Source organism: Lacerta agilis, chromosome 6 (genome assembly GCF_009819535.1).
Source record: "Lacerta agilis isolate rLacAgi1 chromosome 6, rLacAgi1.pri, whole genome shotgun sequence".
Taxonomy (NCBI): domain Eukaryota; kingdom Metazoa; phylum Chordata; class Lepidosauria; order Squamata; family Lacertidae; genus Lacerta; species Lacerta agilis.
In genome coordinates, this window is record NC_046317.1 from 85,167,109 (window position 1) to 85,220,732 (window position 53,624).

At 45.9% G+C, this 53,624-nt stretch overlaps 1 protein-coding gene across 1 annotated transcript; it reads right to left on the reverse strand.

Annotated features, from left to right (window-relative positions):
* Nucleotides 1-4,698: 4,698 nt before the first annotated feature.
* HRH3 (histamine receptor H3) lies at nt 4,699-27,189 on the reverse strand. The gene is made up of 3 exons (XM_033151034.1): nt 26,646-27,189; nt 15,883-16,049; nt 4,699-5,660 (listed from the first exon to the last, which is right to left on the reverse strand). The coding sequence occupies exons 1-3, from the start codon at nt 26,890-26,892 to the stop codon at nt 4,773-4,775; spliced, it is 1,302 nt and encodes a 433-aa protein (XP_033006925.1). The 5' UTR covers nt 26,893-27,189; the 3' UTR covers nt 4,699-4,772.
* Between the last annotated feature and the right edge of the window lie 26,435 nt (nt 27,190-53,624).

The following is a 53,624-nucleotide window of genomic DNA, read 5'->3' on the forward strand; positions in this document are numbered from 1 at the left end:
GGTGCATCTGCAGCAGCACAACCGGATGCCTTCCTCTGCCCCAGCTGCAACAAAACATGTCTCTCCTGCATCAGTCTCTGCAGCCACAGCAGGTGCTGCAGCCTTCCAACAGCTTGACCTCACCCCGAAAGGCGCACTCCTCCATTGTCTCCCGAGACAGACGGATGCCAATCGGGTGGTTGCAAACGCCCACATTCAAGGGGGAAATTGGGCTATCTGAATTGATGCAAATAGTATTAGATCATTTCCTCACAGTATCAGCCGGCCTGGTCTGAGCAACAGACCTTGACTGGCGTGCTGTGGGATGGTGGGAGAAGTGACTCAGTATATTGCATTGCCAGTGATGTTTTTGCTTCAGCTCAGCCCCATGGATAAGCTCACCCTTGAGCTGCTGCAGATCAATTCAACCCCAGGAAGCAGAGCTGGGATCCTATTTGTCAGGCAACCCTCATTCCACTGCAACCACCTCCTCCTAGTCTTTGCTATCAGATGAGTCTGGGTCCCCATCTGGACTATACATTTAAAGCAGTGCTGTACCATTTCAAACAGCCGTGGCTTCTTCCAAAGATTCCCGGGGACTGTCTCTTGCTAAGGGTGCTGAGAGTTGTTAGGAGACCCCCCCCCCAACCTCCTCAGGGAGCTACCATTCCCAGAGTTTCTTGCTTGTTAAACCAGCCTTGGAATGGTAGCTCTGCCACTGTGAGGGGAATGGGGATCTCCTAGATACTCTCAGCACCCTTGGCAAACAACATTTCCCAGGATTCTTTGGGGGAAGCCAGAGGCGGAGGAAGAGGAGTGCGGGGGGAGTGCACCGCCCCCAGTAGTGCAATCCCGGTGGGGTGCCATCAAGACTGCCCTGCCCGCACTGGGCACCACGTCCCCAGGATGCCCACCACGCCCCTGCAGGTGGCGTGCCATGCTCCAGGATGCCCGCTACGCCCCTGTGGGCATCGTGCCACGCCCCCTGCGTGCGCCCCAGCCCCGCCCCCGCCTGCTTTCTGCCCCCCCAGTGTCGGAGCATGAAGCTCTGCCACTGGGGGAAGCCATGGACTTTAAAATGGCACGATACAGTGTTAAATGTACAGCGCAGATTGGGCCTGGGTTATGCCAGTTTCCACTGCTCTGATGAGTGAGAAAGGCACATAGGGTGTCGAAGGAGGACAGGGACTCTTACTTTCTCCTCTTCCACCCCTTCTTTGCCACAATATTCTGCAAGGGCCTCTGGACGATGCTGTTGCAAGGCCACATAGCTAAGTGGTAGAGCAGGCATAGGCAAACTCCGGCCCTCCAGATGTTTGGGACTACAATTCCCATCATCCCTGGCCACTGGTCCTGTTAGCTAGGGATGATGGGAATTGTAGTCCCAGACATCTGGAGGGCCAGAATTTGCCTATACCTGTGGCATTTCATAGGCAAACTCCTTCTATACAGCAGGAACCAAATCCACTCTCTGGTGTTTCCACTGTAGGTCTGGGAATCTCCCCTGCCTGAAACCCTGCAGAGTCACTAGATGGGCCAGTGGTCCAACCTGAAATCAAGCAGTTTCCTATCCTCCTTTCTCTGTCCCTGCTCCTCCTTTGTGAAAAACGTCTGCTTTGAAATGTAACCATTACGGAAACAAGCTCACAGTTGCCGCTGATCAAAGCAGACTTGCCAGAGTGAAAATGCACCCGGAGATTGGGAAAACGCTTATTAATGTTGACAAATGAGAACTGTCATTTCCCCCACCCCAGACGGTAAGTATCATGAATCTGTAATTGGTGCTCTTTCGTTCGTGCTCCTTTCCCATTCATGTGTAAGAAGCAGGCCATGCAACAAAATTCTTAGGCTGGCATACAGAAGGAAAAACACCTCTCTTTTATCCTTCAGTATTGATGTGCTTAGCAAAGAACGTTGCTTTCAGAACCGGCCCAGTTTGAAAACTTGCACACAGTGTTAACAGGATGACTAAGGGCTGGAGTTGTGAACTTTCAACTTCAGTCCACATCGTCCCATGTGCAAAAATGGGGGCTTTGCCACCTGCAGGGATAATAAAACTTGCCTATCTTCCAGTGTGCATGCACACGAAAGCTCATACCAAGAACAAACTCAGTTGGTCTCTAAGGTGCTACTGGAAGGATTTTTTTATTTTTTTTATTTTGTTTTGACTATCTTCCAGGGTTGTTGTAATGATGCCTGAACTAATGTCTGTGAAATGCTTTTAACACTAATATGAAAACACATGCTAAGTGTTATTATCTTTATTGAAGACTCATATTAGCCCCTTATTAAAAGAAAATTCATACAGATTTTCTTTTTTTCCTATGTATCTTGAACTTTCAGGACAGTTTAGAAGGCCAAAATGTGGGCGCTTCTTTGGAAATCTTTAACATGGCGGTTACGCAATATTTCACATTTTAAATAACCATTTGGTAGTGGGGTTTTTTGTTTTTAAAGGCTTCTCAAAAGATTGAGTCAGTCTTCTGAGTGAACCTTTAGTGTGGTGAACTCCCTGTGGAAATCTCCCCTGGTTTAATCATAAAGGCCTTTGAAACACAAATTTCCTTTTCCCAACCAATTTTCATTGATATTTTTATGGACGTTATTGTGATTTTGCATGCTGCATGCTGCCGTGTTTTTTTTAAAATGAAAACGTGGCCTATACTTTTTCTTTAGATTTTATGTATGTGCAAATTCCCCCCCCCCTTTTTTGCAATGCAAAACAAACAAAAATAAGGCAAGCAAGCCCCTTATTTCCTGTGGCTCCTTTTTCAAACATGGGTCTGGAACCCTAAAGAGGGCGGATGGAGAAGCAATTGGGAGAAAGTAATCAGCAGCAAGAGGGCTAAACCATCACTGCCTTGGAGTTTTGTTTATGGGGGTGGAGAAGCATTCAAACATGATTTTCCCCTGTGTTGTCTGAAGCGGTGTGGTCCAGCAAGTACTGCACCACACATGATAGGTCTGCTTCTTGTCTGGTTCATGCTGCAGTGGCAAAATGCTCCTGAAGGTAGGGCCAGCCTAAGAGATTCAGCTCGGCTCCTAGGTGTTGGCTCCTAGGGCTACAGAAATCTGCCTGTGGTCCGGCTACTGTATGTTTAGCTTATCTTGGGTTGTTTGCTGTTTGCGCGATGTCCCTGTATTAGGAATATGACACGGCTGATTTAAACGGTTTCAAATCATGTTTCGCTTGTCGCCTTTCATAAGCCTTTTTGCAATGAAGCCTCTGCCTGGAGAATGGTGCTGTGGGTTAAACCACAGAGCCTAGGGGTTGCTGATCAGAAGGTTGGTGGTTCAAATCCCTGCAACGGGGTGAGTTCCCGTTGCTTGGTCCCAGCTCCTGCCAACCTAGCAGTTCGAAAGCACGTCAAAGTGCAAGTAGATAAATAGGTACCACTCCAGTGGGAAGGTAAACGGTGTTTCCGTGCGCTGCTCTGGTTCGCTAGAAGCGGCTTGTCATGCTGGCCACATGACCCGGAAGCTGTACGCCAGCTCCCTCGGCCAGTAAAGTGAGATGAGCGCCGCAACCCCAGAGTCGTCTGCAACTGGACCTAATGGTCAGGGGTCCCTTTACCATATACATGGTTTAGTGGACGAGGCTGCCCCTCATCTGTGCTGGAGTTAGACTCAACTTCCTGGGCACATACAAAAGACAAGGCTAGTGCCAGTCAGGTTGGGCAAAGCTAAGATTCAAATACTTGATTAGCCAGAAAGGGGAGGAGAACAGCTCAGTGGCATCTTCCATGCTTTACAGGCACAGGATCCCAAGTTCAACCCCCAGGTATAGCAGGGAGACAGTGCTACCAGAAGCTCAGGAGTGCAGTAGATACGGAGCTATTTGCACCAATATTTTGACTTTGTGTAAGGCAGGGGTGGCCAACTCCCAAGACACTGAGATCTACTCACAGAGTTAAAAACTGCCAGTGATCTACCCCCCTTTTGGGGGGTTCAGGTTGTTCAGCTTTTTTTAGGGAGGAGGAAGGCCCATTTTTAAGGGGTTCAGGTCTAAGTAGTTGAGCTTTTTGGGGTGCAGGGCAAAAATGTTGATCACGATCTACCTGTTGGACGTGCCTGGTGTAAGGCAACTTCCTATGTTCCTATGCGCTGTAATCCAACAACATCTGGAGTGCCACTAGGATGAATGGACCTGTCCGTTTCAGTTCCCTCAATTTCTCCTTCGGGTAGTGAAAAGCGGGATATCAAATCCAAACTCTTCTTCTTCTTCTCATTCCCCCAACCTTAAATTCAGTTTTCCACAATTTTGCAGCAACCTGTGAATTGTTTCTTTAAAAAAAAAAATCTTAATGAAAAGTTATCAGCATTTTAGCATGAATTTCTTCTACTCAATGTATCTTTGTATGAATTTTTGCCCAATAGACATATTTTTGCAAATCAGTTTCCCTTAATATAATGCATGTTTCTATGCTATTTTCACTCGTGCATTTCACCACATTTTCACCACATTTTCCCCTTGTATATGCAGGGTCCCCCCCACACACATGTGACTTGACCAGAAAACTGTAATTTGCAGAACTGATTTTCAAATGATGGCTGTGTTTCAGTTCTCCTATTGCTTTGGAAAGTGTGAATTAGGTTTGCCTTTAAATGTAACCGGAATAAAATTTCCTCCCCGTCCTTAGGTGCCGCAGGTTACCCACCTCTGTCCTACAGGGTTCCTAGCCCCGGACAGCAGCTCAACACCTCTCAAAAGCAACACCTCTCAAAAGAAGCAAACTCCTGCAGAGCAATATGGCAGAAAGTATCCTTTCTAGCCTACAATGGATTGAAACTGGTTACTTCCAGCATTTCTGGAGGGAACTGTGAGGCTGGATCTTGAGTTTCTTGGGGCACAAGAGTTTAACAAAAGCTCTCCGGAAGCTGTGGTGGCAGAGGGGGTAAAGGACAGGGTTGATGGCAGAATTGACCCACAGAAGCCAGAAGGAGGTCTCATACCAGTACTCGGGGACACAGTGACCGTGACACGCAGCTCGGATAATCATGAGAAGAGTGTACGGTGCCCAGCAGAGTCCAAAAATCCCCACTATAACGGCCAGAGACTTGGCTACTTTCTTGTCTCTGGTGAGCCTAAAACGCTGGCTCATGTTCTGGGAAGCCACCTTCATCCGTTTCTCTAGAGAAAGAGTAGATGCTGAGTGTTTGTAGTTCTTTTTGATGAAAAGCTTTGCTTTGCTGCCGGTAAACCCAGAGCTCTCTATGCTCGAATTCTTGACATTCGTACTCTCTTTGCTGCTTTCTTCTTGGGCGTCCCATTTTGGGACACCCAGAGTTTCCGCCAGGTCTCTCTGCTCCCACTTGCAGCATTTCATGGAGAGCTTGGCTTCAGGGCTCATTTCGATCTCCTCCACAAAGTTCTGGTTCTGAGCCTCATGCACCACATCCAAGCGGGCTTTGGTGCGCCTCTGGATGTTCAGGTAAATGCTCAAGTTGAAAAAGGCGACACTGATGAATGGGGTGAAAAACTCGATCGTGGAGGCCGTGATGAGGAAATACCAGTTGTAGAAAAACTCAGCATAGCATTCCCCGTCGGGTATGATGCTTCGGCCGGATATGTACTCCCAGCTAATAATTGCAGGTCCATAGAGCAGGAAGGCTAAGACCCACACCATCGCCATCTTGAACACGGCTTGCTTGGTGTCCCCTTGCTGAGCTCTGTAGGACACCTGTAAAGGGAGAACATGGAGTTGTTTTTTCTTTAGATTACCAACCTTTTTAGGCCCATGGGCGCACTTGGATATTTGAGCAAGTGCTGTGGGTACCACTTCTCGCCCGTCTCTCCTGGACCAGCCCCACCCAAGGCACAGCAAGAGGAAGCAAGCAGGCACACACTTCACTTTCCCAAGTGATCTGTATAAAAGTCAGAACCAGTAGAAGGAGTCCGAACCTTGAAAAGCGCATAGAGCCAAAAGAGGAAGTGGGACAGAGTGTCTCTCTTCCAACTTCCTCCTTCAGCAATATGTACTTCTCAAGGGAGAAAAGGGTAACTTTTTCATCTCATGGTTAATGGGGCAGTGAGTCGGGTGGCTGACAGGCTTTTGGGGGCAACAACAGAAGAGCTCAAGGGTATCATTGCACCCCACAGGCATTGTATTGGGAGGGGCTTCGACAATATCAGAAAACTTTTCTGAGAAATTTCAGGTCAGCCGTTTAAAATTCTGAAAGAAGGAGAAGTAAATGAAGGACATGAAGAACGGTGTCATATGATGATTGCAGGGTCCAGGTTGGTTCATATGGTCTTTGAGTTATTGCAGTCCTGTGCTGTTTAAGGCTTTATAGTTCAAAACCAGCACTTTGAATTGGGCCCGTAATCTAATTGGCAGCCAGTGCATTTGGGCCAGGATCAGTGTAATCTGCTCAAATCATCTTGCCCTGGTGAGCAAGCTGGCTGCTGAATTCTGCACCAGCTGAAGTTTCTGAACTGTATTCACAGGCAGCCCCACATTTATTGTGGTGCAGTAATCTAAGTAATCTAATGGGACGTGGGTGGCACTGTGGGTTAAACCACAGAGCCTAGGGCTTGCTGATCAGAAAGTCGGCAGTTCGAATCCCCACGACGGGGTGAGCTCCCGTTGCTCGGTTTCTGCTCCTGCCCACCTAGCAGTTTGAAAGCACGTCAAAGTGCAAGTAGATAAATAGGTATCGTTCTGGCGGGAAGGTAAACGGCGTTTCTGTGCACTGCTCTGGTTCGCCAGAAGCGGCTTAGTCATGCTGGCCACATGACCCGGAAGTTGTATGCCTGCTCCCTCAGCCAATAAAGTGAGATGAGCACCGCAACCCCAGAGTCATCCGCAACTGGACCTAATGGTCAGGGGTCACTTTACCTTTACCTAATCTAAGCTAGAGGTTACCAGAGCATAGATGACAGAAATTAGGCTATCCCTGCCCAGATGGGGGGTGCAGCTGGGCCAGCAGCTGTAGGTGATTGAAGGCACTCTGCCCTACTGAGGCTACCTGAACCGCAACCGACAGCAAAGGATCCAGAGGTTCCCTCCAAGCTACATACCCACTCCTTCAGAGGGAGTGTAAACCCATAAAGAGCAGTTGGGGCGTATTAGCACTGGAGGTTTGCATAGTTAAAGCTATGGTTTTCCCAGTAGTAATGTACGGAAGTGAGAGCTGGACCATCAAGAAGGCTGATCGCCGAAGAATTGATGCTTTTGAATTATGGTGCTGGAGGAGACTCTTGAGAGTCCCATGGACTGCAAGAAGATCAAACCTATCCATTCTCAAGGAAATCGGCCCTGAGTGCTCACTAGAAGGACAGATCCTGAAGTTGAGGCTCCAGTACTTTGGCCACCTCATGAGAAGAGAAGACTCCCTGGAAAAGACCCTGATGTTGGGAAAGATGGAGGGCAGAAGGAGAAGGGGACGACAGAGGATGAGATGGTTGGACAGTGTTCTCGAAGCTACTAACATGAGTTTGGCCAAACTACGGGAGGCAGTGAAGGATAGGCATGCCTGGCGTGCTCTGGTCCATGGGGTCATGAAGAGTCGGACACGACTGAACGACTGAACAACAAAACTGGACAGAACAAATGGCTTAAAAGAAGAGCTGTTTTAGTCTGCTATGCAGTAATCTCAGAATTTCTGGAGCATGTTCTGTACTTAAAAAAAGAAAAAGAAATGATCAATGCATTTGCATAAAAGCAATGCTAGTTATATCATTAGTGTGAAAAGCATAAAGAGGCTTTTAGTCTCTCAACCTGCTACATATCATTTATTAATATTTGAAGGTGGGGTGTTGTTCTTCTTTTGACGCTCCATCAATTTGTTCATTAACTCATGTGCTGAAATGCATCGTGCTAAATGAAATTAATATCAGTGCAGCCATTTGAGTTTATCCTGGGGCATGATGATCCATCACAGGTCCCCAAAGAGATTGTGCAGGTAAAAATAAGGAAATGCTTGGTTTTGCTGCCCTGTCTTGCCACCGGATTGCCCCCGAAACACCCCTTTTGGGGGGGACTTACAAGGGTGTGAATTCCATTGGCTTAAATTCTAGCAGCACAGCCCTGGTTGAGCCAGGATGAGGGAGTTATGTTGGCATAAAGGTAAAGGGACCCTTGACCATCAGGTCCAGTCGTGTCCGACTCTGGGGTTGTGGCGCTCATCTCGCTCTATAGGCCGAGGGAGCTGGCGTTTGTCTGCAGACAGCTTCCAGGTCATGTGGCCAGCATAACAAAGCCGCTTCTGGCGAACCAGAGCAGCACATGGAAACGCCGTTTACCTTCCCGCTGGAGCGGTCCCTATTTATCTACTTGCACTTTGATGTGCTTTCAAACTGCTAGGTGGGCAGGAGCTGGGACCGAGCAACGGGAGCTCACCCCGTCATGGGGATTCGAACCGCCGACCTTCTGATCAGCAAGCCCTAGGCTCTGTGGTTTAACCCACAGTGCCACCTGGGTCCCTGTTTATGTTGGCATAAACACCCATAATTAAAAATGTACACTAAAACAACCCTATGAAAATAGCACAGCAATTAAAACAGAGGAGTCAGGTGTATAGATCAAGGGAACGCCTGTGTAAACAGGTGTGTTTTCAAAAGCCCACAGAATGCCAGTACAGATGGCGGTCTCTTGCATTTCAGCAGGGAGTGCATTCCACATATATATCTGCAGCTCAGGATAACACATCATGCATCTGATTAAGAGAACTGAAATCCACAAAAGCTTTCAACATAATACATAATGTTTGTTTTTAAGGTTCCATAGGACTCTCTGGGTGGTATTTACCTAGTGAACTCCATTGGCGAAAGCCCTCTCTCACTTCCTCCCCATGCCCCCTGAAATTGGCTCTCTGTGTGTGTTGGGAGAACCCCCGGAACACCAGGTGGGACAAGGGACGGAAGGCGAGGAGGGACCCTTCCAGCTGGCACAATGTTGAATTCCACCCACCATAATTCTTTTTGCTGCATAACACTAACACACAATTTTCACTTGTGTTATGTGACCTAAGGCAAACAAAAGAAACAGACGTTTCTTTTAAGTGCATCTGCTGATGTTTCCCACTGAACTTTCCTCTTAAAAGCGTGACTGCTACGTGCAGATTATCTACTTATGTTAATGGCCAGCTTTATCTATCTGCTTTCCCCCAGACTTACTGCTGTGAGCAGCAATGAAAGGGGATGAGAGAAAGGTAGGGGGGGACTTGGGGTAATGGAAGTGATTTCTTTGGCCTTAGACAACCAGGCACTAATGGATTAAGATGGGCATTTAAAAAGCGAATGCTTCCTTCCACTAGGCTAGCAACTTAAAAATGGCATCTATTTTGGCTGATAGAACCTGGGCAGGAGAAGAATAGAGTGGATTTTTGTGTGAAGGGAGGCGCTGTAGCCTCGTTTTCATCACCCCAAAATTGGGGTGCCAAGAGGGGCGCGGCTTCCGGTATAGTGCTCCGGCAGTCATCAGCAGGATCGCACCATGGCCCTAATGTCTCAGCACTCTGACCTGACCCTGATGACTTGCGCCAGAGTGAGCATCTTTTGTTTCAGTGCTCTGGACACGTGCCAGAGCACCGGGCCCCCAAAATGTGACCTTCCGGGATCCAAAGAGGCTTCTGTGATTCAGCATGTCTCACTTAAAACAGTTACAGGTAGGTAGCCATGTTGGTGTGCCATAGTCAAAACATAATAAAAAATTAAACAAATTCCTTCCAATAGCACCTTAGAGACCAACTAAGTTTGTTCTTGGTATGAGTTTTCGTGGACACACACACACACACACACACACACACACACACACACACGAAAGCTCATACCAAGAACAAACTTAGTTGTCTCTAAGGTGCTACTGGAAGGATTATTTTTTATTCTGTTTTCACTTAAAACAGGACACTTTGGGGGTATGTGATAGAGCACCTGTCTTGCATGCAGAGGGCCCCAGATTCTACCCTCCACATCTCCAGATAGAATCATTGAATTTTATAGTTGTAAGGGGCCATGGAACAACTGAGTGGTTCAAAATTGGGGAAGGAGTACGACAAGGCTGTATATTGTCTCCCTGCTTATTTAACTTATATGCAGAATTCATCATGCGAAAGGCTGGGCTGGATGAATCCCAAACCGGAATTAAGATTGCCGGAAAAATATCAACAACCTCAGATATGCTGATGATACTACCTTGATGGCAGAAAGTGAGGAGGAATTAAAGAACCTTTTAATGAGGGTGAAAAATATGGTCTGAAGCTCAACATCAAAAAAACTAAGATCATGGCCACTGGTCCCATCACCTCCTGGCAAATAGAAGGGGAAGAAATGGAGGCAGTGAGAGATTTCACTTTCTTGGGATCCATGATCACTGCGGATGGTGACAGCAGTCACGAAATTAGAAGACGCCTGCTTCTTGGGAGAAAAGCAATGACAAACCTAGACAGCATCTTAAAAAGCAAAGACATCACCTTGCCGACAAAGGTCCGTATAGTTACAGCTATGGTTTTCCCAGTAGTAATGTACGGAAGTGAGAGCTGGACCATAAAGAAGGCTGATCGCCGAAGAATTGATGCTTTTGAATTATGGTGCTGGAGGAGACTCTTGAGAGTCCCATGGACTGCAAGAAGATCAAAATTATCCATTCTCAAAGAAATCAGCCCTGAGTGTTCACTAGAAGGACAGATCCTGAAGTTGAGGCTCCAGTACTTTGGCCACCTCATGAGAAGAGAAGACTCCCTAGAAAAGACCCTGATGTTGCGAAAGATGGAGGGCACAAGGAGAAGGGGACGACAGAGGATGAGATGGTTGGACAGTGTTCTCGAAGCTGCTAACATGAGTTTGGCCAAACTGCGGGAGGCAGTGGAGGATAGGCGTGCCTGGCGTGCTCTGGTCCATGGGGTCACGAAGAGTCGGACACGAGGATCATCTAGCCCAACCCCCTGCAATGCAGGAATCTTCACCCAATGAGGCGCTTGAACCCGCGGCCCTGGGATTAAGAGTCTCGTGTTCTACTGACTGAGCTCTCTAAGGGAATGTCCCTTGCCAGAAACCCTGGAGAGTTTCTCCCAGTCAGTGCCAACAATATTAAACTGGATGGGCCAATGGTTTAACTCACTACAAGGCAACTCCCCAAGTTCCTGAGTGTGCAGGAAAATGAGGATGGGCTCTGTCCTGACTTGGCACCGGTGCAGGGATTTATTCTCAGTGCAAATGCTAGCGTGGCATGAATGTTTTTGTCTAGAACCATAAGATGGTTAAATTTCTCCTCTGTGCTCGCTGCAGCCCTGATACTGATCACCTTCCTAATCCCTGGATGAAGCAATTTGCATGTTTAATAAGCCTGCATTCTAGATGCAAAGCTAATTAAAGTCAGGAGTAGTTTTCCCTAATACAAATACATGTCTGTAAACATGTCATATATAAGTATGCCCTGATTGACTGGACCTGTTAGGCAACACTTGAAGGTTTGCCTCAGCATAATACAGTACCTGAACTGGCATTTAGGGGAAGAAGGGTGATAGCTCTGTGGAAGAGCAATTGCTTCACAAGCAGAAGGTCCCAGGTTCAATCCCCGATGTCTCCAGGTACGACTGGGAAGGATTCCCTGCTTGAAAGCCTGGAGAGCTGCTGAAGGTTAGTGTAGGGACAATAGATAGACCAATGGTCTGATTTGCCAATGGGGTGCAGTGATTGAAATGCCAGCCTTGGATGGAGGAAACCCAAATCTGAACCGCACACATTTTCGTTCATGGGCTAAAGCACACTTTCTCAGCCTAACCAACTGCCTAGAATTTCTAATTAGCCCAGAGAAGCATATCATAACATGGAATGATGATATGAGTTTGGGGTGTTAAACTGTATGCCAGATCCCTCTAATCCCTGGATCCAGCAAGACTTCTAATTCCCAGAATAGCCAAGACAGCTCCTGGTGAGGTGATGGGGGATTTAGGGGTTCTGTGTGAGACGGCAAATGGATGGGGACGCCCCTCCCTCCACAGTCAGGGCAGACAATTGCAGTGATGTGAGCTACATAGAGGCAAAGCAGAAAACTAGAGAGAGATGGAGTAATGTATGATTTCTGTTTGTATCCAAGGCTGCAGCTATGGGAGAAACAAAGTGCTCCTGGGGTGTTGACGCTGTGAACCCCTCCATCGTAGGCTCAGGTTGAATGTATATGTGTGTAAATAAACCACATATCCTAAAAAGACCACAGTCTCCATTGTCCCTCATTCCAAGGAAACCAAAACCTGGGAAAGCGCCTGGAAACCCCTGGGATCTCACGCTGCTCGGAGATTGGGATGGCATGCAACCATAACAATAACAACCAGTGAAAGGCAGGCAGATGATCACATATTTCACGGCTGCGTAGCCAGGGGCTGAGGAAGGGGGGCGCGATGGAGGCAATCTGCCCTGTGTGTCACCACTGGGGGGGGTGTGACAAAATGCCAGGCGGCACTCACCGCAGGGCCTGCAGCATGCCACGCGTCTCTTCTGTCTCAAATAGTCTGCCCACCGCTTCCCCCAGCTGAGTGGGAGGAGGCAGGCCCCGCAGAGCACCCTGCCCCGGCTGGCCTTGCCACATGGGCGGCTGGCCCTGCCCCTGGGCGCAGAGCGGCTGACCGGCTTGCTCTGCCGCTGTGCGTAGCTCCTAGTTTTATATGTTGTTTATCTCTGCTTGTCACCTGGTGGGAAAACTGAGTTGGCAACATGGACACAGCAATCCTTCGCAAATGCCATTTTTAGTATTTTAAATCTTCCATCGTCTTTTGCTCCACCGTAGCTCTGATAACCTATTACAAAGAAATGTTTCAGCTACACCTTTCTCCTCTTTTCCTTCTTCTTCTTTTTAGTTTTATTTTGACATGCTACCTACCCACTTAGCTATCATTGCCATTGGAAGGTTTTTCTGCAGCAAAAGGATTGAATCTGGGTTCTTGCGCAAAATCCGGTTCTCTTCCTCTGGTAATACTGCTAGTGCTAGCTTTTGGGAGTTTTAAGAGTAACTTTCTAGTCCTCATGACTGTGCTGAAAATTTTGAAAACAGGAAGATAGCATGTAGAGAGTGTAAGAATGGCTATCAAACTAAAGGCAGCCGTGATGGAGGATTTATGATCAGAGGGTAGGACTTTCTCTATGGTTCTATTTATACAAAGTCCAATTTCATTATTTGTCACTCTCATATGTGCTCCTTTCTCCCCCTCTACCACCCAACTATCTGCATTTTTGTGTGTGTAAATACATGTACCAATAAAAGTGGTGGTGGTGGTGGGGAATACGAACATTTACAATCAGTCACAAAACCTTGCATATTAACTACAGAGCTGCATTTCTTTTAATTATTATTTATTGCATTTCCAGAAGGGTAGCTATGCTACTCTGTTGTAATAAGATAGCAGAAAGTCTTGCGGCGCAAGTTTATGGCATTACATTTCCATGGACTACAGTCCATTTCATCATATCCATGGTGTATTGTCCTGAGTTGTAGGTATATTTAAACATGGGGTTGGGAAGCAGGAATGGTAAGCAGTGAGGTCGGGAGGAAATGAGATGCAGAAAAGTGTAGACAGTGATAATTATGCATCATTACCATTGACCAGTCACTTGTTTTGCTGCTGCTAGCTTTAATCAAATGTCGGGTAGCAAGAATTCAGAATTCTGTGCACACAAGTGGGCAGACTACATCAAGCAAATATTTCTGAAAGTGATCCTTCCTACAGTCTCACCCACACCACATATTTAAAGTGCATTTATAGTATCTGAATAGCTATAGCCTCCCCCAAAGAATCTTGGTGACTGTAATTTAGTCTTCGCAGAGCTACGGTTCCCAGCACACTTAACAAACTGCAATTCCCAGTTTGCTTGAAATGTATGGTGTGGGTATTCTGCTTGGAACAGGGAAGACAGTTACAAGCATTGGTGAGCAGGACACTTTCTGCTCTGTTGCAACAATTGTCCTTTAAACAGATGTCCTCTGACTGCAAGGGGGGGGGAATAGGTATAAATACAAAGGAAAATTTCTGGATGCCAAGATCCAAGTTTGGGCCACATTCTCTTTGGTGAGAGAACTCCAGCAGAGATTTAAAATCACAAAATATACAGCAAAGCAAAGCAAAGCATGGAAATATAGGCTGTTAGAACCTTCAAATGTGCCCTTGTCAGTTCCAAAACTTTCCTCGTCTCCCAGAATGGGGAAAAGACCACACGTTTGGTAAGATAAAAATGGTTTACTTACAAATGCTTCAAAGGTCAGTTTCATGTGCTTTTCCACACACCGGTCAGAAAAGTTGCATAAGCAGTAAAACTTGACTTTATTACAAAGTGGTGGAAATCCCTAATGATTGCTATAGGAACTCAAGAGTGGCTTGTGAGAGCCATGCGGTCTGAGCTTGGAACAACCAGTTCCGACATCCTCACACATTGAGCTTCTCTGGTAGTCTGAGGGGAACGAAGACTTGATTATCTAGTCCCTCTTAAGATGAGCTAAGCCTGGCACGACAGCTTACTCTATAGTTTTAACCCCTTTGTGCATTAATTACTGTAAGCTTAAGCATGTTGGTTATATGGAGCTGGCTATCCTACAGTCAGAAGGGGCTAGAATCACAAGGTCCTTTTAAAGGAGTTGTAGATGCCTCCAAAAGGCACCAGCTGCTCCTGATATTGGCCCCTACACTCCCTAGCAGTTTCCACCTTCTTTAGCGGTGCCAGTTTCAGACCCTGGCTTGGAATGGCTTCTGCCTTCCTAAATATCTGTCCCTGTGCTCCACCCTGCTCTGCTGCCTCAACTTCCTTTGTGCTGAGCTGCCTCTGGTCAGTGGCCAGCCCCGCCTGTGAGTTTGGTTCTAGCATGACACAGCAATGGGAAGGGCCATAGCTCAGTGGCAGAGCATCTGCTTTGCTCTCCGAAGGTCCCAGGTTCAATCACTGGCATCTCCAGGTAACTCTGGGAGAGACCCCTGCCTGAAACTCTGGAGAGCCACTGACTGTCAGTGTAGACAGTAATAACCTAGATGGACCATTGGCCTGATAGCTCAGGTGGTTAGAGCGTGGTGCTGATAACGCCTAGTGTCAGGAGAGCCCCCTCCCTTCCACTGCGACCGGGATCGCAGGAGTTTTTAGAGTACAGAGACCCACATCCGCTGTTTACGAGCTACTCCTCCTCCTCCCCCAGTGGGAGCTCGCATACCACACATTCCTCAGGAGGGGAAGGAGAGGGGGAGACAGAAAGGCAATGCAAAGGCTTAGAAGGGGTCGGAGAGCCGGAACAGCACCGGGAAAGCAGAGATAGAGGTCAGGTTCTCACGCTATGTGGTGGGTCAAAGAGGGGGAGAAGGAGGGGCTTCAGGTTTTCGAAGCTGCTCTGTTGGAAGGGAAACCGAAAGAGTTCATTCCTGGACTCTGATTAGTAGAGAAAGGACGTTTGAGACTTTGCTTTGCTCTATATAGCTTGCACAATAAAGAACTTAGTTTTTAGAAGTTCTTTGCCTTGGACTGTTACTCATGAGCAACCACTAAGCGTCCTTACACCTAGGTTGCAAGTTCGATGCTGCATATTCTTGCATTGCAGAGGGTCAGACTAGATCAGACTAGACTCAGCCCTCCATATGTTTTGGGACTACAACTTCCATCATCCCTGACCACTGGTCCTGTTAGCTAGGAATGATGGGAGTTGTAGTCCCAAAATGTATGGAGGCTCGAGTTCGCCTATGGCTGGACTAGATGATCCACAAAGCCCATTGGAACTCTACAATTCTATGATTCAGTATAAGTCAGCTTCCTAGGTTCCTATGCTGTGAAATATAAATCTTCATAGTCTTGCATTTTCTTTTCTTTTACACAGGATTTCAGAGAAGCAGGTGATAAGGCTAGAGGATCAGGGGCAAAATTTAAGAGGGGAATAGGCAAACAAACAGCAGCAATCCATCAGAGACAATCAACTCTTTTGCACAGTCACTACTCACCGCTCTTGTTACCGAGAGGAATCTGTCATAGCTAATCAGCACAATGTTGAAGACCGACGTGGTGCACAGCAGATAATCAACCACCAGCCAGAGCTTGCAAAAGCTTCTTCCGAAAGTCCACCTGCCAGTTAGCACGTAGGGCACGTAAAGTGGAATGCAAAAGGCACCTGAAATGAGAGAGTTCATTTTATGTTTCCTTTGAATCACATCAGCAAGGCCAAGAAGGGAGTTGTGTCACCTGGGCAGCCCAGGACCTCCATACATACACACTGCCTGGGCTTGTGCCCCGAGGAGGTCACTTCAGTGCTGCTGTTGCACCAGTTTCACTTCAGCCCCAGAGGTTCACTCCATTGTCTCTCGGACACCAACAACAACTTTGCATTTCCTCTGCTGCATTCTGGCCTCACGAACAGGGCGCTGACTGTGTACAGCTCAAAGTGTATGTATTGTACAACACCAACTTCCACTGTCTGCTGCTTGCCTCACCAATCATAATCTTAACCGTTCCATGAGTTGCTGTGATATTACAAATGTTGATTGGGATGGATCAGTCACGAAACATTGACCGTCTCTGAAACTGCTGTTAGGAAAGTAGACGCTCATTTGCAGCAGAAGGGAAAATGCACAGATTGTTTAGAGAAAGAAGTGCAGTCGTACTATTTGTGGGCAGGAGTTGATGGTTAAGGAAGAAAAATAGTAGCAGCAGCAGCAACTACTACTACTACTACTACTACTACTACTACTACTGATTACAGTAGTAGTTTCCTGTTTCACAGAATACCGATACATAAAACCATTGAGCTGGAAGGGGTGAAAGGCGAACGTCCTGCTAAATCTCATTCTAATTATTTCCACACAGACTGAACCACAGAAAGCAAACAGCAGCATGCAGGCACCCATTATTTTGCCTGGCTCACTTGTGGGCAGAACTAATGAACAATTAGCAAACTGAACGCAGGAGGAAGCTACCTTTTACCAAACCAGACCGTTGGTTTATCTAGCTTACTAATGCCTAACTCTGACCAGGCAGCTACTTTGCAGGGTTTCAGGCAGCGGTCTTCACCAGATGCTGCGGATTGAATTTGTGACCATCTGAATGCAAAGCATGTGCTACACTACTGTGCGGTAATCTCCGCTGAAATGTGCCAGTGCAGCGAGAACGAGAAACGAAGGTGAGTGGGGGCACAGCTAAAAATACATTTGGAGTCTTCGCTTTGGGGAATAAGCCCAAGATTTTGTAGATTGGCAATAAAAACTGTGTATAGCATTTGCTGGGCTATTCTGTGCATTCTTTGCAAAGTGTGGTGTAGTGGTTAAGAGTGGTAGACTGGTAATCTGGTGAACCAGGTTCGCTTCTCCGCTCTTCCACATGCAGGTGCTGGGTGACCTTGGGCTAGTCACACTTCTTTGAAGTCTCTCAGCCCCACTCACCTCACAGAAACTCTTCTTCTTCTTCTTCTTCTTCTTCTTCTTCTTCTTCTTCTTCTTCTTCTTCTTCTTCTTCTTCTTCTTCTTCTTCTTCCCCGCCCCTGCCCACTGCCTTTCTGCCCGTTAATAGCCCTGTGCTATGGGACAGGGATGGGACTGGAACAGACTCAGGCTCTGCGAAGCTGGTTATAAACCCAGGCATAGCTGTCAACCCTCCCTGCTGTTTCCCAAAGCTATAATAAGGGAATTTCCCACAAAAAAGGGAAAGGCTGACAGCTATGAACCCAGGCCAGGTGGGAAGTGTAGAGTCATTTCACTAATTTTGCCAAAGGGTCCCTCTTTGCCTCTACCAGGGAGACTTGCAGTAGGCACCCCCAAAATTATAAACCCATGCCAATTGGCCCACCTACCCTCCACTCACAGGAGTCAACTCCCAGGGGCTGGGCTTCCCCAAAGTGGGTGCACATTGTATTCAAATTGTGTGCATGTGCCGTGTCATGTGATCTATGATGAGGGGCTGGGCTTATCTGCCCCCCGACAATATTTTAGTCAAGTTGGCACTCCTGCCCCCACCCCTGTTCTGGCATGATCAGGTTGACTGCTTTTCTTCACAGCACAGTGAACAGAGCCATTCTGCAATGGGAAGACAGTGATTTCCTATTGTTCATCACTTTCGTTAAGGGCACCTCCAGATTGCAGCTGTATTCTGCAACATGTTCTGGACACAATAACAGTGCATTACTAGTGGGTTTGTTCTGTTTCAGTTTGTTCTGCGATGCTTCCCCAATATTTCCACATTATCGCTGTTTGGAAGAAAAGTTTGGCTTTGATATCCCGCTTTATCACTACCTGAAGAGTCCCAAAGCGGCTCACATTCTCCTTTCCCTTCCTCCCCCACAACAAACACTCTGTGAGGTGAGTGGGGCTGAGAGACTTCAGAGAAGTGTGACTAGCACAAGGTCACCCAGCAGCTGCATGTGGAGGAGCGGAGACACGAACCCGGTTCCCCAGATTACGAGTCTGTCGCTCTTAACCACTACACCACACTGGCTCTCGAAGAAGAGCTATAGAGCTATAGGAAGAGCTATAGAGCAATGAAAGTGGAACAAAAACGAACCAGAACATTTGTGATATACCATATTTTTCCATGTATAAGACTAGGTTTTCCCCTAAAAAAATAATGTCCAAAATGTGGGGGCATCTTATACACGGATAGATCTCTCCCCATTTTCTTAAACCGGAGTCCCCCAAAACAGGGGACATCTTATACATGGGGGCATCTTATAGGCAGAAAAATAAATTAAAAATGTTGCAGGAACTCAGCAGGAAGTTACGGGATAGGCACTGATTGGAAATGAAGCAATGTGACCACTCCAAAACTTTTGCAGGTGATAGCATCAGGAGCATCGTTTCATGACATGCCTCGAGGCGCCATTACTTTCCCAACCTTGGTACAAAGTGGTTTGGGGAATAGGCCTCATCCCAAAAAGCCCACCTAGACTTTTAAAAAGGGTCAACAAGACAAACAATATGTACTGTGCCAATCTCACAGTTTATAGTATAAATAATTTGAAAAGCCACAAGACACACTCATTCCAATGCAACGTTTATAATACATAAATAACGAGAGCAATTAATCGGTAGTTATGTACGGTCAGAAGCCCAATTATAACTGAATCAATTAATAAGGCAATCATGTTGCGATCCTAACAACAAAGCAAAAGCCAAACCGCTTTGCCAGGAAAATTGTATCAATTCCCCGTGTTTGTTCCAGTTTTTAATGTTAATTATGTAACTGATATTTTGGAATGTTATTAATTTCATCTCTCCAAGAGAAATTATTACACTCTTGCTACATGCTGATAAGATTCTATGTATCCTGTTGAGTCCAAAAGTTATTATTGTCCAACATGGGCAAATACTGCAGTAAGGAGTACTTCAGATTATGGGCTGCAATCCAGATATACCTGAAGGAACGTCTCCACCTCCATCATTCCACCCAAACACTGAGGTCCAGCTCCGAGGGCCTTCTGGTGGCTCCCTCCCTGCGAGAAGTGAGGTTACAGGGAACCAGGCAGAGGGCCTTCCCGGTAGTGGCGCCCACCCTGTGGAACGCCCTCCCATCAGAGGTCAAGGAAATAAACAACTGTCTGACTTTTAGAAGACATCTGAAGGCAGCCCATTAATTTAGGGAAGTTTTTAATGTTTGATGTTTTATTGTGCTTTTAATTCTGATGGGAGCCACCCAGAGTGGCTGGGGAAACCCAGCCAGATGGGCATGTTATAAGGAAGAAGAAGAACCAGTCATTCTTCACATCATGCAATTTGTTGTGCTGATCTATTAACCAATACACTGAGCAGAGTATAGGGATAGGTACACGTTCCCCCTAATGAAAGATCTGCTCCCATCAAGGAGGACAGGCTGCAACAGCCACTGTCTTCTGCTCACTGTCCATTGACTCAACATCGAATGGCACTGTGGATAATAATCCACATACTAATCTGGGTGTTCCCAAAATGATGAGAGTTAGAAGAAGGAGAAGGAGAAGGAGAAGGAGGAGGAGGAGGAGGAGGAGGAGGAGGAGGAGGAGGAGGAGGAGGAGGAGAAGAAGAAGAAGAAGAAGAAGAAGAAGAAGAAGAAGAAGAAGAAGAAGAAGAAGAAGAAGAAGAAGAAGAAGAAGTTGTTAACCATAACTGGGTGAGGTCCCATTGTTTTCACAAGGATTTACATTGTTCAGTGGGGCTTCTTCCCAGTACATATTGAGAGCATACCCTCAAGTGTACAAATTCAGTAGGGCACTGTCAGTTATGCCTAACTTTGGCTGGATTGGAGCCATGCCAATGATACAGATGAACAGAAGCCAGAAGGAAAACTAATAAGACAAGTTCCTAGCTTTTCTTGGGAGCCACTGTTTTAAGATTAGTAAATAGTGTGTGCAGATCATTCATCTTGCTGACAAAGCGGTGGCGGCGGCGGCAGCAGCAGCAGCAGCAGCAGCAGCAAGAATAAGACAAGTTTTCAGCTTTTCTTAGGAGCTACCATTATAAAAGGAGAAGGGGACGACAGAGGATGAGATGGTTGGACAGTGTTCTCGAAGCTACTAACATGAGTTTGGCCAAACTGCGAGAGGCAGTGAAGGATAGGCGTGCCTGGCGTGCTCTGGTCCATGGGGTCACGAAGAGTCGGACACGACTGAACGACTGAACAACAACAACAACCATTATAAATGGTGTGTGCTGATCATTCATATTGCTGATAAGATTAAAGAAGCAGCAGCAGCAGCAGCAATAATAATTAGTGCATTCACCAATCAATAGGGGGTCAAATTAGTGTCTCCAACCATTACAGAGGCACAGGCATGGAGCTTAGAAGTAAAAGGAACTTATGGTTGAGGCTGACCAAAAAAAAAAATCCTTTTTAAAAAGCTGTTACCTTTGGAGATCTAGTGAGAATAGAAGCTGTGCTTTGTTCCTAAGAAGAAGTACAATGGGGTGTGGGGTGGGGGAATGGAGCATATATGCAAATGCTTGACAACCTTGGTTTTATGCAAGAAACATTGCTTTATTAAAGATTTGTAGTGTGTAAGGTTTTAGTTCATTGTTAAAGCGAATCTCTCTCTCTCTCTCTCTCTCTCTCTCTCTCTCTCTCTCTCTCTTTCTCTCTCACTTTGGAGAGCCCTCCTGCATGGGACCCAGAGGCCGTCTAAAACAATATTCTGTTTCCAAAGCCAGCCAGATGCTTCTACAAAGCCCCACTAGCAGGGATGAAAAACATATCATATCTAATCACTTGATTCAGCAATACATTTGAGATAGAATTCACAGAAATATATTGCCTTGATATTACCTTTAAAGGGCTTCTGGTGTATCCTGTACTCTGGGAACTTCAAGCCGAGTAAGGACTGCAAAGGATATAGCAGTTCTCCCTCCACCCCTCTCTTTCTCCCTTTCTCTCTCTCTCTCTCTCTCTCTCTCTCTCTCTCTCTCTCTCACACACACACACACACACACACAATGTTGCGCCCTCCAAATGATTTGGACAACAACTTCTATCATCCTTGACCGCGTCAGCCATGTTGGCCTGGGCCTGATGGAAGTTGTGTTCCAAAACAGCCATTGATATGAGTGAAAGTATCCCTTAGTAATTAGCTGTGACTAAGCTATTTAGCAATTATTTTAATTAACAACCAATACTTCGGATTGAGGCTGAAGCCTAATTCACAGCCAGTGCAGTCATCAAAGAACTGACTGAATCTGCCTGTGTTTTTATACCCTGATGGAAGATGAGTTACTGCCAACTTCATTTTCTTATCCATCTTCAAAGAGAGCCCCACACAGAGTATACTGTACTGTCTTGAAGTATGCCCAGATTATACACTGAAGTTACATAGACGACTCCTGCTAAATCCCCTTCCATCATCATAAATTAATTCTCATTGCTGCTGCTCTTGCCTCTTATCCCTTCCACTGTTTTACAGGTGTGGGGATCATCAGGCCAGGAGAGCAAATGTGGCCCTCTGCCTAGCCCTTGTCATCCCAGCCGAACAAGCCTCTGAAGGAAGAGGGACACGAAGCAAGGCCTCCATGATAGAAGTAGTGGGTGTGCAGGCTGATAAGGGCATACACAGTCCTTCAGAGAGCCTGGCCCCACCTGGTACAGCCATACCTTGGAAGCCAAACACCTTGACACTCGAATGTTTTGGCTTCCGAATCCTGCAAACCCGGAAGTGAGTGTTCCAGTTTGCGAATGTTCTTTTGGAACCTGAATGTCCGGCATGGCTTCCGATTGGCTTCAGGAGCTTCCTGCAGCCAATCGGAAGCTGTGCCTTGGTTTCTGAACATTTTGGAAGTTGAACGGACTTCCGGAATGGATTCCGTTTGGCTTCCAAGGTACAATTGTCTATTGAATTGTGCCTGGAAAAGCACTGGAGGTCAATACAAATTGCATTAAATCAAAGCAGTGTGTTCTGCAAAGGCTAACCCAAGTAACACTCTGCATTTTGCACCAGCTGAAATTTGTCTACACTCTCACGGGCAGCCCCATATAGAATGTATTACATTAATTTAATCTAGACATGTCCAAGCAGGCCTGTGTCACTGTGACCAGGTCTGCCTTCTTCAGGAAAGAGCACAGCTGGTGAAACTGTGCAAAGACACTGCTTGCCACAGCGGTTACTGGTACCTGAATATCCTGGAAATATACCAGATAACTGAGCACCTTCAAGCTATGAACCTCAAGTCCTTTCAACACCCCCTTTTCTCTTAGTAAAATAAAAAGCATGATCCTCTTTTGGCCCCTGGGCAATTCAGCTCCAGGGACCACCATTCGCTCCATAAGACGCACAGATATTTCCCCTTACTTTTTAGGAGGAAAAAAGTGCGTCTTATGGAGCAAAAAATACGGTACTCTTCAAGGAGAAATGATAACAATATTTTTATTAATAATCCCCTGTGCTCCTAAATCACCTGGGTATGTCAGGACATTTTGCCAGGCAGGCACTTCTGGTCAGTCTCAGGAGCAACAAATGCTCGGGTAGCACCGGATTTGGAGAGAAAGAGCAGTGCTATTGGACACAAGCTTTTCTTATCTAAAACGAAGTGGAGAAAAAATTAGTGCCCTGTCAAAGATGTGGTAATGGATGAAGTTCTGCTACAATCAGGTCTGCCAGTAAACACAAAGCTGGCTTGATATTTTCAAAGGAAGGTGTACACATAAATTGATCTTTTAAAAACAAACAAAACAGGTAAAAGCAGGAGCATATAGGAAACTATATGCAGTTAAATGGGGCTGTCTTTGTATTAGGTAGACATGCCAATGGTAGGGAGCGGGGGACACTTTTGCTTAAAAAGGGGGAATGCATGTTGATAACACCACTATAATAGGTGAAATCCATGCTCCAGAAATGCCCTCATTTGACTACTGCAGTGCATTGTTCATTGAGTTGCTCTTGGAGACAAGTCCAAAACTTCAGTTGGTTTATAACAGGGGTCAGCAAACTTTTTCAGCAGGGGGCCGGTCCACTGTCCCACAGAACCTGTGGGGGGCTGGACACACACACACACACACACACACACACACACACACACTCTCTCTCTCTCTCTCTCTCTCTCTCTCTCTCTCTCTCTCTCTCTATATATATATATATATATAATTCCTATGCACCACAAATAACCCAGAGATGCATTTTAAATAAAAGCACACATTCTACTCATGTAAAAACACGCTGATTCCTGGACCATCTGCGTGCCGGATTTAGAAGACGATTGGGCCGGCCCCGGCCCCCAGGCCTTAGTTTGCCTTCCCATGGCTTATAACATGAGAGTTAGATGGAAGGCTGCTCAAAACATTTCTCTCTAGTATTTAAGGGGGGGAAACACCCTTCATTCACTTCCATTCTGTAGCATCAAATATAACCTAAGACACATTTCTCATGGGATTAATACATCTAAAGGATCACCCGCTCTGGTTTGAATCTGCCCATTAATTTAGACCCACATCAAAGGCTCTTAATTTACCCCTGCCTTTGAAAGAAAGGTGAGTTTTGGCCAGGGGTAGGGCCATTTCAACAGTGCCACCCAAAGTTGTAGAATAATCTCTCAAGAACAGGCACTTGGCAGCTGCAATGTTGGCTTTCTGTTCCCATCATCCTTTTAGTAGATGACGGCTTTAATTTCTGTCTTGATGTTGTATTCCTGCATTTTTAAAGATACTCTTGTTATTTGCTATTCTTTGCTGTTAGTTGCCTGAAAGGTTTTCCTGAAAAAGGAGATAAAAATATGAAAGTAAATATAGTTATTTTGGTTGTTGTTTTAACACACACATTCTTAAAATAATCTCTCTCTCTCTCTCTCTCTCTCTCTCTCTCTCTCTCTCTCTCTCTCTCTGTGTGTGTGTGTGTGTGTGTTTGAATCTTGCTGACTCTCTCTGTCCACTCTGCAGCATGCAACTGAACTTTGAAATGGCCCCTTGATTCCTATTTTCCCTCAAGGGGATTTGTGAAGCCGAGTTTGCACAGGGTTGTGGCCAAAACCAATTATTTACTTTGCCGTCTAACTCCAACAGCTGTTTTCGCACATTACATACTTGCATGTGCACAGCAGTCACACAGCAAAATGTTTTGTGTGGTTTAGGAATAGACATGTGTGGATGGAAAATTCCGACAAATTCTTGAAGCTGTCCTGACATTCCATGAAGTAAAAATAATGTTCCTGCTATGTGGAAACATAATTCTGTTTTTGTATCTGCCCTATGTTAACATTATACTCCGCAATGCAAAAAGAAAAAAAAGAAAAAAAGAGGAGGTTAGGTTTATTGTTCTGGAGGGATAATCTCAGAGTTTATTTCTGCTTGCAAATCATTTGGCAAGGGACTAGTCCACCCTTTTGGGAAGCATATAATCCATTTGGGCGCATCACCTACCTAGTCTGGCATCAGTAAGAAATCTACACTGACATCCACTTTGCTTAATCCACCTTGCCCCCAGGCTGCCTGGCACATCCATCAATTTGCATTTCAGAGGTTTTGCATCTAGAGAATGATCACAGCCATATGGAACTGTGCCTCATGGCACAGAAAGATTCCCCTTTGCTCTTAGCCACTGTAAGGTGAAAACCAGGATTTGACCAAAAAAGGGGGGGGATGAGTGCTGTTGGAGGACAGATACTGTATTACACTTTGTTGGCAAAAGTGGGGAGTGGTACATGCTCAACCAACATCTGGAAATACTGGAAGTCACCCCAGGAATGAGTCACAATATTGGGTTGACTGTCGGGGATATCTGCATAATTTCATCAGCCATCTGTAGAATTATATATTCAGTCTACCGGTATCTTCATTCTCTGTAAGATGACCATGCCTGCCCCCATTCCCTGAAAAAATGAGCCCACAAAAGTTAACATCTCTGCTCCTCCAGAAACAGTAGTCCCCGCTGAGATTTTGTTCTGAGCAGTATGATAGATACATAGATAGAGGTCTGAGTAAGGGAAGCCATGGTAACAGGTAGTCAACAGCATCCACCAAGTAAACCACTATACGAGAAAGCAGCTATCTCTCTAAAGCTGGATGCTGCCCATGTGTGCCTGTCCTTGGGAACCTATGTTTTAAGGGTAGAGAATGGGGAAACCTTTGCACTTAGAGAAAAACAGGAGTAGCCCAGAGTGATTTGCGCTTTATCCTCACAAAAACTGGCAGGGCCCAGGAGCTGTGTGTGCACAGAAAACAGGTACAAGCCTCCAGTCATCCATGGCTGGAAGTCTGATGTTCTGAATGAAAGCAAGTAGTTTATGGCATGCTTCTCTACAGCACAGAGGGACATAATAATGCAGCTTATACTGGGTCAGACCAATGGTCCATCTAGCTCAGTATTGTCTACACTGGCCGGCAGTGGCTCTCCAGGGTTTCAGGCAAGAGTCTTTTGCAGCAGCACCTGGTGATGCTGGGGATTCAACCTGGGACCTTCTGCTATACCCTTCCTGGAGCATAAGGGGGGAGGGAATTGGGAAGTTACATGGTCTGTGGTGCATATCCTCTGAGCCCTAGTTCCCCTCCATGCCCCCTCTGAATCCAATCCACACCTTAGGACCCCTTCTATGGCAGTGGCTTACCCATCCCAATGTATTCATGGTGATTCATTTTCAACGTAAATTTAATATGTTCTTGGGCATACATACAGGTACATTTGATATTCTTGGAAGTGTGATCTGCAACACTGAATCCAAAGTTTTTGGACCTAAGCAGATACCCCTTACTTGGAAATGAGTCCCCTTGATCTCAGATAAAGCTAACTTTATGTCATTTCATGGGATTTTGTATCAAAAACAATGCTGCAATTGTCTTAGTTCCAAGCAACAGGGCAGACATCAGTTATGAAAGGGAGAAAAAGTGTCATTTTTCTACGCAGTGGTTCCACAGTGGAAAGAAAACATTAGTTATATAAAACTGGCTTGATAACCAGAGTAGTTCTTAATCCTGCCCACCTTTTGTTGTTACATATAGTTGCATTTGACTCTCTGCTGTTTGAAATGCTTTAGCTCGGGGAAATTACTTCCTAGCTCTAAAAGGCATAAGCAGACGAGTTAATCTTTCTAAGAACAATCTTTAACAACTTGAAATTGTGCCCCAATGGGAGTGGGGCAGGCGAAAGTCTCCCTTAGGTCCCCATTCCCCACTAATTCCTCCTGAGAAGCGATCTGGCAGAATAAAACTAAACGTCTTCTCAACGGCATCCTGCCAAGACCTTCACCGCGCGCTATCCCTTTTCCTAACGGGGTTAGACCAGCGCACAAAAGTATGAGCCACGGAGGAAGAGAGGTGAAGCCGAGGTGTGGTACTTTACCTACTAGGAAATCGGAGATGGCCAGGTTCAGAAGGAAGTAATTGTTTTGCGTCCTCAGACTGGAGTCCACCACAAAAGCCAGCATCACCAAGGCATTGCCAACGACCGTAGCCACGATCAACAAAGCCATGAGGACGGCCAGGACGATGGTCCACATGGTGGAGAAGCGCCCGGAGAGCTGGTCCCCAGCGGCCTTCTCCTGGCTCCCGGAGCCATTCAGGGGCAAAGCCACCGAGGAGCTGTCCATTTCAGCACCACGCGGCTCAGCGGCTCAGGCTGCAGGTGGGAACTGTCCGAGCCACCTCCAGCAGGGAGCGGGACGGCACACCTGCTGCCGGAGCTTGGCTCCTGCCGGGCAGACTCAACGACAACTGCCCCTGCATTGTAGACCCACACCCAGCACCCCACAAGTCTCAGCAGCACCCCGAAAGACGACTCGACCCTATCCCACCAGCAGTTCGTTTCCTAAATAGCTCTCGTGGAGATGATAAAACACAGAGATTCTGTTTCTTCGGTCTTTTGGTCTCCAGTTCTTTCCCCCGGTGGGGAGCTGGGTCCTTTCTCTTTTCCTCTCTGCCTCAGCTTTCTTCTTGCTGCGCTTTTATTTCCATGAGAGGCAGAACCACGAAGGGAGAGTAAGTGAGAAGAACTCTGCTTTGGGGATGCAGGTTTTCGCTCAGCGTGCGAAGGGTCTGGCTAGCCTCTGGGCGAAAGCGGAGGTTCGCCTCCGAAAGGTGGAGCCAAGCATCTAACCCTGGAGCTGGATGAGAGTCCGAGCAGCACCAGCTCCTCTGTGGACAGCTCCATGCTGAACAGCCATTGGCTAGCAGCCTCAAAAAACCTGCAGCCGCTCGTCTCACTCGCCGCCCGCTTTCTTGTTTCTGCCTTTAAGACGCCGCTTTGTAAAATCCACACACGGGTCGAAATACAATTAGCCCAGCCAACGAGGCAGCACTGTTTACTTTGGGACAATTAGCGAAGACTGCATGAATAATCAATAGGTCTACGTTTGCAAGATTTCCTAGGGAAATCTCTCTCTCTCTCTCTCTCTCTCTCTCTCTCTCACACACACACACTGTGTGTGTGGTAGAGAGAGAAATTTCTGTCGAAGTAAAGTAAAATAACGAGTGCTACAGGTATGCGTTACGATCGCCAGCTAGTTTTTTATTTATTTATATGGCATGTAATCTGCCAAATTCATTACAAACGTCATTGCATGCGGCTTTACAGCATCTTTGTCAGGTGTTTGTTGGTTTGTTCCCATTTTACAGGTGGAGGACTGAGAATGAGAATAAACGCCTTGCCTCTAATCCGAAAACGCACAGCAGATCTGGGATCTGAACCGCTGTCTTTCAGACTTAAGTCTGATTCATCGGAGCACACTTGCCATCAAGATACATGGAGATTCCTACTTCAGAGAAATGGTATCCAAAGTAGCCCAAGTGACGTTTTATTGGTGCAACTGTGTGTGGATCAGAGAGCACACTTCCGAGCCACGCAGGTCTCTGGTGCAGGAAGGGAAGTACGGTTGGTTCCGTTTGTTCATGGTGCTATTGTTAACTATGTTTGGCACGAAAGTACAGGTTACCAAGACCAAGACAGGCTGACACTGATTTCAGAGCAACAGGTGAGAATCATCACAAAGGTACCTGAGAACTAAAGCAACAAAAGGTGTTCACAGGAAAAGTGCAGTTTATGGTTTCAATGGCTCAGATAATTTCCTCCCGCTTTTGCAATAGCTGAGAGCCAAGGCAATAAACCACAGTGAGTCATTAGTCCAGGTCAGATGCCAAGAGGCACAGCAACAGAATGAGTGAACCAACAACACCTGATACCAACTGATGCAATCTTGTGAGCTCCAGTGGCCCTTTAAAGTTTAAACTTTAAGGAATGAAGCCCAAGCACAGCCCTTTTGGGATTCAATCGGGGCTCTTTTGTGCTAAGTGACTCATGGGCATGGCTTGCCTTGCCCTGTGTACCCGAGATCCTGCTTCTGGGTCCTATAACCATAGCTGTCAACTTTTCTTGCGAGGAATCCTATTCGGAATAAGAGAATTTCCCTTAAAAAAATGAAAAAGTTGACAGCTATGCCTATAACCCCATCTTAGACTCTCTCCAACTCCATAGCTCAGTGGGTAGAGCATGAGACTGTTAATCTCAGGGTTCGATCCCCACACTGGGCAAAAGATTCCTGCATTGCAAGGGGTTGGACTAGATGACCCTTGCGGCCCTTTCCAACTCTAAAATTCTATTATTTCCTCCACAACAATAATTTTTTAGCTTTAGCTTTTCCTCCATCATTTGGAGGGAAACCTTCATTTACTTTGCTCAGGGCACTTGAAAGGCATACACCAGTGATGCTGGGCACATGACTTGCCCCCACCCCAAAACCTCAGGTACATATAAATGGTACATAGAATTCACTATTCCAAAATTTCAGATCCTCCAACTATAGTTAAGGAGTGACAGTCATGGGTTTTCAGATTGGTTTCCTCTCCCCCCCTCCCAAAAAAGTTAATAGTGGTGACAGTGATGGATCGTCCAGCTTTGTTGAATTTCTCACCCCCAAAAAACATTACTTGAAGTGACAAGAGACGGATTCCTTGTTTCTCTGCCCTCTCCCCCACTTCAAAAGCTGAACATTCTTTTTCTCAACAGGGAATGTCTGGGAACACATAGGAACATGGAAAGCTGTATTCTACTGGGTTGTAGATTAACAGAGTCATAGAACTGTAGATAGCTGGAAGGGACCACAAGGGTCATCTAGTCCAACCCCCTGCAATGCAGGAAACGTTTGCCCAGTGTGGGACTCAAACCCATGACTCTGAGATTTAGAGTCTCGTGCTGTACTGACGGAGACTCAGCTTTGCAGCTGCAGATAAAATGTTTTAAGTGTGTTGCAAAGTGCAATATACAAATTTGACACTAGATGGCGATGGTAAGCTATGGCAAATTAAATATATTTTTCAAAACGTTTTTTTTTTTAAAAAAAAGCATTTTTGCAGGTTTCTTTTATATGTGTTTTGACTCCACCTGAGCTATAGCAATGGATCAGGCCATCAATCTGTCTAGCTCAGTGTTGTCTACACAGACTGTCAGTGGCTCTGTGTGGTTTCAGACAGAGTTATTCCCAGCACGTGCCTGAACTCCTTGTATAAGTTAAGAGTCGCTCACCTTCTTGCGCAGTTCACGAGAGCAGTTGCCGCTCAGCAGCTGAGTGCATGCTGTACATACAAAAGGTTAACTCCCTGGCATCACCTTTGAAGAGAATCTCAGGGAGCAGGTGATGGCAAAGACCCCTGCCTGAGACCCCTGCCTTCGACTGCTGAGACCAGCACTGGGTTAGTTGACACAATGGCTTGATTCAACTTTGCATATCGCAGGCAGACTATAATATGCTCTATGTGGGGCTGCCTTTCTGCCCTGATCTGGAAGCTCTAGCTAGTGCAGAATTCAGTAGCTAGACTGCTGATGGGGGCAGACAGCTGACAGCTCTGCTATAACTAATGCTCCGGTTGCCCATATGCTTAGAGCCCAGGTTAAAAGTTCTTGAATTAATACAGAAACTTCGGTCCAGGATACCTTAAGGGCTGCATGAACCCCAGCACTTGCGATTCCCAGAAACTGAAATTCAGAGGCACTTCACCTCAGACAGTGGAAACAGAACATAATCTTTGGGGCTAGCAGTCACATTTTAATAATAATAATAATAATAATAATAATAATAATAATAATAATAATAATAATAATTTATTTGTACCCCGCCCATCTGGGGTACTCTGGGCAGCTTCCACCAAACATTAAAATACATTTAAAATATCACAGTTTAAAAACTTCCCTAAACAGGGCTGCCTTCAGGTATTTTCTGAATGTCAGGTAGTTGTTTATTCCCTTGACTTCTGATGGGAGGGCATTCCACAGGGCGGGCGGCACTACCAAGAAGGCCCTCTGCCTGGTTCCCTGTAGTTTTGCTTCTCGCGGTGAGGGAACCGACAGAAGGCCCTCGGCGCTGGATCTCAGTGTACGGGCTGAATGATGGGGGTGGAGACGCTCCTTCAGGTATACAGGACCGAGGCCATTTAGGGCTTTAAAGGTCAGCACCAACACTTTGAATTGTGCTCGGAAACGTACTGGGAGCCAATGTAGATCTCTCAGGACCGGTGTTATGTGGTCCCGGTGGCCACTCCCAGTCACCAGTCTAGCTGCCGCATTCTGGATTAATTGCAGTTTCCAGGTCACCTTCAAAGGTAGCCCCATGTAGAGTGCATTGCAGTAGTCCAAGCGGGAGATAACCAGAGCATGCACCACTCTGGCGAGACAGTCTGCGGGCAGGTAGGGTCTCAGCCTGCGTACCAGATGGAGCTGGTAGACAGCCGCCCTGGACACAGAATTAACCTGTGCCTCCATGGACAGCTGTGAGTCCAAAATGACTCCCAGGCTGCGCACCTGGTCCTTCAGGGGCACAGTTACCCCATTCAGGACCAGGGAGTCCCCCACACCCACTCGCCCCCTATCCCCCAGAAACAGTACTTCTGTCTTGTCAGGATTCAACCTCAATCCGTTAACCGCCATCCATCCTCCAACCGCCTCCAGGCAAATTCTTTAATATGATTTTTATTAAATTTTCTGTTTTACCATTTCAGATAAACATTTTACATACTTAAGATATCAATGACTTCCCTTCTTCTCTTTCCATGGTTTATTTTACATAGCTTATATCCCTGCATATTTTACAAAAACTATACCAGTCGGTTTTCCATTATTACACCCATCAAAACTTATTCACACTGTTGAATTTATCTTTATGCTGCATTTTCAGCCGTACACAATTATTTTCCATATATTCAATAAACGTTTTCCAATCTTCTTTAAACGTATGTTCTTCTTGTTCTCGTATTCTATATGTTAAGTCTGAAAGTTGTAGGAGCCACATTCTAATTACTGTGTTGTTTTACTTAATATTTTAATTATGAATATTCGTATTTTATCATTTTGTTGCGTAGTTTAATTGTGTATGTTAATTATGTTTCTTTTTTTAATGCTTGTGTAATTGACTCTTATACTTGTAGACCACTTACCTGAAGCCTATTTTGGCATTAAGCGGTAGATAAATTAATAACTAGTAATAATTCTATTCTATGTGTAAAACTATCAATTTTAAGTTATTTAGCTTCTGTACCCCCATGTTAAAGCTATGGTTTTCCCAGTAGTGATGTACAGAAGTGAGAGCTGGACCCTGAAGCAGGCTGATCACTGAAGAATTGATGCTTTTGAATTATGGTGCTGGAGGAGACTCTTGAGAGTCCCATGAACTGCAAGAAGATCAAACCTATCCATTCTTAAAGAAATCAGCCCTGAGTGCTCACTAGAAGATCCTGAAGTTGAGGCTCCAGTACTTTGGCCACCTCATGAGAAGAGAAGACTCCCTAGAAAAGACCCTGATGTTGGGAAAGATGGAGGGCACAAGGAGAAGGGGACGACAGAGGATGAGATGGTTGGACAGTGTTCTCGAAGCTACTAACATGAGTTTGGCCAAACTGCGAGAGGCAGTGGAGGATAGGCGTGCCTGGCGTGCTCTGGTCCATGGGGTCACGAAGAGTCGGATACGACTGAATGATTGAACAACAACAACAACAACCCCCATGTTCCTCAGTTCCTTTCAAGTTGATTTTTAATGAATATTCTTATTCTTAAATAGTGTGGAACTGTGATATTTGAAAAAGGTGAATAAAGCTCTGAAACCTGCTCTGAGCCCATAGCAGGAGGCAGCCCATCAGCTCAAATAAATATCTGATTGAAGCAGTAACTCAAATCTGCACCAGCTCAAAAAGCTCAAAAAATCTGCAGTCATGTTACTGTTTGAACAGTGGGTGTCACTGTCTCCTTTCCACTATAGCAGTTCAGGGACATAAGGCATTTAAAATGCCTGGGGATGATCAGATTTATGTAAATGTGCAGGAGACAACAAACCTTCTAAGAAGTCCATTGCTGCTGGTGAATTAAGTGGAATGTTTATAAATCAAAGGTTCCCACAAGTGATGAAAAACTAGGAAAGGAATTTTATTTAATTATGCTTTGGATTTAAGAATCATTTCCCACACAGCTGTGAATCTGTTTAGTAGCTGCACTTCCAGTTCTAAAATCTATGTGCCACTGGTCAAGTGTGGTGATGCATGGGTGTAGAATTAGGCATATATTGGTTTAAGGAGACATTTGTCGAGTTGAATGCTAGTCTGGCCTTCCTGGAGGGAGGATGTGAAACAAAATTAAGCACAGCAGATTTCTAGGTTGCAGAGATGTATTTAAACATGCAAACAGTTTCTTGTAATCCTAGGGAGAAGTTAGCGGCACGACACACGGCTGGCTACCTGTCCCTCCACACAAGCTCTCTGCTCATAATCGCCCATCCTCTTCTGCATCCCTGCTGTGGGAAAACTACTAGCTTTCTCTCACTTCTGCACTTCTTAGTGCCACTATATCACTCCTTGTCAATTCTTCAGCAACAGAAAACACTGGGTTCAGCAAACTGAGCAAATGTGCTGTTTCCCCCTCTCTGCTTCTCCAAGTAATGGGAAATCAGCTTTTCAGGGTCAGTTTCCCATCACTCGGAGAGCTGTCTTCAAGGGCCTTTCATAATGCACATTTTATTTACAATTCAGAAGTTTTGCAGGTTGTGCAGCCGGAAAGTAAGCACACTTAAACGGGCAGCGATGTGAGTCCAGTAGGCACTGCCCACACTTAAACTCGTCCACTTCCCTCCATAAAATTCAATACAGTGCTACCTTGGTTCTCAAATGCCTTGGTTCCCAAACACCGAAAACCCAGAAGTAAGTGTTCCAGTTTTCAAACATTTTTCGGAAGCCAAACGCCCAATGTGGTTGTCAGCTATTGTTTCCAGGGCACCTGCACCAATCAGAAGAAGAAGAAGAAGAAGACGAAGAAGAAGAAGAGTTTGGATTTGATATCCCGCTTTTCACTACCCAAAGGAGTCTCAAAGTGGCTCACATTCTCCTTTCCCTTCCTCCCCCACAACAAACACTCTGTGAGGTGAGTGGGGCTGAGAGACTTCAGAGAAGTGTGACTAGCCCAAGGTCACCCAGCAGCTGCATGTGGAGGAGCGGAGACGCGAACCCGGTTCCCCAGATAACGAGTCTACCACTCTTAACCACTACACCACACTGGCTCTCAGAAGCTGTGCCTTGGTTTTCGAACATTTTGACAGTAAAACAGACTTCCAGTATGGATTAAATTTGTCACTTTTGTTTTTGCTATTTATTTTGCGTTTTTGTTTTTGAGGCTTTTTCAGTTAAATTTTTTTTGTGGCTGTGTGGAACCCAGTTCAGCTACTGATTGATTGACTGATTGATTGATTGTGTGACTACGGAAATGGATAAAAGCCCCCCATCCAAACAATGACTATCATCAGTGCAGGTAAGAAAAAAATAATAATTTTAATTTTAATCATCTACAATACTGTCTTATTTATTTTATAGTACAGTGCATTGATTATTGCTTTCATTTTATGGATCAATGGTCTCATTAGACAGTAAAATTCATGTTAAATTTCTGTTTTGGGGTTGTTTTTAAAAGTGGAACAGATAAATCCGTTTTGCGTTACTTTCTATGGGAAAGTGTGCCTTGGTTTTGGAACGCTTTGGTTTTGGAACGGACTTGCGGAACTGATTCAGTTTGAGAACCAAGGTACCACTGTACCATACAACGTTAAATTTCACATGAACAATGGCTGAATTACAGGTAATGTGTTAAGAAGAAGAAGAAGAAGAAGAAGAAGAAGAAGAAGAAGAAGAAGAAGAAGAAGAAGAAGAAGAGTTTGGATTTGATATCCCGCTTTATCACTACGCGAAGGAGTCTCAAAGCGGCTAACATTCTCCTTTCGCTTTCTTCCCCACAACAAACACTCTGTGAGGTGAGTGGAGCTGAGAGACTTCAAAGAAGTATGACTAGCCCAAGGTCACCCAGCAGCTGCATGTGGAGGAGTGGAGACGCGAACCCGGTTCACCAGATTATGAGTCCACCGCTCTTAACCACTGCACCACACTGGCTCTCTTTACCACTTTAAAGGCCACATTTCTTTCTACCGAGATGGTGCACCTTACACCACCACCCTGTGCCGTTTTGATGTTGAATGTAAATAAATTTGCAAGAAATTTCCATCTCTTAAAGGAGAATAGGGTCATGCTTAAGGTACAGCATTGAAAGGAAGAGTGGGTCTATTTCCTAAAAGCCCTTCAGGTGCCCTACATGCTTGGCTTGGCTGCACTGCTAAAGCTTGAGGACAAGGACTTACAGACTAGATAACTACTGGGAGAAGCTGTTGGGCAGCTGAGGAACCTGGAGGAGCTGGAATCAGGCAGTGGACACTGCAGGATTTCAAAAGTGGCTTTGTTGGGCTTGAGATCTGAGCAAAGCCAGAAGCTAATATCCCTGGCCAGAGCTGAGAAAGGCTTGGTAGGTAACTTTGTGTTGCTGCTTCACACCTCAATGTTTCCTGTTAAAAGACGCTAATAACCTGGAACAGATCTCTGTCTCAGATTCTAGAGAGCTACTGCTAGCCTGACTCACTTTAAGAAAATATTCATCAGTATCACACTGTCTTCAGTTTTGTTTCCCCCCACTCATCTATTTCTCCTTCCCTCCCATATTTGGTGCAAGCAACCATGCGCTTCTGCAAATGCAAGTGAAAGCCTTCAAGCCCACATCAAGCATTCGCCCACACTTCTGCTTGGCCCACCACGTTCCCCTGGGGAAACCTACTTGTTTATTGCCAAATCGGAACAAACATCAGTCAGCTTTTCTGTGGATTGATGTGTGTTCTGATTCAGGGGAAAGCTGCAGTTTTTCCTGGGGAAAGTGGAAGGACAAATGAAAAACTGCTCAGATCTGTGCCTAGAAATAATAATAATAATAATAATAATAATAATTTTATTATTTATACCCCACCCAAGTGGAAAGTCTCTTGGATCTGTGCTTTTAAGGCAGAGGAGAAGCACAGCGATGAGTCCTATGTTACACAGATCACTTTAGTGAGTCTTCTCCATCCTTGAGAACTCCAAAAAATGTTTAGACTACAATTCCCATCAGCCATGCTGGCTGGGGCTGATAGAAATTGCAGTCTAAAATGGCTGGAGGGCACTAGGTTGCGGGATGACTATTTTTTCACCTGATAAGGTCCTGAGTTCCCACTGCTCTCCTTCCAGTTCCTCTTCCCCACGGGGGTTTCATTTGTACGGATAATCCCCTTCTAAGTATGACTTGATTTAGTGGTCCCTCCTGTGACTCACACACAGATTTATTTGTTCCTTCCTGCAAGCTCAGAGATGAGCCTTACAGCTTAATATGATTTCTGCTCGCTGAACAAAGTTTGGCCGAAGGCTTATATTTCTCCCCTTCAGGCTAACCCCTGGGCCAGACAGGTGTAGCTCATCATTCCTTCCATAAAATATCCTCTCCTTTTCTGGTTTAGAAGAACTGAAATGCAAAGGGGGGGGGATCTATTTTAGCTCAGAGAGTTGTGCAGAAAAGGAATTTTACTAGGTAAATGTGATTGCACACAGGGCTAAGAAAAACTGCCCTTTGCTCCCTCCTACTTATCTGATCAGAACATATTTATACCGGGCTGGTATAAATATGAGAGTGTTGGGCTTAGGACCTGGGAGGCCAGGGTTCAAATCCCTGCTCAGCTGTGCAACTCACTGGGTGACCTTAAGCCAGTCTCAGCACCTCAGCCCAACCTACTTCGCAGGGTTGTTGTGATGATAAAATGGGAAGGAAGAGAACCATATATCCCACCTTGAGCTCACTGAAGGAAAGCTAGGATATAAATAACAAACAAACAAAGGAGTGTCCCTCAGGCTAAAAAAGTAGAGTAGATCTCACGAGGTTCCTCCAACTGATTTACAATCCCTATTCTTTCCAGTAGCACCTTAGAGACCAACTGAGTTTGTTCTTGGTATGAGCTTTCGTGTATCTGAAGAAGTATCTGAAGTATCTGAAGTATTTGAAGAAGTATCTGAAGAAGTGTGCATGCACACGAAAGCTCATACCAAGAACAAACTCAGTTGGTCTCTAAGGTGCTACTGGAAAGAATTTTCTATTTTGTTTCGACTATGGCAGACCAACACGGCTACCCACCTGTAACTGAATCCCTATTCTGATTGTATGGCTTACCTCCTTTTCTACCTCCTCTAGAAACATATAATAGATGGATGGGTAGATGGACAGACAGACAGAATTTCTTCTTATGACAAGTATGACTCTCAAGTCAGAAAGGGATGAGAAAAACATGCTCCCCCGTGTATTTCAAGATCCCTGATTGCTGTTACCCCCTTACCACTCCACCCCCAAGTGCTTCTCCCCACGATTCCTTCCCGGCCAATAATTTGACCTGGCTTAGATGGAAGTTGTTTGGAGCACAGACTTTTCCAGGCCAAGCAACATGCCCGTGGATGTTTGGCTCATCATTTCGGAGGCAGCCTTGAAGAAATCTGCTCAGGGCAAGCAGATGAGTGCGGAAATGAAAAGCGTGAGCAGAATGTGTTCCGCCGCTTTCCAAACACACATGCAAAACCTCAAAGAAGGTTAATGCCAGTTCTTGACTCTTGTGGTTATTACTGCTTTGGGAAAAGTGGGCTTGTGCTTCGAGGGATAACTAGCGAGATACCCAACAAATGGAACAGCAGGGCTGAGCCAAATATTCAATAATAAAATATTATACAGTTTGGTGGTGCTCTTTGGTGTGTGTGTGTGTGTGTGTGTGTGTGTGTGTGTACCCCCTATACAAACTCCCATTTGTGATCCTAGTGCAGTGATGACAACTGCAATGATTCATTGCTCAATGAAGCTAAACCCAAGTTGGGGCAATACTCCCTAACACCCTATATCTTTTTAAATGTGTTTTTGGGAAGGGAAGTTGTGGGGAGCGAGGGCTATTCATCATCATCATCATCATCATCATCATCCTCATCAAACCTTTTATTGGCATCAACCTTTTATTGACATCCATAACAAATCAATACAGAGTTACCATCTCCCCAGTGTCACAAGTCTGGGAGTGTCATCTCCCCAGTGTCACAAAAGACAAGGGCAGAGCAGTTTATTGTCATGTCTCTGAGTCTCCAGGGGGAACAGACGTCTGCAGTGTATTTCGACGACAGAAAACTAGATAAAGATATTTAGCCACTAACTTGGTGAGCTCCTGATCATTCCCCAATAATAGAAAACGTATGGCCTCCAACTCTGGTTTCCATTTGGGAATGCAGAGTTGATCAATGAATTGCTGGCGGAGATCTACATATAGTTTGCATTTAAGAACCATATGTGTGAGAGTTTCCACCTGGTGGTCTTCACGTGGGCAGATTCTTCCTTCTTCCACCATGCCCAAGAACCTTCCCCAAGGAGGTTTGATGGATTTGAGTTAAACCTGGCCAGCGAAAATGCCCTTCAAGATAATTGTGATTAATTTCATGTGCCCAAGAGAGTTGAAAGTAAGAAGGGAACATGTTTCTCTGCTGCTAGTTGGTAGGGACATCGAACGCAAAGGTTCCATTGACAGCCCAAATTGCTGTAACTTTATGTTAAAATGTTGTAGCCCTGGGGAGAGAAAGGAGTCTTAACAAAACTTCGCTGAGGAGAGGATCTTTATCTGCTGTGAGGCGAGGGTTATTGTTTTGTTTTTCTTATGTTTTTTGTGTTTTTATCTTGTATTTTCATGCTGTGAACTTCCCTGAAAGGCGGTATACAAATTTAATAAATAAATAAGTAATACTCCACGCCCTCCCTTTGCACTGGCTTGGTGAAATCATTGTGAAGCCGTCAGAGTGAAGGCAATGCTTCTAACCCATCCTGGCTTTGGTGGAGGGGGTGGGGGTGGGAATGGTGCCAAGAAGGAGTAGGCAGTGCAGTCATCACAGCTGGTACGCTGGACAAGCGCTTTTTTGGCTTTGGTCCACAGGGACCCCGGAAGAATTGCCCAAAGGGAAGAGCACACAAACAAGGCAGTGGAAGTGCATTTTGACTGAGTCACTCTTCGTTCATACAAAGAGATTCTGAAGTGCTGTCAGGCTGTCAGCTTTCTATGAAAGTGGTGTGGGTTGCTCTTAAGCACCGGTGAGGGAATGTGGAGGATTTTAGTATGGGAGCTCTGCACCAGATTGGCCTGAGGAGATGAGTAGTGTTATTCATTTTTGAAGAGAGACATGGTGAAAGAAAAAGGAAATGTTGACTTAGATTGTTCTGTGGCTTACACTGGCCATAACGGCAAGTACTGTTAGAGGAATTGCAGAAAGGAAGGAAAGGGGAGGGAGAGAATGCTTCCCAGAGAGCAGTCCAAGTCGGAATCTGAAGCTGCATGGATACCAACTAAGGAGCTGGAGCAGCTGCAGGCCTTTCAGAAATCAGAAGACCACTGAACTCGACACTGGCAGGCAAGAATTCACAGAACAATCTCCCACAGAACCACGGCCTGTGAAGCCAGAGCCAGGAGCCTGATGGATGACTTCCTCTGAGCTGGAGGAAGCCAAGACCTCCTGCAACACCTCACTGATCCTGCAACACCTCACTGATCCAGCAGCAGAGGGAGCAAGCCAGACACGAGGCCATGGGATGTCAGAGAAGTGCCCATCTCCAGGTCAGAAGGTTTGCTCTTTAATGATCAAAGTTCTCCATGTGGGGGCAGAGCCTGAGAGAGGTGCTCTGGGGGCAGAGGCTTCAAGAGGTTCAGTTTGCTTGGAGCTATCTGTGGTCCTGAAACCCCTGACCTACCTTGCCCCATGGGACCTGGCATAAAACAGGACACGGCACGCAGCCTTGCTGGAATTCTAGGCTTTGGTCCAAATATCTGTGTCCTTTTAATTCCTGCAGAAAGGACTGGAGCACATGCTTGGGATGAGCAAGGAATCAAGAGCCAGGAATTGCACACCAGGAAATCAGAGCCAGAAGTCACAGCACAACCCAAAGGCAAGACCAAGAACAACCAAGGACACAGCGGTGTGCTAGAACCCAGGACAACATTGCTGTTCAACTGGAACAGGAAGCTCTCTTTATACTCCTTCCTGCCCTTCCCAAGAAAGTTCAAATTGCCAATCTGAGTGGGTAAGTGAGCCTAGGCTTGAGGGTACTTTGCTGAATGCTGCAACCTACATAAGGATCATAAAATTGTAGAATTGGAAGGCACCCTGAAGACCATCCAGCACAACTCCCTGCAATGCAGGACTATGCAGCTGTCCACACGGGGATCGAACCAGCAACCATGGTGTTATCAGCACCACACTTTAACCAACTAAGCTATTCTGACCTGTCTGATCAATGCCTGTATTGCCTTTCTTGTGTCATGGGGAGCTTCTATATGGCAAGGCAGAACCCTGACATCAGTCTGAGATGAGCCATGAGACAAGTCAGTGATCAGCACTAATAAGCAGGTCAGAAGGATGAAACAGGACAAGAATGCAGGAACACTAAGGCTTAGCTGAAACGGAGAGCCCTTTATACACCTTTCTGCCAGAAAAATCCTGGAGTCAATCAAGAGGGTTCTTCACTGAGAAGTCTGCTACCTGCAGTTCAGTGGTTCAACACATGTGGCAGCCACACACAGGCCCTACTAAGTTCCTGACATTATTGGGGGGGGGGTTGGAATCTGATATCCCTTGCCGAGTGGCACTGGATAGCTCCAGCTGATTCCCCTTCAAGCCCTGCAGAACTCTCTCCAAGGCTGTAAAAGACAGCCGCAAGCTTGCTAGGGGCAGCTGGCTGGCATTTGTTGGAAATGGGAGTATTAGACTCAATGGATCCTTCTTGATCTTACCCAGCTGAACAGCTCTTATCTTCTGGAACAGCATGCTACTTGTAAAGTTGCCACGAACTGGTTTGACTGGTATCACTGGGGTGGGAAGCCAGCTCTAATTTGTCCCTATGATTTACTGAACTGTGCACCTGCTCTTAAAAAAAAACCCACATGGCAATAACATAAAACAAATCTTAGTGGCATTATTTAAACCCTTTGATTTGAAATTCAAACTCTAGTGTTCCAGTAAAAAGGACTCAAGTGGCTTGTAATTTGTCAGGCTCAAGAGCAGATGAAATTATCCTAGGAGCCTGGTTCGGCATCCACCGAGTACATAGGACAGGCAATATTGCTTCCACATTACAGGTCCGTCTATATTCAAACATGGGTTTGACTGGCAAGAACACACAATATATTGGTGTCATTTCAGATGTGCGCCACCCTCCGTGGGATGGTACAGGGCTGGGGCACATCCATATTCATATGGATGAAATATGGTATGAAAGGGAAAGTACTTCCATAGACTAGAACATATGATTGCAACAACCACCCGCAATTATTCCACAGTCATGGAATTGCTGCATCATATGCAACAGTGAACGTGGTCCACTTGCAGATTGTTGCTATTTTGCATGTGGGAATTCAATAACCGGCACAATTAAAGTGGAAGTGGTCCTCTTGGGCTATATCCAACATTTTCTGTTGCTACTGAAAGGACACTAGCGGATGGGAGAGTTTTAATTTTGTGCAACAGAGAAATCCAATGCAACGACTGCATTAGCAGAAACTTATTATGCGGCTGAGTTCACAATCTATTGTGCAACAATGTTGCCCACAAACTGTTCATGCACTCTCTTGTGCAATAGCATTCTGCTTGTGCACAGATTTCACCAGCATAATAAGTATACGGCGAAGTGACTTTAACTTAGCACTACATTGAATACAGGCCCTTGTCTTCTGCTCAACAAGACTACTTCCAAGAAGAGAGAGGATTTTTGTGGTAAGGAGAGTGACGGGGAAAATGCACAGAATGGGTCAATTTCAACCGCTTGATGCTATGTTGTATTACCTCCATGAAGCCAAATCACCCTGAATGCTCAGTGCACAAAAAACATCCTGTTACCTCCCAACTTTGTGTAAGCAAATCCAGATGAATGCTCAATAAACAGGTCACCTGGAAGAGCTCGGGGATATTCCTAGTTTACCTAGTTGTTGTTTAGTCATTTAGTCATGTCCCAACTCTTTGTGACCCCATGGAGCAGAGCACTCCAGGCACTCCTGTCTTCCACTGCCTCCCACAGTTTGGTCAAACTCATGTTAGTAGCTTCGAGAACACTGTCCAACCATCACGTCCTCTGTCGTCCCCTTCTCCTTGTGCCCTCAATCTTTCCCAGCCTCAGGGCCTTTTCCAGGGAGTCTTCTCTTCTCATGAGGTGTCCAAAGTATTGGAGACTCAGCTTCAGGCTCCTTTCCTTACAGTGAGCACTCAGGGCTGATTTCCTTAAGAATGGATAGGTTTGATCTTCTTGCAGTCCATGGGACTCTCAAGAGTCTCCTCCAGCACCATAATTCAAAAGCATCATTCTTCGGCGATCAGCCTTCTTGATGGTCCAGCCCTTTATGTCCATACATCACTACTGGGAAAACCATAGCTTTAACTACACTGACCTTTGTCAGCAAGATGATGTCTCTGCTTTTTACCTAGTACTTTCCCCCAAATGATCATGGGTATGTTTGAGTCTCACATTATTGCAAGGAGGAAAAACACACATCTGAACAGGCCCTTTTAGAACATGGTAAGTCTTCCTTAGCAAGAATGGCACTTATGTCTTCAGAGTTATCCAAACCTTGGAGCAACTTGTAAAACTAGAACTCTGAGAGTTGAAACTTCACCAATTTTATCTACTCGGTAGCTGATAATGAGAGGAAAGAACATATAGGAAACACAATGTAAAGGTCAGTTAACCTTCTCCTGGGATCCATTACCCTAGGAATCCCAGGCAACTTGAACCTAATCAGTGTCTTTATAAAATATTTAAGAGACTTCCTGAACCAATTAAGCAAATGATTTTCTATAGTATCTCATTCTCCCTTCCGTGTATCAAAATTTAATTGTGAGTATTTCCTGCCTCCACTCAAACCGTGGGCCAAATCCTCAGAGCTGTTACTCTTGCCATACAGCCTTGAAGAAATTTAATTTGATGTCTATCGGAGGAGGGGTTTATTTTTGCCAGAGTAAATGAGAAAATACCTAATTTGAGGATTAATACTTTGCCCTTGTGTAAATTGGAGTGAATATAATTAAGGATCTAATTCTATACTTGGACCTGCTGGCTGAGGGATTTAAGGTGGAAACCTCATGATGCCAGCAAACCCTGTGCCACTGGCCTGAAAGACATGCCAGCAGAACACCTCCGATGTGGGTTACACTGACAAGAGAGCTGCTCAGCTGGAAAGATGCCCCAGGACAGGTCAGCCTGGATAGCTCAGTTGGTTAGAATATGGTGCTGATAATGCCAAGGTTGCAGGTTCGATCCCCTTATGGGACAACGGCATATTCCTGCATTGCAGCGATTGGACTAGATTATCCAATCAGGGTCACTTCCAACTATGATTCTATATTAAAGGACAATGGGCCGGATGCAGGTGGGTGTTATGGCAGAGCTTTGTGATACTGGCTGCTTGACAGCTCATAATGAAAAATTGGCAGGTGGCTGGCTGCTTAACCCTGTCTCACTGATATCATCTGGAATTATGGCAAGTAACAATTGATGAAAAATTGACACTCAAGATCTGCTCAGTAAAGGGAGTAGTAGCACCAGCTAATATAGATGTCTGTGCTGTAGGGCCTGACTTCATAACCTACACAAATGAAAAGTAACACAATCAATGTCTTTCTAAACCCTTTCCTTCGACTGTGGAAGAAAGACTAAATTTGGGATTGTGCTGGTCATCAGTCTTGAAGATTAACCACCAATCTGCGGCACTGTAGACATGCTGTACAGAGGTGATGCTGTACAGAGATGAGGGCCAGGGCAACCTCTGGATGGGAAAGGAAAATAAATACCATCATGAAATTTAAAATTATTACCTTGCAAGCCTCAGGAGCAAGGGCTTGCAGCTCCTCTTGTGCTTGCTGATCGAGTCTGTGCAATGGGGTGTCACATTGCTCTGTCCCAGCTCTGCCAACCTAGCAGTTCAAAAGAATTACAGCCACAGTAGATAAATAGGTAAGGGACATGGGTGGCGCTGTGGGTTAAATCACAGAGCCTAGAGCTTGCTGATCAGAAGGTCGGCGGTTTCAAATCCCTGCGATGGGGTGAGCTCCCATTGCTCGGTGTCCCAGCTCCTGCCCACCTGGCAGTTAGAAAGCACGTCAAAGTGCAAGTAGATAATAGGTACCGCTCCGGCGTGAAGGTAAATGGTGTTTCCATGCGCTGCTCTGGTTCACCAGAAGCGGCTTAGTCATGCTGGCCACATGACCCAGAAGCTGTACGCCAGCTCCATCGGCCAGTAACGCAAGATGAGCAGCACAACCCCAGAGTCGGACACAACTGGACCTAATGGTCAGGGTTGCTTTACCTTTACCTAAATAGGTACCCGCTGCTGCGGGAAGGTAAACCGCCCTGAGACCTCCAGGTGTAGGGCGGTATATAAATTCAATATAATAATAATAATAATAATAATATAATAATAATAATAATGTAAACAGTGTTTCTGTGTGCTCCGGTACTCGTCACAGTGTCCCATTGCACCAGAAGCGATTTAGTCATGCTAGCCACAATGACCCAGAAGGCTGTCTGCAAACAATCAACAGCTCTTTCGGCCTGAAGCAGATGGATTGTAACTGGCTGACCGACCGAACCCAAAGGGTGCTCATCAATGGCTCCTCTTCATCCTGTGAGAGAAGTGACTATGGGGTGCCACAGGGTTCTGTCCTTGGGCCAGTCCTTATTCAACATCTTCATCAATGGACTTGGATGATGGGCTTGAGGGCATCCTGATCAAGTTTGCAGAGGACACCAAATGGGAGGGGTGGCTAATACCCCAGAGGACATGATCACACTTCAAAATGACCTTAACAGATTAGACAACTGGGCCAAAGCAAACAAGATGATTTTAACAAGGAGAAATGTAAAGTACTACACTTGGGCAAAAAAAATGAAAGGCACAAATACAGGATGGGTGACACCTGGCTTGAGAGCAGTACATGTGAAAAGGATCTAGGAGTCTTGGTAGACCACAAACTTGACATGAGTCAACAGTGTGTGCAGCAGCTAAAAAAGCCAATGCAATTCTGGCTGCATCAATAGGAGTATAGCGTCTAGATTAAGGGAGGTAATAGTACCACTATATTCTGCTCTGGTCAAAACCTCACCTGGAATACTGTGTCCAGTTCTGGGCACCACAGTTCAAGAAGGATACTGATAAGCTGGAACGTGTCCAGAAGAGGGCACCAAAATGGTCAAAGGCCTGGAAACAATGCCTTATGAGGAACGGCTTAGGGAGCTGGGTATGTTTAGCCTGGAGAAGAGAAGGTTAAGGGGTGATATGATAGCCATGTTCAATATATAAAAGGATGTCATATGGAGGAGGGTGAAAGGTTGTTTTCTGCTGCTCCAGAGAAGCAGACACGGGCAATGGATTCAAACTACAAGAAAGAAGATTCCACCTAAACATTAGGAAGAACTTCCTGACAGTGAGAGCTGTTCAGCAGTGGAATTTGCTGCCAAGGAGTGTGGTGGAGTCTCCTTCTTTGGAGGTCTTTAAGCGGAGGCTTGACAGCCATCTGTCAGGAATGCTTTGATGGTGTTTCCTGCTTGGCAGGGGGTTGGACTGGATGGCCCTTGTGGTCTCGTCCAACTCTATGATTCTATGATTCTATGAGCGCTGCACCCCATAGTCGCCTTTGACTGGACTTAATCATCCATGGGTCCTTTACCTTTACCTTATCTTTAGTATGCATGTTGGATATGGCAACATCTCTCTGGCCTTTTCTTGTCTACACTGAGATCCAGTCCCTACATTTAAAGCACATTCAAGGCATACAGTATATACAGCACATGGCTTCCCCAAGAATCATGGGAATGGTAGTTTTGTCAAGGAATTGTAGCTCTGTGGGAAGGAAACTACAGTTTTCCAGGATTCTTTGGTGGAGAGAATGCTTTAAATGTGCATTGAATTTTCTTTAAATGTTTGGTATAGATCTCCCTAAACGTCACAAGGAGAAACTTTGGTGATGGGAAACAAGAAGATTTATCTTGAGCGGCAGAATTTAATGCCCCTCTCCTCTCCTCTCTCTGCACCCCCCCCCAAACTGTTCCAGGGCTCTCACCACTATTATTTCTACATCTCTCAACATATTGCATGAAGGTTGATGCTCAGCTTGCAAACCCAGCCAGCCAGACTGCACCCAGGCTGTGTTTTGCAGTGCTGAGGCATTGTTATCAGTTTGTCTCAGATGCAAACTCTGTCCTTACAAAAAACGGAGACAGGAAACCTGAGAGCTGCAGAAGGATGAAATACAAGCTGTTAGTGTTAAATCACTTGAGAGTCTGGTTTAGAGTCCATCTTCTCCTTTCAACTCTCTGGGACTGCAGGCCTTTGATATGTCATTAGAGAAGATCTTACAAAGGGTCACCACTCCCGGGGTTAGTGGCTAAACTTAGTTTGCTGGCTAAATTTAGAAAGGACATTGTGGACAGAGATACAGCAGACTGTAGGGTTGGTGACCAGGTTATCCAACCTGCAGAATAATTATAACTATAAATGTATCAAGGCTGTGGGAGATGGAGTGGAGGAGGCAAAGGAGGCTGTTTTTACAGGAAAGCTGCAGGTATCTTTATGCTGACCAGGTGTTTGGCATAAAGCAATAAACTACTTTGTGGTGCGCTTTTATTGACATTATTTGTGGCTGAATTGTTGCTGTTTCGACTTTGTACTTTAGGCGATGCTTTATTTTGTATCATTGTTTAATTGTTGCCCTGAGCTCCAGATCGGAGGAAAGCTGATATAAGAATCTTAAAAATAAATATGAGCATCATTAACTCATCCATGCTTAGTACCATCAGTGCAGACAATGCAAAGTACAAGGAACAGGTCCCTGCCCCAAGAGGCTTACATTTTTTTTCTTTCCCCTCCTTTCCCACCTCTCTTTTGTTTTTAGGCCTAATCTGCCATTCTGTAACATAATGTACATCTTTATATGCATGGATATGCAAACTAAGGCCCAGGGGCCAGATCCGGCCCAATTGCCTTCTAAATCCGGCCCGCAGACAGTTGGGTATCAGTGTGTTTTTACATGAGTAGAATGTGTCCTTTTATTTAAAATGCATCTCTGGGTTATTTGTGTTCGTTCACCCCCCCCAATATAGTCCAGCCCCCACAAGGTCTGAGGGACAGCGTACCGGCCCCCTGCTGAAAATGTTTGCTGACCACTGTTTATATGGTTTGCACTATACTGTGAAGGCTTATTCAGCTTACAATAAACTTGCAACAGACTGATATGACATCTGTTTGTAAAGAGTCTCATTCTGTGCCTTCATCTCAGTCTGTGCTGCAACAGAGGTTGGATAAGAGGAAATGCATCTCAGAAAGCCCGGCCTTCTTGAGATATGTGTGCATGTGAGGTGGTGCTCTGTCGGTGCAGAATCAGCCATGCTGTTTGTGCATCTGTATCTCTTTAACTCGGGGGATTTTCTTGTTCATCAGCTGTTTTAATGAAGTCCCTTTCAAAGCCACTTCGCCCCCGGCTAATGGCAGCATGGAGCTCAGCTTTAGATCTGTCTATCTAATAAATTGAGGGGTGTGTGTGGAATGGATAATTATATTGCATCGAGCCTCTATGTCCCCCCCCCCTCCTCTTTGCTAATGCAAGTTTTTTGTTTTTGTTTCCCCTATTACCTATTGCTTTGGGTTGGGATATTTGATTCCTCATCCATTTAGATTCCCCCTTTGATGTTTTGTCTGGGGTCTGCTGGGCTGAGACTGAGAGTAAAGGAGAGTAATGCACATCCTGGAAGCAGAAGGAAAGAATTGAGGGGAATGAAAGGGAAGCAGACGCAGGGCATAAGCGGGCACTTTGCAAAGGGAAGAGAACTTCAAGCAGAAATCAGAGCAGATTTATTCAGTAGTGAGCTGTCAACCTTCCCTTTTTTTTGCAGGGGAAACGGCGCTGGAATAAGGGAATTTCCTGCAAAAAAGGGAAAGTTGACAGCTATGGAGCTGACCATTCTTTCCCATTTTGACAAATGCCTACAAGCAAGCAAGCAAGCGAGAAAACAAACAAACAAACAAACAAACAAACAGCAATGTAATGGTTCTCAGCCCTTCCCCAACCAATTCCCTTTTCTTTTTTGAGCTTTTATTTCTCTGCCTGTCAGTAGGGGTGCTCTTGTAACGAGCAATTTTGTTGGCATCCACTTATCTCATGAGACAATGGAGTCAGTAGCATAGCTAGGGGGCAGGGGGTGGGGCGACTTGGGCGGCACTTACCTTGGGGGTGGCGCGCCAGGAGCTCAAGGTGACGCACAACTCCAGCACCCCAGAGCCGGCATGTCACTCCCCAAAGCAGCACAGCCCGGGCTGGGCTCGCAGCACTGAGGTGCTGCATCCCCCCCAGCCAACATCACAGAAGGTCGCGACTGGCACATTGGCCCCGCGAGCCTCCGAGCCGCAAGCACCTGAGCCACAGCACCTGCCCTGCACTGGCTGCAAAAGCAGTGCTGGGCTGGCATCTGCCAGCTGTCTCCCCCTCAGCCACCCTCCAGGTGGAGGGCATTAAGAGAGGCACAGTTCCAGCAGTGCACCCTGCTCCAGCTCATCCTGCTTGCATGGGCAACTCGTCCGGGTGCCCCAGCGGTTTGCTACACCACTGAATGGAGTGCTCCTCCAGGGTTGAAATAAACCACTGCATTAGCAGTGATCCCCCCCAGGGCACACACCTGGGAAGTGTGTACAGAGGTCCTGGGCTGCCCAGTGCTGGGACGTAGGAAGGGGTGGGCTGCCCCGGGTGCCACTCTCCTGTGACACTTATGGGTTTGCATGTGATTTGGTGTTGTGCAGCTGTTTCCCACACCTGATCTAGTGGAGTAAAAAAAGGTAAAGGGACCCTGACCATTAGGTCCAGTCGGATGACTCTGGGGTTGCAGCGCTCATCTGCTTTACTGGCCGAGGGAGCTGGCATACAGCTTCCGGGTCATGTGGCCAGCATGACTAAGCCTCTTCTGGCGAACAGAGCAGCGCACGGAAACGCCATTTACCTTCCGCCGGAGCAGTGCCTATTTATCTACTTGCACTTTGACGTGCTTTCGGACTGCTAGGTTGGCAGGAGCTGGGACCGAGCAACAGGAGCTCACCCCGTCGCGGGGATTCGAACCGCCGACCTTCCCATTGGCAAGCCCTAGGCTCTATGGTTTAGACCACAGCGCCACTAGTGGAGTATTCTCTACTAATCAGATGGTATGGGACTCTTTAGACCTCAGGCAGACGTATTTCCTATCACCAGCTGCCTGCGGATCTTACAGCTGGGGCTGTTGGGGATTGACTGGGACCGCTGATGCCATGGCTCCTTCCTGCAGGAACATGCAGTTGCAAGTGCTTCCACCAGCAGCACAGCACAATAACAAATTTCTTTGAATTAGTCTACATGAAAAGAATACGTTTGTGATTATTACCTGTTCCAATCCCAGGCAACAGGGAAGTGCAACCACTTAGCTACAGACACAACCAGCAATAACCTCCGACCAGGACCTCCAAAAACAAGCCACACTTATTTTGTCATTTCCTTTATGTCTCACTTCAATCAGTGCTGCAGAACATTGCCTATTAGGCGGGAGTAGCACTGGCGGATATAATTTCAACCCTCCTTGTCTCTTTCGTTCTCCTTTCCTTTCTCGCACAGGACACACGAGACGGGGCATGCTTGGAATTAATATCCGAAGGACAACGTCAGCTCAAGTGTACAATGCACAAGGGCAGCGCTAGGCAAGTGAAAAATACCTCGGTTTGATGGGCTGTTGGAAGAAATGGAGCAAAATGATTCATAGCTACTGAAACAATAAGGGAACTGAATCACAGCCGTCCTTCGAAATTCACAGTTCTCAGAATCCTTCAGTGAATATACCAGAGAAAATAGCATGTAATGATCTGGCACTGTAAGACTTGGGATTACTATCAGCTAGCAATTGAATCAACAACAACAGCAGCAACAACATATATGTATTAGTTTGGCGAAACTGCATACAAAAATGTATATATTCGGAGAAATTTGCATTAAATCCTGATGGATTTTCATGAGGACTTTAAGAATATTAAATGTGCAAACTGATGTTGAAATATGAAGAACTGGCCTGAAGATTGGAAAAAATGAGAAATTGAAAGAAGCTGAAATTGACCAATTTGACCACCCCTACTTGGGACTAGGACTGGAAAGCAAGTTTCTTGACCCCATTTTCACCTCTTTGCCTAATTTTAAATGGGTGAACATATTCCCATGGTGAACATCAACATCTGCTTGGGCAATGAAGTTTCTGTTGTTACTGTAGAATCTTGGAGGGGGGGAGGATTTCTCTTCTCCCACCCCTGAGTTTTCCTTATGCTACCTGTGGTGAAACAAGGTGAACAGGGATTATTAGGTTGTGTGTGTGTGTGTGTGTGTGTGTGTATCTGCACACACACACACACACACACACACACTTGAAGGTTCAAGGGAATTCCCTCTCATAACACTTGAACTCAGAGCCGTTGATGAAGCTGGACATTGGAAGATCCAGGACAGAAAAAAGGAGGCCCTTCTTCACACAGTACAACGATGATTTGATCCCACAAGTCTTATGACAGCCACCCACTTGGTGGTTTTGAGGGGGGTTTAAACAAATCAATGGAGGGGAAAGCTATCAGTGGCTACCGACTGTGTTCAATCTCTACTGTTGGAGGCAGCATGCCTTAGAACAGGCATAGGCAAACTCAGCCCTCCAGATGTTTTGAGACTACAGTTCCCATCATCCCTGACCACTTCCTGTTAGCTAGGGATGATGGGAGTTGTAGTCCAAAACATCTGGAGGGCCAAGTTTGCCTATGCCTGCCTTAGAATACCCATTGCTCGGAATCGCAAGTAGGGAAGCACTGCCATGGCCATTTCCTGCTTGCGGACTTCCCATTGGAGCATCTGTGAAAACAGGATGCTGAATAGATGAGCCTTTGGGCTGATGGCTCTTCGTATGATCTTATGAAGGAAAATTCTCAATGACTGGCAGCAAGCAAGTAAAATGAGGGATAGTCCTTTCACTCCCACCAGGGAGAGAAGGAGCAGAAATGGAATGATGCCCAAATGGTGGTGACTGATGGCTCTGAGAGAAACCCTGAGACAAAGATCCATCTTCTAGAGAAGATGGAACTGTTGTTGTGTGTTTGTTCAGGCTTGTCAACAACTACCTGTTTGTTGGCTGCTGAATAAGGATTACCTCTAAGAGGCAGATTTAGGGGAGTGTCACAGGGGAGTAGTAATGTACGGAAGTGAGAGCTGGACCATAAAGAAGGCGGATCGCTGAAGAATTGATGCTTTTGAATTATGGTGCTGGAGAGAGTCTTGAGAGTCCCATGGACTGCAAGGAGATCAAACCTATCCTTCTTAAAGAAATCAGCCCTGAGTGCTCACTAGAAGGACAGACCGTGAAGTTGAGGCTCCAGTACTTTGGCCACCTCATGAGAAGAGAAGACTCCCAGAAAAGACCCTGATGTTGGGAAAGATGGAGGGCAAGGAGAAGGGGACGACAGAGGACGAGATGGTTGGAGTGTTCTCGAAGCAACTACTTGAGTTTGGCCAAACTGCGAGAGGCAGTGAAGGATAGGTGTCTGGCGTGCTCTGGTCCATGGGGTCACGAAGAGTCGGACACGACTGAACGACTGAACAACAACAAAAACACAGGGGAGCTGCAACTATGATGTAGAATGGAAGATGAGAGGTGGGGCACTGAATTTTGGTGTCACCAAAATTTGATGTCACCTCTTTTTCTAGAAACATAGCACTGGGCGTTACTCAGGGCTCCGCTGAAACTTGAGACTCCAAGCTCCACCACTGTCTGAGAGACCATCCAGGGAATGTGCAAAGTGGAAAAGTACTGGTTATTAAAGAGCAATAAAGGAGATTCATTTTATGGCTCAGACTAAAGCAGGCTTGAAGTGGGGAGGAGTCCTTCATGAAATTCACAAGCTCCTAGTTTTAACCAAATTATGCCCCCATAGTTTTAAGAAAATAGTAACTAAGGAGGTTGTAACAAAAGGTATGGAGGCTGAGTCCCCTTTGCCCCCCACAACTCCTCGTAATACAAACACTTGACCAAAAATGGCAACCAGAAATCCCCAGCAAGTTCATGAGGAGGAATGGCAAAGAGCTTTTCTTTGTTGTTTCTGCCCCTGTGTTAAATAACACAGAGTCCAGAGAGAAAATAAACTAATAATACTTTACTGCGGCGGGACACTGAATAGAAACAGCACATCATATGAGGAAAAATAATACAGAGGGGTTTTGTCTCATTTACAGGCCTCATAACTCCTGATGTAGCCACTCGAGTTATCTCAGCTCGAGTTATCTCAGCAAGGATCATGCCATGCTGCCTGGTTGCTAGGCAACACCTCCTCCTCCACCACCACCATCCCTTGGATGGCTAGTTACAAACAGAATTAACCCTGGGGTTCCTAGGCGAATGATCCCTGCTTTTGTACTTCCAACCCTCCTGGTCGTGAAGGTTGAGTTTGGGGCTGTTTTCAATTTCTGCTCACAGTGTTTTATTCTTTGCAGCAGTGGTTTTCAACCAGTGTACCCTGGGGTGCCTTGAATGATGGTCAGGGTGCTGCAGGCAACGCTGGCCTCTGTCCCTTTTTCCTTCCCTCCCTCCTCTCGCGTCTCTGCCTCCCAAAGGCTTGCACAGTTGTTTGTTGCAACAGCCCTGGCTACAAGCTCCGCAGGCCAATGGTACCTCTGGGGCTAGCCAGGTTTTTTTTTTTCCCAGGTGGGGCAGTGGGAGGAGGCAACTCTCTTTGGGGCTTTTGGGGGCAGCTCAGAGTCCTGCAGCTGCCCAGAGGACTCCCAAGGAGGGGAGAAGAGAGGAGGCTGAGGGAACAGCCAGGCAGACAAAGGTTGACACAACTGGGCTTCTGGGCCCCCCCAGGGTGCCGCAGAAAGAATGTAGTTGGTCAAGGGAGCAGTGGACCCAAAAAGGCTGAAAACTTCTGCTTTACACCCGTTTGCTAATTGAGTAACATCAACATGCATGGGCAGGAGAGATGATTAATGTTTTAGCAACTTGCATGGCAGATTCATTTGCCAGGCTGCTGTTATTATTTCTTTTGCCAAAGGGTGGAAGTTTGCAACAGCCTTTGTGTCTGCAGGTGCTCCTTCACCTGCCATTATTAAACTGCTTCTCTCCTTATCCTGCACTTCAACTTTTATCTCAAGGTAGGGTGATCTGATAATAAAACTTTATAGCTGGGATCTAGAGAAGCTTCTGTTGACATTGAGGATTAGCGTGTGTGTTGATTTTCCTTCCCGCACTAACCCTTTTACCCAAAATGGGGGCTGCTCCAAAGAATTACAACCCTCCAAGTGTCCCTATTTTCCAGGGACAGTACCGGATTTACAGAAGCTGTCCTGGTTTCTGATTTGCTCCCGGAATGTCCCACTTTCCCTTAGTATAATTGAGGGTATTAAGGTCATAAACCTCCTTTTTTTGAGATTTGGCGGAAAAAAACCTCAGCAACTTTGGACAAAACTAAATGTTGGAGGGTATGGAGTTATCTGACCCCCCCAAGCCATCTGAAGACAACCCTGCATACAGATTTTTTAAAAATGTTTCTTGTGTTTTTATATGTGTTGGAAGCCACCCAGAACGGCTGGGGCAACCCAGTCAAATGAGCAGGGTAATAATAATAATATAATAATAATAATAATAATAATAATAATATAATGGAATAGGACACCCCTGTTTTCATCAGAGAAATGCTGGAGGGTATGTATTATAATGAAAATGGCCACAACAGTGCTCCCACAGCTATGAGATACTGCCCACCATTCTAACCACTACTCCATGCTGCCTTATGGAATAGGGACTGTCTAGCTGCACCCTTGAACTCCCCTGAGTTTGGTGTAGAATATTCATTTTCTGCATGTGTCTGTGAGACAG

What these genes read in the sequence shown, in the direction of transcription:
- HRH3 (XM_033151034.1), bottom strand. Translation starts at nt 26,892, where the DNA reads ATGGACAGCTCCTCGGTGGCTTTGCCCCTGAATGGCTCCGGGAGCCAG. An exon ending in CATCTCCGATTTCCTAGTAG is followed by an intron (nt 16,050 to 26,645) that starts GTAAAGTACCAC and finishes CTCTCATTTCAG; the next exon opens with GTGCCTTTTGCATTCCACTT. An exon ending in TCCTCTCGGTAACAAGAGCG is followed by an intron (nt 5,661 to 15,882) that starts GTGAGTAGTGAC and finishes CTCCCTTTACAG; the next exon opens with GTGTCCTACAGAGCTCAGCA.